The sequence below is a fragment of the Crocodylus porosus genome, unplaced genomic scaffold (assembly GCF_001723895.1).
Source record: "Crocodylus porosus isolate Cpor-Errol unplaced genomic scaffold, CroPor_comp1, whole genome shotgun sequence".
NCBI lineage: Eukaryota > Metazoa > Chordata > Crocodylia > Crocodylidae > Crocodylus > Crocodylus porosus.
In genome coordinates, this window is record NW_017728934.1 from 3,603,952 (window position 1) to 3,675,654 (window position 71,703).

General features: G+C 46.0%; 1 protein-coding gene across 2 annotated transcripts; it reads left to right on the top strand.

Moving 5' to 3' along the window:
- Positions 1–4,262: 4,262 nt before the first annotated feature.
- On the top strand, positions 4,263–55,767 carry PKP1 (plakophilin 1). 2 transcript variants are annotated; one of them, XM_019546327.1, is made up of 14 exons: positions 4,263–4,699; positions 13,975–14,075; positions 25,615–26,036; positions 35,611–35,755; positions 38,948–39,155; positions 40,664–40,841; positions 45,362–45,476; positions 46,479–46,634; positions 46,974–47,150; positions 49,477–49,630; positions 50,251–50,437; positions 52,788–52,872; positions 54,393–54,492; positions 55,570–55,767. In XM_019546327.1, exons 1-13 carry the CDS (start codon positions 4,501–4,503, stop codon positions 54,462–54,464), a joined length of 2,199 nt encoding a protein of 732 aa, XP_019401872.1. In that variant the 5' UTR covers positions 4,263–4,500; the 3' UTR covers positions 54,465–54,492; positions 55,570–55,767. The 2 variants fall into 2 exon arrangements, with proteins under 2 accessions (XP_019401872.1, XP_019401873.1); XM_019546328.1 differs by having other exon boundaries at positions 4,264–4,699; positions 25,618–26,036.
- Positions 55,768–71,703: the final 15,936 nt, after the last annotated feature.

A 71,703-nucleotide genomic window follows, 5' to 3' on the forward strand; every position in this document is an offset into this window, starting at 1 on the left:
GGCTGCCCAGCAAGTTCCTCCTACTGGTCCAGATGCTGGGACATCTCCTCCACTGCAGGGATGGGTGGGGGGGTCTTTCATAACATATGGCATAGAAATAGGCTGTCAGAGAGTGTCACTAGACAAGGTTGAACCTGAGTCTTGCGGCTGCACAGAGTCACCAGTGGCTTTACTCTTTTTCGGTCGTTTAGACCCTACATTTTCAGGCAGACTGCAAAGTTCTGGGTGTCCTCAGTGCAGCTGGGTTTCAGGGCGTGCCACACCTCACAGGATCACACCCTTCCTTGGCATTCCCACAGGGAACTAAGGAAAGCTTCAGCAGCTATTATCGCCCTCTCCTAAGCATCATCCTGCCCTGGGCACAATACCAGTTATCACTGAAGCCCAGCAAGACTCCTTCTAAATAAACACAATTTCAGGCATTTGGATATTTACCTTGGTGCACACAGTTGTTCTTCTGGATAATACTGCAGGTAGCGAGAGAGGTTAGGCAGAAGATACGATGGTAGATTTGCACCTTACAACTTGACTAAATCGGAGATATATAGCATAAACTTTTGTGAGCCTGAGCTCACTTCATCAGATACTGTGATAAGATGAGTTTGGGCTCACAAAAGCCTGTGCTAGACACCTCTGATTTAGTTTGTCTATAAGATGCAAATCTACCCCAACTTTCTGACTGTGGTAGAGGTCGAGTCGCAGACAATGTCAGCGTGAAGTACTTGACAAGTTCCAACGAGAGATCTGCACCATTATGGAAATGGTATAGGGCCAGCAAACTCTTTGATTGCAATCAGTTTGTTGGCAAGGGTCCTGGAAACTCAGAACAAAAATGCTTTGAACAGGCCAGATGCATGAGGTGTGTCCCTGAGTCTGCGGGGAGTGGAGCAGTGACTCATGGCATTATCATGTAATGCTCAGCCTGTGTGAAAGCAGCTACCAGCACCTCCGCTTTGCACCCTGTCCAAATCTAACTAGCTGCATCCACCCTCTGTACCTCCACGGCTCGTGTTCGAAACTCTGGGCTGCTTTACTTTTCCTGCCTTCTTGGTGCCCTAGTGAACTGCATGCTTTAGCCCAGGAGAGCAGATGGGGATTTGACACAACGGTGTCTGCAGATGCATGGATTTTGACCTGCCTGCCATTCTGGTACTACATCAGGGCTGGATTGCTGCACTTTCAGCACAGTCTAGCAAGTGCTATGTCTCCTTTCCAGGGTGTGTAAATTGTACCTTTAATCCTGGGCGGAACTGCCAGTTGTTGGGAAGATGCAAAAACATGTCTTTGTTGAGGCCTTCACATGAAGTGAAGGACTTGGATGAGCTGGGTTCTTTTCAGAAAGACTCTTGAAATGTCACTTCTTGAGTGAGGTGCTGAGGTGCTATAAATTACCCCACTAGAGCCCCTGGCCTTTCGTCTTTTCGAAAACTTCCCTCATTTGTCTTCTCACAGTTCAACAGCCTTGCTCAGCTATTTTGTGCTGGTAATGAAATGCAGTTGACGTCTCAATGTAATATTGGTATTATAGTTCGGTGAATTATCGGGACTGTGTTAGTTCATTAAATATTTTCTATACTGTACTATGAGAGAGTTTGGGCGTATGCAAAACCACATTTGGTTTTCAAGGTCAGTTCTCAACATTGCTCAGAACCCACCTGGCACTGAAATCTTAAGTGCAGAATTTTTTGGCAGTAATTGTCACCCATCAACTGATACAAGAGAACAGCTCCAGTTTATTTCTCTTTCATTCTGTAGCTGCATTTGGAAGCTCACAGATTGCCATGGCACTGGGTAGAAAGGTGCAGAGGGTAGGCATAGAAACTTCTTTCATACAGTTAAGTGGTTTCACCCCCATCCTGTGTTACAGAACCCCATGGCATTCCTGTTGGCTTCCATCAACAGGTCTGCTGATGCTCTCCATAACTGATGTCCAGCCCTCTGTGTCCCACCCATGTTCCCACCCATGTCCCACCCATCCTCTGCAGTGTTCCCCGGTCCCTTTCCTTCTTCCTGCTTCCAGTCCTGAGCCATCACGTGACTGCAGATCCAACACTTTTCAACCTGAAGCCACCTCCTTCTGTTTTTCTCCTAGGCTCCTTTTTAGCACAGAGAACCTGTATTGCCTGCTTTGGTGATACAGTGGGCAAGTGTCTCCTATGCAGCAAGAAAAGAGGGAACGATGCAAATTGTTCATTGCTGCATTAGAACTGCTGCCAGCATTAAAATTGCTGTGTTTTCTTGTTGCTTTTACACTACTCTCATCCTTGCAAAGAAATCCATCTTTGCAGTCAAATAACTGTTTTAGCAAACGTTTGCATGCTTTAAGGGAGATATGAAAACAAGAAGCATGAATCATAGCAAAGTTACCGTGTTTCCTCACAGTTCTGTATGAACGAACCCATCAGCGACCCCTAATTTGTGACTTGAGATAACACTTCGGGCCTGGGGACTTGATCCTTTGCACCACTGAGACTCATTGGCCGCATCCAGACAAGCATGGCCATGCAGTATGCGGTGCCACAGATATGTCTATGGTGCCACATACTGCACGTTCAGTTGTTCTCCATACTGTAAGGGAGCAGCACGGAGGCTTTTTCTGACCCCTGGGTGGGCATAAAAACTCATGGAAAATAAAATGGAGTGGCACGTGTGGCAGCAGCGTGCACCACCGAAGTCAGAGCCTGGCCAGCTGGAGACATACTCAGCTGTTGGCCAGGCTCTGTGCAGCAGGATTGCTGCTAGTGCAGCTCTGGGAGACCCCCAGGCCCCCAGGTAAGGCTGCTGGGGCCAGTCCGGTGCTGGCCCCAGCTTCCCCTACCCAATCTGGGGTAACTTGCCACTCATCAGAGCACATGTGGCACAGGCATTCCCCAGAGACAACTAGCGGTGGCACAAGGTGCATCGCCACTAGTTGTCCTTGGGACACCAAATGTTCATGCGTGTCTGGACGCGGCCATTAAGGGGAAGCTTCAGAAGAAGGCCTGTAACTCCTCTGCATCATTTATGATCTCTGTGCAGAAATGCAGCTTGTTCCTTCTGATGCTTGTTCATCTAAATACACCTGTATTTGTATACCTACCACCTGTACCTCTGCCTACAGATATCCTGACAAATGCCCCAGCTATGGGCTTGTTCCTGCTCCTGCATTGCCACCGCTCTATTTTTGTAGTCTTTTTCCTACATCTGCCTTTTGCTGTAATAGGGCTCCCTGAAAATTTGTCCATAACTTTTTTTTTCCTGATAGAAACTTAGGTTTTCACAAAAAACAGGTACCTGTGTAGAACGTATACGTTATCTTCTAAAGTATGCATATTTATAGGAAAATCAACCTTAATGCTGAAAGTTTTGGGCTAAAATTGGCACATTTCTGAGTGTTTGGAAGTTTTGGTTTAAATATTTTCAGTTTTGGTGTTTCAGTTAAGACGGCAACATTTTTTCACTCAACCCCTCGCTTTCCGACAAGCTTTGCTATTTATGCTGCAACCATGCCTGTGTTTCACACCTGTTTTAGATTTTCTTAGTAAGGAACTATAGCGTTACCCCTTTGGGAGAGATTTCTGGGAGTTTGTCCTTCAGGTATACGGATCAAAGAGCACAAGCAGACTCTGGCAGACGGTCTCTTCGGAGTGAGCTCGCAAGAGTGCTTCAATATCGAGCGCTATTGGGGCGATGTCAGTGTTACTGATGTGCCCACCGGCCATACTATGCTACGCGTGGCACATGCATGGAGTGGGACGCATTCCCTGTCTCAGCGACACAAAGCAGTGTTATTATTATTCCCTCAAAGGAGCGCTCCATCAGAGTGAGAATGACTTGGGGTCTGTGGCAGAGGTGAGCTCAGCTTAGGCCTAAATTTAACGCTTCACTCCCAGAACATTTTTCCTTTTGGTCTCCTGAGTCCCTGACACTGGTACTGGATTTTGATCCAGCTTAGCCGTGGGAAAAGAAAAGCATCAAAACAAAAGGCAGAGTGAGCTGGCTGGTGAGGAAGGCTCATAGCTGGGGGGATCTGCCAGTTCAAGTAGGGATTCCTACTTAATCACACAAGCAGCAGCTATGAGTCTGTAAAGGGGACTTGGAAAGAATCGCTGAAGAGAAAGCTGTCCCGAGCTTGCTTGCCTCTCTCCTCCCATGCCCCAGCCTTTGTCCACCCCTCCTCTATTGCCTGCTGCATTGATGTGATGAGTTTGGGAGAGCGCAGTCACGCCGAGGGCAGCGCTCAACCTGCCTGCCCTGCAGCACCTGCGCTGGGAAGGCTGTGCTCCAAGTGCTGCGGCAGAGTGGGTGTGTGCAGCCAGGGCTGTATATCCAGTCTGACGGAGGGCGTGTCGGCTCACACACCAGAGCGGAGCCCAGGGAAGGAGCACTGAGAAGCCAGCGGCACAGGGACGCATGGCAAGGGGCACTTCTTGAGATTAAACCCAGAGCTCCAGTTGTTACTGCTGTCTTGTCCGAAGTGCAGTCTAGTGAAGTTCAGGCCCCCCAATTCTATTTGCCACCATGCTTCACTCCCCGCTGAAAACAGCTCTGGCTTATGAGTGTTTCCAAGACCAGGATAGCTCCACCCTGGCCTTACCCTCGGATCACAAGCTGAAAACTAAGGGCACTGGAAAACAGAGGGTCCAGGAGCAGGTGATGATGACAGTGAAGCGTCAGAAGCAAAAGTCCTTGTCATCGAGCAGGAGCCACTCCAACCGAGGTAAAATCCCATGCACTGTGCCGGGTCAGTAAGGCAGTAAGGGGTTTGCATACTCCTCTTGGAGCGAAATCGGAGCCTACTGTGATTTCATCCTGGGGGACAGGGGGTTGGGTAATGAGGCTACCTGGTTTTGTAGTGGTTTTTTTGCAGGAGATAAGCTGCCTGGTTTCTGTGGAGTTGCCTGCTGGGATAACTCTGTCCAGGAGGAGTTTGCCGGGGAATGTGTGCACCCCCCTGGACGGTCTAGGGCAGGATTCAGGACACTAGGACTCTGCTGCTGGGTGATGCTGAGCAAGTGGATGTCATCTCTGTGTACTTGAGTTTCCTACTCTGGAAAGTGGAGACAACATGGACCGCTGGGGATGTTCTAGGACTGACTGAGTGCACGTCCACCAAGTGCTTTGAAGGCTTCAGATAGACGGCGCAGTGCATTGTTAGCTGTTCATCCTCTGGCTCTAAATTTTGAATGGTTTCTCAGCCAGTAATATCTTCTCCAGTCTTTCCTCTGCATGGCTGCCTGCAGACTGGAGCATTTGCTGACATAGCTTAGAAACTGCTGTTTAGTGTGACTAGCAGCTTATGCCTTCCCCCACCTCTATTCTCTATTAGGGACATTGGCCATTAACTGCACCTTCTTATAAAGTCCCCAGCAAGCTCAGGACAGACATTTTCTGCCTTTATATAGGGCACAGTCTGGCAGGCCAGCAATACTAAGGAGGTTAAAGTAGCACAGAACAGACCCTTTGTAAGTTATGAGAAATGTTCTCTATAGATAAATAGATTGCATCTAAGCGGAGTCCCAGAAGACACATTTGTTAGCACCTAGAGGAGATGAAGGAGGAATCAGCACGCACTGCATCACTAAATAGTTGAAAAGTGCAGAGGATGTTCATCTCCTGCTGTTACTCGGCACCTCAGACAAAAGTGCTTTAGGAGTTTAACTTGGACACCAGGACATAGAGAAATCTATGAGTCCATGGTTATGCCAAGACTCCGCAGCGGATATAGAAGCGGGATGGGGAGCCTAAGCTCGATGAGCTCAACTACAGTTTCATTCTTCCTTTGTGAAGTAGAGGTTGCTAAGTGCCTCCTTCAGCGTTGTTCTTGGGGGATCTGCAGCAATTCTGCAGTAGTAAACTTCAGAACCAAATGCTAGCTTTCCCTGGTTGTGCAGCCATGGTCCGTAGGGAAGGGCACAGTAGCAGAGTTGCCTGTCTCTATCATCAGCTGGGCCTTGTTCATCTCCAGCTGTGCAGAGTTGTCCAGGCCATGTTGCACTCAGGGAGCATGAATGCCCGTGTCTTTATGGTCTGCATTTCCCTCCTGTTGTTAGAGCAGCGCAGTAAAATGAGCTCTCTCCAGCAATGTTCTGTTGTGCCTGGGGCAGGAGGATAGTTGGAAAGGAGTTATCAGGATGTGGATGAGTGAGCAGGATGAGATGTAGGAAGAGATTTGTGTCCTCTTGGTTCTCAAAGCCTGCAACTAACTTTGCATGGTCGGTAACTGTCTCTTACGGGAATCTCAAGGGTGACATTTGTAAGAAGAACCCATTGTTAGAGGGAGAAAATATCACTGTGGCTCATAGAAGTGTTTTAAATTAATGGTTCCCAATCTTGGGGTTGCAAAGATAAAAAATGGGGTCGTGTGTTCCCAGGGAGGGAAGCATGGGGGGGGGGGGGTGGCAGGCATGTGCTCCACCAGATTTGTGCTTGGGCTCGGGGGGGACACAAGTTGTGCACTGTGGGCTTAGGGCTCCCCACCCTGCTATCCTCCCCTTGGGGCCTCTGCAGCACAGCAGGGTGGGGAGGCTTAGTGCCAATGCTGGGACCCTATGCCAGCTGTGCTGCCGTCTCAAGGCGCCCCCTGCCCACCTGGCAGCAGCAGGGGGTACAACTCTGCATTGCTGCCACTTGCTTGCCATGGTGGCGTGGCCCAGATGGGGCTCCAGGCCTCCCCTCCCTCCCGCACCAGGTCCTGCTCGCTGGGCTGCAGAGGCTCCAGGGAGAAGGCAGCAGGGCAGGGAGCCCTGAGCCCACAGTGGGCAGCCCGCATCCTCCGTCCCTCACATGGGCTCCACTTCAGCCGTGCCACCCACAGGGAGAGGGGGCAGGTTGGGGGAGCTGGGATCTGTACTCTGCTCTGGCCGTGGCAGCCAGCATCTCCCACAGGTGGCACCTGGAGCTCAGCCACTGCTAGGGAGGGCGGGGGGCCCTGGCCCTGGTTCAGTAGCCCTGGCAGCTTGGGCCCCTCTTCGACAGGGCTCGGGTGGCAGGGGGCTGCAGGTTGCAAGTGACGGGCACCAGCAGGGTAAGAGTCACAAACAGGTTTTCTGGGGAGTGGGGGTCTGTGGGTGGGGAGTAAGGGGCACCTGGGGAGGTGGGGAGCTGTGGGTTGGAAGTGAGGGGCCATGCTGGGGAAATGGGGTCATAAATGGGGTCATGCAGAGGAAAGGTTTGGGAAGCACTGTTGCAAACTGTCCTCTGAAGGAGAGTAGGGCTACCTCATGGATTCTGGGGTAGGAATCAAGATAAAGTTTGTACAATACCTTCTGACTTCATCTGCATTACTAACACGCTATATGATGGACATAGTGTGATGTGAAAGTGCATGTGCCATAATCCATGGTACGCCAGGACATTAGTGTGCGACTCTCCAGCTCTTGTGATAGTGCCTGCAAGAGACTGAGATGGCAAGTCTTGGAAAGTGAACAGGACACAGGAAGCCTGTTTGTAAATCGTGTCCTATTTTCTGTTATTTCTACTGCTTGAGGTTGCCAGGCTATGGCTCATGGGTCAGATTTGGACCACAGAGTCATTTTATCTGGCCTGCAGCATTGAGGTGGTTTTGTTACATTTTAGTAGTAGGGGAACTCACTAGTATTTCAATGGTGGTGGGCTTTGCAGCAGGGGACTCCTGGCATGGGCCAGGTTAGAAGTGGCCCATGCTTGGACCTAATGTGGCATGAAAGTGGCCCCCTGCTATAAAATGTTGCTGACCTCTGGCTTAAGTCATGGCTGCAGGGGTCATGGAGAGGATCAGGACTGGACTTTGAAATCACAGCCCAAAATATTAGCGAGGAATAATGTTTAATTCCATATTTCCAACCCTTTTGATGGGTTTGACCCTGTACCGGCTGAAGCGAGGGACAAAGCTTCAGTTGATTCCAGTGGTTGTATATTGGATTCTGTTGATACGTGGGTGCGTGTCTGTGTATAGGTGTTGGCATACACAGCATGTAGCAGTCTGCATGTCTAGGAATAGGAGTTTCATTAAAGGAGAATAGATGTCACCCCAGTGGATGTATTATTAGAGTATTTATAAAATGTGCTCATAAGTCGCAGTTCAATCGACTGAGCGAATAAAAAACCTGGCCCCTTGCTGACTGGAGAATGGATTGTCAGTTCAGAGCTGTCGGAGGATCCTTCCTGGGGTAAAACAGAGCCATAATGGCATATGGCAGCATGTAGAAGAGAAGTACCTTGTGGATACTCCTTGGCTGAAGAAAGGCTAAGGGATATCACCCTGACAGAAACGTGCCCTCGCTGAGGCATTTGGCAATTAGCAGCCGTTCTTATTTGCTGCTTTCCAGCTGAAGCTACAACCGTCAAGACATTGAACATTTAGACTTGGTCTGGCCTTTGGATTCTGTCTCAATGGTCTAAAGGATGGGGTGGCAGATCTTGGGCAGCCTCCACTCCTCCATACTCTTGCTTAGGCATATGCATTGAAGGCCTTGGTGTGGTGGTTACAGGACTCTGTACAAGCGGATTCATCAGGAGCCTGACTAGACCTCTTACACGTACACCATGAGCCAGAGGATCAACTCTTGCCTACTGGAGGAGACGAAACCTGACACTACCCGTGCTGAGCCTCCTGTGTAGAAACACTACCTTCCAGTTATGCCACTGGCCTCTTTCTGAGCACTTCTGAAAGTGGTTACAGAGCACCAAGGTTTCTGGTGTGTATAGGGTCAAATCGTTAAAAGAGCATTTTAGTTACATATTTGACCAAATTCTTTGAATGATGCCTTCACCTTTTCTCATCCACCCAGCACACACTGATTTTCCCTGTGGGGCAGCCCAAAGCTGCAAGCACAGAGCAAAAAAAGTTGTGGTTTGGTCAGAGATGGGAACTAAACAGCAAAAATCTGAATAAATCAGAACCTGAGAATATTGTACCAAATTATCAGGATATTTCAGTGGGTTTCTAATCCTGAGCTTAAGGCTGCTGCCTGCTGATAAAAGAAACGAAAATCCTGGGAAGCCCCAAGGGGGTTCCTTTGTTTGGAGAGAGGTGAGAGATAGTTTTGCAGAGAGCCAAGACAGTGAGTGACTCAGCATATAAATACATAGATTTTGAGGGCAAAAGATCAATAAATCATCCAGTCCAGCCACTTGTACACCACAGGCCATTAAATTCCACCTAGTTATCCTGTAGTGAGTCCAGCAAGTTGCATTTAACTAATGCATCTCTTCCTGTAAAGCATCCAGTGTTGCCTGGAAGGCACAGAGAGATGGAGAATAATGGAGCAGCATTTCCCTTGGGACTTGCTTCCAATGGTTAAATATCCTCGTTGACAAAAATTGTGCCTCATTTCTAATTTGCATTTATCTTGTTTCCAGTAACTCGTTCCTGTTCTGCTTCCATCGGCTGCATTTCAGATGTAGCTATCTCCATTTCCTGGATTGTTAATTTTACAATGTGTGTATTGCTTGTTCTGTTAATGTCACTTTGCATTTTTAAAGTGATCATTTGTATTGCCTAAATACATTTTAAAGAAGGCGTCCAGATTTGCAAAACAAATGAAAGACATCTCCACAGCTTCTCTCTCCTACATCTCCATCAGTGCTTAAGCCTACGCTGAGATTGTCTGTCTTTCAGGAATTGGACCTCAACAAAGAGCTCACATGAGCAGCTACACTGAAGTCAGGAGAGCTTCCACATCTGCAGTGTTAGCAGGAATAGGCAACAGTCATAACTTTGTTAGGATGTATTTTTCAGAGTGACAGAGTACAGCAGCCTACCCAGTCCCCAACATCTCTCTGGCCACTATTATCTCCGGGCTTTATACTGGCCCAGACGCTCCGGAAGTACATGTCATCTTTGCTCCAGTGACTGCGATGGAGCTATGCTGATTTATTCCCTTTGGGGATCTAGCCTTTGAGTTTTGTCTTTCCTAGTCAGTAGTAGCACCCAGCGGCTCGCATACATTCCAGATTAGTCCAGGGGTGCAACTTAATTAATTATCTGTTGGGTGGAAGTAGGTGGCGAATTGGACATGTTGAATCATTACGACATCATATTCCTAGAAATAAACCTATCTCACTGAGCAAGACCAATGGCTTTCTCAGCTGTAATAGCATTTTACAAATGCTTCTCTCCTGGGAATTTCTTTGGAATATAATTTATGTCTTCAAGGCCTTTGTTTACTCCTCCCTGTCCTTAGAGTTTCTACCTGTGATTGCATTTCCCAGCAGGCTTCGGGCCTTGTTCCAGTTCTTCAAGATCTGTTCTGCACAATAGCCCCCCTCCCCTTGGAAAGGCTGTTAATGGGAGACCCAAGGATTTCCCATTATCCCTTCTCTTGCAGTAGATTGCCAGTCTCACAGCATTAACTCCTAAAGTCGTATCAAACAAGGCAAATCAATATTTTACATGGATATCCCATGGGAAATGATTCCCTTATGCATGGAGGCTGAACTGGTTGGGGAGTCTTGGGGACATCTAGAGCAAGAAGCTAGGGCCCAGCACAAATTCGTATTGTAATGACAGTAGGTTATGGAGCTTCCCTATCTCATGATTGACACACTTGGGAGCAAAGCACACACACTGGGCGCTACATGTGATAGTGAGAAGGATTGAGACCAGCGCCACCAAGAAGAAGCGATGGATGATGGTGGTTGGAGACTTCTTTCTACAGGGGACAGAGGGATCCATCTGCTGACCTGACCTGTTGTCTGAGGAAGTCTGCTGCTTGCCCAAAGCCAGGATCTGAGATGTCACAGGGGGGTAATGAAACTCATCTGGACCTCTGACTGTTACCCCATGCTGCTCATCCATGTGGGCACAAATGATACCTGCAAGGGGAGACCAGGAAGAAGTGGTGGATGAGGCTTTCTTCAAACAGCTAGTGGAAGTTTTCTGATCACAGACCCTGGTTCACCTGGGGGACTTCAATCCCCCTGACATCTGCTGGGAGGGCATTACAGCAGTGCTCAGGCAATCCAGGAAGTTTTTTGGAGAGTGTTGGGGCAACTTCTCGGTGCGAGTGCTGGAGCAGCCAACTAGGGGCCATGCTCATCTTGACCTGCTGCTCACAAACAGGAGGAATTGGTGAGAAATGTAGAAGTGGATGGCAACTTAGGCAGCAGCAACTACAAGATGATTAAGTTTCGGATCCCGACAAAAGGAAGGATGGAGAGCAGCCAAGTAAGGACCCTTGACTTCAGAAAAGCAAGACTTTGACTCACTCAGGGAACTCATGGGCAGGATCCCCTGGGAAGCAGGTTTGTAGGAGAGAGGAGTCCAGGAGGCCTGGCTGTACTTTAAAGAAGTCTTACTGAGAGTGCAGGAACAAACCATCCCGATGTACAGGAAGACTAGCAAGTGTGGCAGAAGACCAACCTGGCTTAGCAGGTAACTCTTCAGTAAGCTAAATCACAAAAAGAAAGCTTATAAGAAGTGGAAACTTGGACAAACAACTAGGGAGGAGTATAAAAATATTGCTCGGGCATGCAGCGATGAAGTCAGGAAGGCCAAAGTGCAACTAGAGTTGCAGGTAGCGAGGGATGTGAAGGGTAACAAGAAGGGTTTCTACAAGTATGTCGGGAGCAAGAGGAGGATCAGGGAAAGTGTGGGTCCTTTACTGAATGGGGGAGGCAACCTTGTGACAGAGGATGCAGAAAAGGCTGAAGTGCTCAATGCTTTTTTGCTTCAGTCTTCACAGGCAAGGCCAGCTCCCAGACTGCTGCACTGCGTAGCACAGTTTGGGGAGGAAGTGAGCAGCCAACAGCAGTGAAAGAACAGGTTGGGGATTATTTAGAAAAGCTGGACATATACATGTCCATGGGGCTGGAGGGGGATACACCTGAGGGTGCTGAGGGAGTTGGTTGATGTGATTACAGAGCCACTAGCCATTGTCTTTGAAAGCTAATGGTGACTGGGAGAGGTCCTGGGTGATTGGAAAAGGGCAAACATAGCGCACATATTTAAGAAAAAGAAAAAGGAGGATCCAGGAAACTACAGACTAGTCAGCCTCACCTTTGTCCCTGGAAACATCATGGAGCAGATCCTCAAGGAATCCATCTTGAAGCACTGGGAGGAGAACAATGGTGATTAGAGACAGCATCGATTCACCAAGGGCAAGTCATGCCTGACAAACCTGATTGCCTTCTATGATGAGATGACTGGCTCTGCGGACATGAGGAGACTGGTGGATGTGGTGTACCTTGGTTTTAGCAAGGCTTTGATACGGTTTCCCACAACATTCTCACCGGCAAGCTAAGGAGGTACAGGCTGGATGAATGGACTGTAAGGTGGATAGAAAACTGGCTGGAGCATCAAGCTTGGAGGGTAGTAATCAATGACTCGATGTCTAGTTGGCAGCTGGTCTCAGTGGAGTGCCCCAGGGGTTGGTCCTGGGGCTAGTTTTGTTCAATATCTTCATCAACAACCTGGAAAATGGCAGAGGGTTCACCCTTACCATGTTTGCAGATGATACCAACCTGGGGAAAGTAGTGGATATGCTGGAGGGTAGGGCTAGGAGTCAGAGTGAATTATTGAAATTGAAAGATTGGGCCAAAAGAAGTCTCATGAGGTTCAACAAGGACAAGTGCAAAGTCCTGCACTTAGGACAGAACAGTCCCATGCACCAGCACAGGCTGGGGGCTGACTGGCTGGGCAGCAGCTCTGCAGAAAAGGACCTGGGGGTTACAGTGGACAATAAGCTGAATATGAGCCAGCAGTGTGCCCTTGTTGCCAAGATGGCTAACGGCATACTGGGCTGCATTAATAGGAAAGTTGCCAGGAGGTGAAGGGAAGTGACTGTCCTCTTCTGGTGAACCCACATCTGCAGTACTGTGTTCGGTTTTGGGCCCCGGCTACAGAAAAGATGTGGACCAATTGGAGAGAGTTCAGCGGAAGGCAATGAAAATGGTTTGGGGGCTGGGGCATGTGACTTCTGAGGAGAGGGAACTGGGCTTATTTAGTCTGGAGAAGAGAAGACTGAGAGGGGGGATTTATTAGGAGCCTTCAATTAGCTGAAGGCGGGTTCAAAAGAGGATGGAGCTGGACTGTTCTCAGTGGTGGCAGGTGACAGAACAAGGGGCAATGGTCTCAAGTTGCAGTAAGGGAAGTTTAGTTTAGATATTAGATAGGATTTTCTCACTAGGAAGGTAGTAAAACACTGGGACAGGTTACCCAGAGAGGAGGTGGACTCTCCATCCATGGAAGTGTTTAAGACCCAACTAGACAAAGCTTTGGCTGGATGATCGATGGTTGGAGATGGTCCTGCTTTGAGCAGGGGGTTGGAATAGATGATGTCCTGAGGTCCCTTCCAGCCCTAATTTTCTATGATTCTGTGATTCTATGGTTCTTAGTAAAAATGCTTATTATTAAATGACTGAAGGGTTGGGAAACTGTGCAAGATGCAACATCTCTTGAGAATTTGGTATGTAGTCGTGACTCTCCATGATGAAACTGAAACTATGCTAAAAGAACTTGTGGCTGTACAGTCTAGGTGGCTGGTGACATGCTTCAGTAGGTATTTAGTGCTTTGTCTTTTGAGCAAAATTAATCACAAATGACTCAGTTTGTTGTCACCCAGGGAGAGAAACTACCTTGCTGCAGCTCAGCACAAATTCACAGGATTGTCAGGGGTGGAAAAGCATTTTTATTGCTTATGACTCACTCTGAGGATCGCATCCTGCTGGTAGGTCAGGGAGCTACTGAACTCCACAGAGGAGTCAGAGGTGTGCTTTGCTGCCTCTGACTGACCTTTTTTGAATACTAACGGAGGGCAGAAGAGTGCTAGCTAACAAATGACTCCCAGGGAACGGTGGACAAGGGTATGGTCTTGCATCTGTTCTTAGATCCAGCTTGGCTAGATAACACTTGTCACCTGGAACGCCATGTGGGTTAAACCCATCATTTTGAGGCCTGCCTTGCTCCTGCACCACCTCAGCCACACTATACCAACCTGCCCTATTAAAATGAACCCACAAGTAATCCATGCCAGGCTCAGCTTTCCCTTCCTAACACTATTCTTCTGATTGCAGGTTCCATGTATGAGGGTCTGGCTGATGGCTATGCTTATGGGACAGGCCGGGGCAGCTATTATGCCAAAAACCAGACAGGAAACGGCACCTGGGGATATCCGGTAAGATACTGTTTTATCTGTACTGTTGTGTCAAAGATAGAGCAACTCGCAGTCTGAGAGTCCACAGGGACCAATTCCTTCCCGCTCAACATGAACAAGCTGTGATGCCTCGGAAACCAGAATGAGGTGGACATCATACTTCCCCAGAGGTTTTAAAGCCTTGTTGGGAGATGGAGGTGTCTTCTTCAAGAATGGAGGCAGGAAATTTATAGGGAACACCACAGCCCTGGATATCAACAGTTCAGAACCCAGATCAGCTTTTCTTATACTTCTGGATCTTTGGATTTTGAATACTTTGGAGGACCTTAAAATGTATTAGTCATTTCAGAGATAGGTGCAAGCTGCAGACTGATATCAAAAGTTGGATCCAGTGTTTTGCTTTGTATCCACCTCTAGAAATAAGGGAAAGATTCAGTGACGGGGGAGTGGATGGTAAACTAATGGTACAGAATCCAGCGTAGTCGTGTGTGGTATTGTCCTTTAAAAAGTATGCAGTGAGCCTTTTCAGTGACTTAGCTATAGTGTAAAAGGCTGGTTTGGGGAAGCAGATGTTGATGCTTGGAGGAAGTTTAGGGGTCTGAGAGCTGCATTTCACAGGCCTTGTTTTTCAGCAAAAGGAGTCCACTGTGAACTGGAGTGAATGCAGAATCAAATGTTATTAAAATTATCAAATAGGAATGTTGCTAGCAAAGAATGAATAACACAGCACATCTAGATATGCAGTCCAAACAGCAACAAGCAGTCTCACACATTAAATCTATACTGTGAAAATCATAAGAATTCCTAACAGGTGGCTAGCCTCTTGGGGAGATCTCCCCCCAGATTCAGGCACTTTGTTCTAAGAGGCTCTGGATCGTCATTACATCTGCAGACAGGAACATCAGGAAAGGATGCCAGAGGATCTCAAAGAAAGGCTTACAACATTACTTGGTCAAAATGAGACAAACATAGTCAGAAAGGTGATGTTTTTATGTCACATTGCGGTCAGACTGGAGCATACTGGGTGTGCCTGCATGTGTGCTTTAATACACATTGGTGTATTCTATTAAAGCATCACAAAAAACTCCACGCTTTTTAGCTAATGCGCATTAAAATAAGCTAATGTACATTTTTCTAGTACCTCACAATGGAGGTACTAGATTTAATGCACATTACCTGAAGTGTATTAATGAACATGTAGATGCACCTACTGACTTTCACTATTCAAGATCTGAGTTAGCCTTTCCTAGAAAGTTCTGTTGCTTGTGACTCAGTTCCTTTTATACTATTTCCCTTGGCTTTACTTATGTTATCCTGGTGTAATGTAAACTTAACACATCCTAAGGCCTACAAAAATTACTACCATGCAAGCTGAAAGAATTCAAATCTAACACAAAGGTCTAAACCAAGAATCAACAACCTACAGGTCTGGCCCTCAAAGGGGTCTGATCCAGCCCAGGAAGGTCTGACCCGGTCCAGGGTGGCACTGGGGTTTGGACAGCAGGCAGCTGTGCCTGGCCACCTATCCCCTCCACGTCATTCTGCTCTACAGTCCTCCCTGCTCCTTTCTTGTGCCTGTGTCCCTTGCAGCAGAGGGCTGAGGTATCTGCAGAATGGGTACACACAGGGACACCTCTTTGAAGGGAGGAGTGGGGCAGAGATTGGCAGTCCACGACAGGGTCTGGGTCACAAGCTCCAGCAAAAGGGGGCAAAAGGGTAGCCAACTCTTAGTCTACACAGATCCCCTTTTGGCTTGGTTTTGGTTCCTCCTTTAGTGCTCACCAAGATTGCTATAAATGCTGTGTCTGTTGACTGTTGAAGACCAAATCAAGGTCACAGTGACTGCTCAGATCTGTGCGTACGTCTCCTCCTCACCTCTGACTGATCTTCCCATCCTCTGTGAAATCTGCCAGTGGGTGATAAGGAAAGGGACAAAGAAGCAATTCCCATACTAGGATTGAAATATATGGAAGCAAAAGGGGCTCTGCTGGCCGTACTGGAGATGATCATTCCAAGCCTCAGACAAATACTCTGTCAAAAAATTTCTCTTATTGTCCTCCCAATGAAGCAGTATGCTCCATTTGGATACAGAGCCATTCCTGTCCTGGCTGTGATCTCAAGACAAATGTCTGCGGTGGCTTTTCTGCTCTGGGTTAGAGGGTCAGCTTGCTTCCTGCCAGCCACCACCTCCCTTCACATTCTGCCTTCAGTGTTATTCAGCCACGGAGAAACTGGTTGCGGCATACGATATTGGCTTAGATGATATGATCACATCCCTTGCTTGGGGCTGTTCTGCCACCAGACCACCACAAACAACATAATGTAATAGGTCACCTGTGAATGATTCTTGTTGCTCTCACATGCAAATGGTTAAGCACACTTGTCTCCCAGTTAGAAGTAGCAGGAGGCTCTGGTACGTTCTGAAGTTTGCATTCTCTTTCTGTTGGTTTGGACTCTTTTTTTTTTTTCTAATCATTTTACCTCTTTCTGACTAGCCATATGTTCTTTATTATGTTCCCCCTAACAAGGGATAGGGGGGCTCTGGCAGAACATGACTATACAGGTGTTCTTCTTTAGCTCATGTGGCTCTGCTTTTGGTGGTAAAAGTCCAAGTTTCCATCCCCACAGATGAGCTTGGAGACCTCAATATAGTAGCTCTACACCAGATCAGGTGCATATGGTCACTTCATGTGCCGGTGCAGTGGACAGCATGATCTCAATTCACCAAAAGCTCCTTGGCCGTGTACCACATAGTGGGGCTGAGCCACATGTTGGAGCTGAGAGAGACCATTACAAAACTATTTTACACTCCTGCTGGTACTTTGCATTTCAGGTCTTTAAACATAGGTTGCAACCTCTTCTCCAGCTTGGTGTTCAGAAGCCTGTTGACTGAAAGGGACTTGTCCATGCTCTAGTTGTAGCAACTGGCTAATACATCAGTGTCTGAAGGTATGTCTTGCTGTAGTCAGAGGTGTGACTGCAGTTCCTGTACACATATGCTAGCTTGAATTTTGATGATTTGGATACCAGTAGAGGTGCAGTACAGTTGAGGTAGTCTGGGGTTCAGCACAGGCTGCAAATTTTCCTGGGACCCAGAGTAAATCATTGGGCAGCTCACCAGCATCGAGCTCTGTGTTGCGTGCTGTGACTCTGTAGTACTTGCAGTACTGAGTGAGCTAGCTAGATGGCAGCTATCTTAGGCAGGTCTATATTGGACTTCAGTCATACCTTCAAATGCAGCAAGCTGTATCCTGACACAGATTGCTCCATGTGGAGCCAGAATATCCTGCAATGAGCAGAGAGCAAAGTGCTTTGAGGCCCAGGGTTTCCATCCTGGGCCAATGTAATTTTGCCTGCAAAGGCATTGGACTGTAGGGCTGTGTGAAACGGCTGTGTTTCAGTTTGGTTTCGGAGCACAGTGATTCGTTTTGGTGTTTCGGATCACTGTTCTGTTTCGTTTTGGCTGAATCTGTTTTGGAGATTCAGCTCTGCTGAACCTCCTTCAAATCTGTTTCGAAAGGGATGCAAGCTTTGCACAGCCTTACTGCCCAGCCAGACAAGTCTTGGGGCCAGGGGCTGCAGGGCTCCAGCGGGGAGTAGGACAGGACCGTGGGTGTCTCGTCCAGGGGAGGGGACCGCTGCACGGATCTCTGATCCTTGTCGGGCTGAGTCGTGGGGCAGGAAAGCAGTGCAGAGCGGTGAGCAAGCCTGCTGGTCCCTGCCACGCAACTCAGCTCTGTCTTTTGTAAGCAAAGCCTTTTCTGGAGACCAAAAGGCTTTGCTTACCAATGGCTGGAAACAGCCTTCTGCACTGGATTTAACCTTTGTCAGTAGAACTCGTGACTGGTCCTTGAAGGGGTGATTCAACACCGTAGCCCAGTTAGTATTTGACCTATGTGATGCTGCTGATTATTAGGGAGTTGTTAGTGCTGGTTCTGGCATTAGTTAGGTACATACCCTTTTGCAAACTGTACTGAGATCCTTGAGCATGTGCGAGTTGAAGGTACCAGGTTTCCCCCCAGCCATGAGTGCCTCTGTGCAGGATGAACTATCCGCCTTAATTGCATCTCTGGCTACCATACATCATGGCCTGAACAAACACTGGAATCTGCCTCTGTTTCACCAGTCCTGCATTCTCCTTGGAAATAGGATCCCTCTGGTCTCAGTGGGAGCTGGGCCTGAACCAGGACTTCAAGGTCAAGTTCATTATTTGAGGCTACCAAAAGGATGCTTTGAGCAATTTTATTAAAGAAAATAAGGGGTTTGATTCATTTCACGTAGCCACCAGCACAGGCACCCGAATCTGTGTGTTGTACAGACAGCAAGATTTTGTGTCTTTTAGAATAACGTTTTCTCCCTGGCCAGTGTAAGGTGAGCTGCTCTCAGACTAGATCAATGCTGCCTCTCAGCTTGCAAATAAAAAAAGGAAGAAGCTTATATAAAGGCAGTGTTCAGGAGGGCACAGGAAGGAGGGTTTCAGAAGTGGAGGGACAGTATTTCTGCTGGTTTTGCAGTTTTCCCTCTTGTAAAGCAGTGTGTGTAACAGGCAACAGCGAATGTATTTCGCAAGCTGGATCAAGGGTGTTCACCACCCATCACTCGGGGTGGGACGCTGTCATGTTTCATTGCTTTTGCTTTTCCCTCCGGCCTGGGAGAGACTTGCTCTTACCTGTTTGTATGCAAGCTTTCCCTTCCCGCTGTCTGCAGCTCTTGAAAAAAAAAAATTACTAGGGGAAAAAAAATTGAACTGGCTAATAAAATGTTTGTCCCCTAGATGCAGAATTCAGAGATAGCCAGATACTGGAAGGTTCATGGACCCAAAAATCAACTTACTTCCTGCACTGGCCTGCTGCAAAATCTTGGGCAGGTCCCCACTCAGGTTGGGACTGTGGTTTTTCCACCTGGGAAGTAAGCAGCATGATAATAACCTCCTTCAGTACAGGTGCTTGTGATCTGCAGATGAAACACACCATAGAAGCACTCATTTCTTAACAATAGAAGTAATTAATGTTATTCTGGCAACCTCTCTGTGACTTGGTTTTCCCAACTGAAAAATGAGGATAATGATCTTTATTTATGTACCTTATATGGGTGGTGTGTAGCTTAATTAATGGTCACAGAATGCTTTTGATCCCTGGCTAGAGAAAGATGCTCTAGATGGGCTTATTCATTTAGATATGGGTGGGTTTAACTCAGGGGTCAGCAACATTTTTGATTGGAGTGCCAAAAACACCCCAGCCTTGACCCACACATTGACTGGGTGTTTCGGGGCAGACAGAGGGATCCGATCCTCTTGCTGGTGGTGGGTGTATGTGCATCTCTGGGTGGATGGTGATGGAGAGGCTGGGCTTAGGCTGCCCCAGCCCCTTCTCTGTGTCCTGGGGTGTGTGTGCAGCTGCCACCAGCCGTGGAGCCTGGGTTACACACAGCAGGCAGTGGGCAGGCTGCAAACAGCTGCACTGGGCTCCGGACCCCAGCCCGGCTCCATAGCTGGTGGTGGCTACGCACGCAGCTTGAGGCATGTGGCTGGGAAGGAGCTGGGGCACCATCTGCCTCGAGGCGCGTGTGCACCTGCTGCCAGCAATGAAGATTGGGCTGGGGCTCTGCAGACCTTGGTGCAGTAGCTTGCAGCCTCCTGGTTGCCTGGCACAGAGCCTGAGCTGCTTGCGGCAGGCGGCAGGGAGACTGCAAACAGCTGCACTGAGGTCTGTGGAGCTGCAGCCTGGCTTGCTGCTGGGGCCAGGTGCACGCGTGCCTCTGGGTGGATGGTGGGGGGGGGCCCCTTCCCCATCTTGCGCCCTGAGGTGCACGTGCAGCCACTGCCAGCCACAGCGCTGGGTCAGGGCTCTGGACTCCGGTGCACCAGTTGCAGCCTGCTACAGCCAGTCTGGGCTCTTGGCAGCTGCCACCCGCTACAGAGCCCAAGCTGCTTGCAACATGGCATGCAGCCTCTCGGCCATCTTCTGTGAGCAGTCCAGGCTCCGTGACCGGTGGCAGCTGCCCAGAGCCCAGGCTGGCTGTTGCATGCTGAGCAAAATGGTCTCACGTGCCATGTTCTGGCACGCGTTTCTGGGGCTGCAGACCCTGGTTTAACGGCTGATGTAGAATAGATATTGATACTTTAGATTGGCTCGGAGAAGTTCCAGGCTGGCCATAAGTGCTCCTCTCCACTTCCCAAACCTGATGCTAGCTCTCTGCTCCTTTCTGATTGTGTTTTTATATGAATTAATGGCCCCTGAAGATTAGGCTGAAACTTCCAAGATCAGTTTACAATCATGAGGAGAAAGAAGTTCAAACTAAAACTCAGAGCCCTTGTGTCCTGCAGAAGGGTGTGAGTGATTCCTAATGAATCTGTGGGTGCGTCTACATGAGAAGCTTTACTGTACAGTACACTAATCTACTGTCCAGTAAGGCTTCACCATGCAACCATGCGTAGCGGCTATTGCACAGTAAATTAGGTTAATGCATGGTTTTCTACTACCTGTAAATATAAGTACTAAATTAACTGTGTACTAGCTACTGCGTAGTAGTGCATGTGTAGACAGCTGACTGGAACCAAATTGCCCCTGGCCAGCCCAGGCAGCAGAGGGCAGGGGAAATTACTCCTCCCTGGGCTGCTGCCTCCCAGCCCTGCATCCCAATCAGCGGATCAGGCATAGGGCTGGGAAACAGCTGCTAGGGAGGGGACAGTTTCCCAGCCCTGTGCTCCGATTGGCCAACTGGAGCACTGACCCTGGTGCTCCCTGCCAGCCTGGGTTGGCACCTGGGGGAGCCTGGAGCTCCTCCTGGCTACTGTAGGGAGGTAGAGCAGGGCAGGAGTAGCCGTGCACTGAACTGCTCCTGTCAGGAGCAAATTTGTTCCTGATGGGCACACATGTAGATATGCTCCCAGGGAAAGCTTACTGCATAATATTTTACTGTGCATTAAGCTTAAAGTCCATTAATAGCACTGGGAGTAGATGCTCCCAGTGTGACTAGGCTGTCTGCTCTCCAGCATTATAAGTTCCTGCAATAAGGCAGTATGTCTTTTGCTCTGCTAGGTGGGACTGCAGGAAATCCTGATCTTTCTGAGTAAATCTATGCTGCTGAAGGGTTGGGAAAGGCCATAGGGAGCCACCATAAGAGTAGCAGTGTATCCAGCAGGGAGATCTCTGTATGTGATCCTCGGCTGTGCTCTTTAGAGAGCTTTGCACATCAAGTGCATTCCTTCTGAGTTGTGATTTCCTTCCTTAATTCTCACTGACAGTTTTGATTTCTGGGCCTTGCTTTTATCCAGTACTAGACATGGGCTTGTACTAAAATGTTGGATCCACACACACACAAGCTTTAGGGAAGCTTCAGAGCAAATGTTACGGAGTCAAACGTATGTGAGTCGTGGGGTGGAAATGAATAATTTATTTCCCTTTGTTAATTTTATTCTCTATAGTAAGTGCTAGACCATCTCACTTGACTTGGGTGATATTTGCTTGGGCAGTAGTAAAAATAGGAAGAATAACAAACTTCTTGCCAAGACAGTCTTGGGGCATAAACTGTTCGGTATAACACCTCCATTTCCACTGCCAGAGATGGTTTCCTTTAGTCTAGATGCCAGACCATACATCCTTAGCAGCTTTATCCTGATGCGAGTCCTCCTCATCTTGTAGTTCTCCATTTCTTCCGCTTGGCTCCCTTTCACGTTCCAATTCTGGATTAGACAGAGTGCATTACAGACATTATATTGCGAGCAGTGTAGTTAGGACACTAACACTGCATATTGCCATGTGAATTAAGAGATCCTTTGACCTTTATTCTAGAGAAACGTGATTTGTACAAATTCTTTGGCAACCTGCATCTAAAGTCTACTGCAGTGGGAGTATTCCCACTGATTCAAAGGATTTTGGATCAAGCCAATATTATATAGTAACCTTTCGGTAACAACCAGGTCCCTTTCCATGCCTCTTGGAAGAGTTTAGAACAGGACTAGCCAAGCAGCTAGTAGCATCTGTAATAAAACTCATGTGCTTGCTTTGGTAATGAGTTTCACATCACACCATAAATATTTTCCCATGAGTTTGCAAAAGGCTTCCCAAATAATTCTACCCCGCCCAGAGAGGACCTGTGCTAACTTGCTTTAGAGGGCTCATTGTCTAATAGAAAGGAGCTTTCCCAGCCAGGCAGTAACCTGGAATTTGCCATTCCCAGGGCTGGTAGGGAAGAGAAACATGTTACCAGCCAAGCCATGGTGGCAGGCCATCCCTGCAAAACACCAGAAGAATGATACAGGTAATTTGTCTTCTAAACTGAGCACGATTGTGTGCAAACACACACAGACTTTCCTTCCCCTCATTTCCTGGCAGACACCTGATATAAACACTGGAAACTCATAAAAAAAGCATGTCTAAGTCTTTAATGGAAAGATAATAGTTAGTTGAATTGTTTGCAGTAAATGCCCAGGAGGCCCAACGTTCCTGCCAAAATGCTGACAACTCTACAAAACAGTTTCATCCTATGGTGACTCATAAAGGGAAGCTTCCGTAAGGGTGGGCTAATGTTTAACAACCTGCTGCTGCTTTCCTCCACCCAGTCCTCTGAGTTCTAGGAGCCTTGGGAGCGTGCACAGAGCCCGGGTTACCAGAGCCAGCCCGAAGAAAATGACCCCAGCAACGCCTGAGGTCTCAGAGCCTTGCCCCATTCCAGCTGCACCTCCATGGTTCCTGAGATTCTAGGGTGTTCTCAGTAACCAGGCCCGTAGATATTAACAGGGTCAAGAAGTTTCTCTCCTTCAGAACGATGCATGAATTAAACATGTAACACTAGAATGGTTTTGACTAAAGGCCTGCTCTGATGGGCTTTTAACCACTGCTTTGTAGGTGTTGTAGAGCAAAGTCTGGGTGGAGGGTTTCTCTTTTGTCTACCACTACTAGTCAGTGGATGCTGCAACAGAGATGCCTCTGCAAAAGGCCCTCTGTCATGATACTAGCCAGGTGCTCCTTGCTAATGCTGTTATCAGGACTAATCTTTTATATTCACTTACCTCCCCATTTTTTATGGTGCTTTCCTTGTTGCATGTACGTTCCTGCTCAGTGGTCCTCTGGGGCTTTCTACTGTGCATTAGACAAGTTTGCTGCTGGATGGTGGCAGGTTTGCAATTTGTTCTTTGGAAGGAAATGCATTGGACATTTACGTTTCTCCAGCTATTCCCCTACTTGAATTCAATTCTTGTTTTTTTTTTTCGGGGGGTGGAGGGAGGGGAATATCTTTTACTGAACCAACAGAATTTGGGGGAGAAGTTAAACAAGCTTTAGAGCACAAAGTGCCCTTCTTCACAGAAAGGGAATTAGCTGAAGAGATATAGGGACTGTGCTATTTTGTTTGCCTTCATCTCTTTCTGACTGCCTCTCTGCTCCTTGAATGCCAAATCCATGCACTAGCTCAAGATCATCAGGGCAAAGTGTCTTGCAGTTCTCCCAGTCCAAGCACTTAGACACCATGGACTAGAATAGAACTGGACAGGCAGCAGGCAAAGGATTCATTTTGGGGGGCTGTCTGGAGATCCTCCTAACACAACAGCTGTCTTAGTAGTGTTTCAATGCAATGGCACCTTCTGTGAATCAGGAGAGCTCCATAACTAGGAACATATAAAAGGCCACTGTAGTAACCTGAGAAGAGGATTCTGTAAAAGGAACAGATCATGCTCTCCTGTGTTGCTCACTGCCTGGCATAGCCACCTATTTACTGCAGGAGTAAACACCTTAATGTCAGTTTTTCTAGCCAGCAAGGCTTCAATAACTCTGCCAAGGAGGCAGTCCTCCAGTCATACCCCAAGGCAGATGCCAGATCTGGCATCCAAAAGGTTTATTGCAACAGAATATTGGGCCAGATTCTGATCTCAGTTACACTTGTGTAAAGCTGGAGTAATTCTGCTGAAGATGCTACGAATTTACACCAATTTAACTGACACCAGGACCTGGCTTATTTCTTTTGACCAATTGCAATGGCTTTTTTTCCTGGGATAACCTTAGGATTTCTTAAGGAATTTTGTCTCATTGTTCTCAGATCTTCCATACAAGATAATAAATCACTAATTAATTCATGAAGACACTTTCTGTCATGAAGACACTTTCTGCTCCCTACACAGAGCATCAGGACATCATAGAATTGTAGGAAATTAGGGCTGGAAGGGACCTCAGGAGGTCACATCTAGTCCAACCCCCCACTCAAAGCAGGACCAGCCCCAACTCGATCATCCCAGCCAAGGCTTTGTCAAGTTGGGTCTTAAAAACCTCCAAGGATAGAGCTTCCACCACCTCTCTGGGTAACCTGTTCCAGTGTTTCACCACCCTCCTAGTGAGTAAGCTTTTCCTAATATCCAACTTAAACCTTCCCTTGCTGCAACTTGAGCCCATTGCTCCTTGTTCTGTCATCTGTCACCACTGAGAACAGTCCAGCTCCATCCGCTTTGGATCCCCCCTGCAGGTAGTTAAAAGCTGTTATCAAACCCATCTCGGTCTTCTCTTCTCCAGACTAAATAAGCCCAATTCCCTCAGCTTCTTCTTGTAAGTCATGCCCCCCAGCCCCTGCACCATTTGCTCTGCTCTCTGCTGGACTCTCTCCAACTTGTCCACATCTTTTCTGTAGTGGGGGGCCAAAAACTGGACACACTGCTCCAGATGTGGCTACACCTGTACAAAATAGAGGGGAATAATCACTTCTTGTGACCTGCTGGCAACACTCCTACTAATGCAGCCCAGTATGTTATTAGCTTTCTTCGCACACTGCTGACTCAAATCCATATTGTGAAGAGTAACCCCCAGGTCCTTTTCATGTTGACTACATTTTTCTCTCTTTGGGGAATCTTTAAATGTGGGCCAGTGTGTTTGTCACTATAAAAGATGGATAAAAGGAATGAAAAATGAAGATAAAATAAGTAATGAGAAGGGTAGAATGAAGTTAAGGTCAGCTTCTGTGATGGCAGGGGGGTGGTCTTTGATGTGACACATAAAACTATGCTCCTGACTGCTCGAGTTCAATAAGAGAAGATCCCTGCTGTGAGAAATGGTCAATTTGTGAGCTGAGTGACTATGTTCCACACCTACAATTCGGCTGCAGGTTGAAATGAATGTCACAGGCCTTCCTATTTTAACACTTGTGTAGTATTTCTATGCTCTGATCAAAGGCTTCCATGTGGTAGCTGCAATTTGTTAGCAGGCAAAAACAAAGTTCAGGAGTGTATAGAGTCGGTTATGAATTTTGTTCTACCATAATTCTCTGTGTGATTTGAGTGAGTACCTTAGTTGCTCTAACCTCAGTTCTCCATCTGTAAAATGGGGTTAATCACATAATCCTGATTCCCAAGAGGTGTGTGAGGCTATATACAATGAAAATTATAAAGTGTACTGACACTGTGGGAATAGGGACCATAAAATATCTACACTAGGTAGGTACAGAACGACCAAAACACTCAATTAATGGACTGAGTGCCCACCAATCCCATTAAAGCCAGGGCTCATCACCCATCAAGATTTAGTCTTTGGGCAGTGTAACCCTTTTTTAACTGTCTTGTTTCCTGTTTTTTACCCAGCAGTTGTACAATGGGACCCTTAAGAGGGACACAGAGAATAAACGCTACAGCTCTTACAGCCAAATGGAAGGCTGGGGCAGCAGGAACTACAACAAAATCTGCAACACCCCCAGGGCCGGCAGTGACTACTGTTTTGTTCAGAACATGAAGACCAGCCGGAGCGAGCCTGACCTCTGCTGTGAGCCATCCCGGGGCACCCTTAAGAGAAATCAGGGAAACCAGGCAGGGTACAAAGCGACCCTGAATCGCCAAAGCATCTACAGCAGCTATAGCACTCAGCAAGGGACTACTAGGACAAATAAAAAAATGGCAGCACGTGCTCTCTCCTGTCCTTCAAGCAGTAAGCAGGAGGTGGTATATGCTGAGCCTAGGATGAGCGGCAAGCAGGAGGTGGCATACACACGGTCTCAGTCCAGCTCCAAGTAAGTGTTCGGTTGTCTATAAGCAAAATGTGCTGGAGGAAGGCAGGGCAGGCTAGCTGAAATTGTCTCATTCACAGGCCTCCCCCTGCTCACTGTGATGTCTTCTTGACATTTGTCCTTGAAAACCTGACTTTGTATATGCATGGCCTTGAGTACTTGTACACCTTAGTCCTGGCTCATCTTCTGGGTGGGGACACCGCTTTGGGCAGAGTGTTGTCCATCCGATCATTTCATAAACCCTGTCATTACTTTCACATGGAAGATAGATTCATTTGCATACCTAGAACAATTCATTCCAGGAAATTTCTACCCAAAGAATTAAAGGCTGTAGGGTGAGAGACTGAAGGGGCAGGAAATACACTCGGCAACAATGAAGGTGTTTTCTTCATAGAGTAAATGTTGTCCTTAAGTAATTGCTCCCAACTACCTAGCTGTTTCCCTAGTGACAGAGCTGGTCCACCCAGGGAGGATTCATATACGAATCATTTGTCACAGCTCTGGAATTGGTCTTTGAAGAATAGCTCTGATTTTCTGGAGTCACCGCAAGAAGAACGTCTCTTGTGTAAGAAATGTTCTGAACTTCCTCTGCTTAGGGAGTGGCCCCCTTGGTGAAACCCTCCTGCTTGGAGCGTGGCTCACCCTGCAGAACTGGTTCTGATTTGGAAGTTTTCTATTGTGGAGCGCTAGGCCTGGTGGGTGAGGTGTTCTCCTAACAGAACTGGTTTTTGCTGGGAGTTGTCTCTTTCATAGATCGGAAGGTAGCTGCAGGGGTGTTCTCTGTGGAAGGACTGCTTTAATGTGTGGGCTCAACTGCCTTGTAGAAATGGTTCTGTTCCCCTCTAGAGCATATTGATTTTGTAGAAAATTCCTCCCAGTAGATCTGAAACCTATTAGTGAATTATCCTCTCTGAAAAAAAAAATCACTCCTGTTTGTATGCCAGTCTCCCTCTGCGAACTAGTTCTGACACGCTAGTTATTAATAATCTAGGTCAGGGAGGGGCCCTGTCACTATATGCTTCCCAGGGAGATGTTCTCTGTATAAAGCTACTTCTAGTCTGGATGCAGTTTGTTGTGTAGACCTAGTTCTAGTTGGGGAGCTCTAGGGAGACCTGCATTTGCAGATCTGCTTTGTCCCTATAATTGAGAGTTATTATGTCACTCTTGAGGAATTGGGATTGGCTGAGTAATAGTTACTAATAAGAACTTACCATGGTTGGGGCAGTGTACTGAAGTTTTTAACAGAGATCTTTCACTTTGTAAAAGAGGGGCTGCTTGGCATGTTGGCCTTATACTAGAAAAAGTGTGTGTGGGTGATTAAGATGCCTGAGCTGAAAATCTGGACTTTTCTGTCAAATTGTGTGATCATTATATGCAGCTTTCCTGCATGCAGAAATGGTGGTAACAGGAGGTAGTTTTCTCTGTTGCAGAAGCTGTTCCGATAGGACCCCTTCATTCCTCACTGAATAATGATACGGTCTTTTGGGTTGAACCGGTTTGGAGTGACCATGCAGTCATCTCCTTGCAGAGCTTGGCTGTGGCTCAAAAACACCACTGATACTAATAATGGCTCGGGACGGATGGATTTATTTTAGAGGTAGTCCTGGCTCTCTTGCTGCCCAAGCTGCAGATCCAGTCTTGTTTGAGGTTTTTTTATTTTTTAATTTTTTTTTGGTAGAAGCAACCCTGACAGGTGGACCCCTGCAGAACTGGGATGTTATCTCTTTTGAAGACCTCTGAACCCAATCTATTTTGTGAAGCTTGTTCTGGGATAGGTGTTATCACTTTTGCAAAACCATTCCTGGACAGAGAGTGACCCTTTGTGTGGAAAACATGGGTCTTGTTTTGTCTTTAGTGGGTTTGGTTCTAGTTTTACCTGTTGTATCACCCCCTTGTAGAGCTGGTTCAGGTCTGCAGAGACAGGCCCAAGGAACTGGGCACACTATGGAGATGCAAACTTTATCTTTTCACCCTGGCTTTTCCTCAGTAGTAATTACAAAGCTAGTTTGGTGTGGCTATACAAAGGATGAAGAGAGGAGACAACCAGATCTGACCAGACCAGATATTTAAGTACATATGACAGTGGATCTTAGTATGCAGAGACAGAAAATACTGTCAAAGAATTCCTTGGAATTGTGATATGGCGCTAGTTGTACTTGGGTAGAGGATGCTGGCTGCATTAGCATTGTAAAGCTAGTTGTATAAAGTAGTCTCTTGGACAGAAATGGATCTGGGCAGGGGGCTGCTGTGGCTCTACAACTGCTCGTGGCTCTGTGGTCGCTGCCCTTCTCGAGCAAGATCCAGATGAAAGCATTGTTTCCCTTCAGGAGTCTCTCTCGGGCAATAACATCTCTCGAGGGAGGTGTTTTCTCAGGTCGAACTGGTTCTGAACGTGTAATGGTTCTGCGGCCCTCTGTGACTGAAGACTGCTTTATACCTGTAGATTTTATTTGTGGAGTTGTGTTTGTAAACCAGACCTTAGGTGCAGGCTGTCCCCACTGTATAGAACTTGCCCTGCTTGAGAAAATTGCCTCTTTTCAGAACTTACTCACATTGTGAGATTGTTCTGCTGGTAAAACTGGGCTTGATTTCACGGTCCCGTTCCCCCCCAAGCCCTGTAGTTGCCTCTCAACTCACTGTGGAGATTGGGTCCTGGCTTGTGAGCTAAGCCCCACACAGGAATTAGGATCCTCCCTTATTACATAGGTATGGACAAGATGATCTCTTGAAATGCCTTGCAGCCCTGCATTTCTTTTGTTCTGTGATAGCCCTCTAGCAAGTCTTGGAGCATGGTAGGTCTCATCTAGGGACACACACTCCAGCCCAGTCCCTGCCCTTGGCTCAGAAGACTTTGGTTATTCTAGTGGCCAGAACAGGCAGTCAGTTCCCATGTAGTCATCCACAATCGCATATCCCCAAAGCAGAGAGCTTTTGAGTGAATTCTTCTCCCCATCATATAGAGTGCTATCTGAAACTAGAAACTGATATTTCTGGCTGGCTAAATGGTTTGTTGAGACTGTCCAGTCAGGAGAAATCTTGTACCAATTCAGGACCACCAGATGTAGTCTGAACAACCAAGAGATATTAGTGAAGGCCGTGCCGTAGAATACACATGGATATCTTTTAGCTGCTACTGAAATAAAGATAGGGGACTACTGTCACCACCAGCCAGGTAAATTAGTCTTTGAACTCAGGCTTAGGGGCTTTTGATTTTAGCATCTCACTTACCAGATTCAAACCACACTGATAGCTCAAACTGTGTCGACCATATGTCTGTACTCTCAATCTTTCTTGACAGCCTGTGAAAAGCTTCAAGTACTTTCTTTTGAGGAAGAAGAGGTGAACTTTGATGTCTGCAGATCCATGCCAGCATGCTGGCTGGTGGTACTGAACAGCATTAGGCACTGGAGTTATACAAGAGAACAACGTCTTCCATAATGCCAGATGTGCCCTGTGTTCCCCTTCCAGTATGTGGCTGAAATGTTTTCACTGCTACCATTCCCCCTGGGGCGAGAGAAGGGTCCTGTGACATATCTACTGAGCTTACCTGAACACATGATCTATTGAGCTCCTGTCAGTGACACTGGCATGTGGTGTGTCCCCCTCCACCCAGCAAGGAGCACTGTAAGCCAGTAAGGGACAGGTTTGCAAAGTAAAGGCCCATGGGTGATTGCACTGGATGCTCTGAAATGGGTAGCAAGGCTGTTAAGTAGAAGGGGAGGGATCCCCTGGTCTTGTTGATCTGTGTGAGCGTACTTCAGAAATTTGTGAGGTTTTATTGTCCATACTGAGCTACCATAAGGCCTCCTGGGAACCCCGGCAGGCTGGAGCAATGCTGGCGTGGCTCTTGTAAACTGTCGGGAACGCTAGGACAGTGACAGCCCGCACGGTAGCCGTTTCTCCAGTGGTGCAATTAATTCTTTAAATGAAAGTTGGAAATCAGCACTTAGCTGATCAGCTACACACAGGCAATGATGAAGAGTCACTGGTGGAGGCCAAATAAAAATGCCTGGGAGAACTACTCGCTAACAAAGATATCCAGGTACCTGGTGGATTGAAGGGAAGTCAGTACCAGGAAATCTATCTTCCCTCTCCACGCTGAAAGGGTCACCAAGCAGTTTTAGTGTGGAGCTGGTCGGTCTCACACTGAGTAAATTGCATTTGAAAATTATACTGGTTCAAAAGATAAGCTCAGTGTGATGTTCTCAAGTAGCTGTGGCCTAATGGGGTGGTGGCAGGACCTATTTGAAGTGTGTATGTGCATGGTAAAGAATAGCTATATTATTGATTGTTATGACACCTACTGCCACTGGTCTGGGAGATTTGTGTTGCAGAGATGGACAGGATTAGAAAAAAAAGTTGTCTCAATTCCGATTCCTAGTGAACATCCCTCAGGTATTTTTCTTCCATGTCTTTAGCTATCGACGTGGAAACTTTAGGGCATTGTCATGGTTTAGCTAATTGTAGTGCCAAAGCTTCAGGAATCATTTGGGTAGCTCATTACTGAGCTACCCAAACGCTATAGTACTCTGAAGGGGCTTGTACACGCCACAAAATTGGCCTTTAAAGTGGCTTAAATGCCCTTTTGTACTGCTTTAATGATGTTGCTGTTTATACAGTCAGCAGCGTATTGCATGTTAATGGTGCTGCTGTTTACTGTCGGCAGCGTATTGCGCGTTAAATGACTTTGGGACGTAGCAAAATAAAACATGCCCGAGGTGTTTTCGTTTGCTACCTTACAGCTGTGAAGGGAAAGCACTGGATCCCGTGCAGCTCAGGGGCTGTGCAGGCAGCTCGTGCAGGCAGCCCAGCAGCAGCCTGTGCAGGCAGGATCCACTGAATGAAAAAAAGCAAAAAAGCAGTGAGCCTGATCTTTTTTTCCCCCCTCCCTGGAGCCTGCCTGCCTGTCTGAGCTGCGCAGGGGCCCAGTGCTTCTCTCCATGGCTGTGGTGCTCCTTGGGACTGTCCAGGCCGGGTGCCTGCTGGTGGGGGCTGCCTGCGGGGTGCTGCCACCACCACAGTGGGAAGCACCAGCCCTCCCCACCGCAGCTCAGGACCCGCTCAACCTGCTGGCAGCTTGCCCCCCGCCACTGGAGACACAGGAAAGGATCCGGTCTGACCCTCATGTACAGGCCACAGGGGTTTACTTCAGTTTAATTTGGAGCAGTGTTTTTAAAAAACCACTGCTTCAATCTAGGGAGGATTAAACCGAAGTAAACCCCCCTGGCATGTACAAGTAGCCCTCTGCCAACTGGTTGGGGAGTACTATTCAGGGTTGAAGAGGTTGAGGAATCCCTGGGCATGTACAGTGTCTATGGATATTATCTTTCCTCTAATCCCTTTAATAAGTGAAGGACAATAGCTTTCTTAGCACTTCCTCACTCTTTCATCCTCAGCGTTTTAGCCTTTCAGTAAAAGGCTGTAGACATTTTGAGTAGATCAACACAACCTCATTTGCTTATAAAGACAACCAAAACAGATTTCCTACATGAAGAGACTAGTACAACAAAAGAATTGTCCCTTTTGCAGTATTGATCTGTGTTGAGTTCTGGTTGAGGATCTGGCATAACTTTCCTTCATCCTTGCTGAAGAGTTGTTCCTTTTGCGGTGCTAGACCTTTTTGTGGAATTATCCTTACTGGAAGCCTCGGTTGAGGATGGTCTTAGCCCTAAAAGTGGTCATGGACTGGGTTGATTTTTGCTTTCATAGTTCTGGTTCTTGTCCAGAAATATCCCTCCTTAGAGCTATGAGTGGCTAGTATGTAGTCTCCCTACTACACGACCCCTGGTTGGGTGGCTGATTCCTCTCTCAGAATCTGTCACAGTGCTGGAGTTGTTCTTGTTGTAGAACTGAACCCAAATGAGTTGTTCACCCTCGAAGAGTTGCCCCAGATGTAGAATTTGTCCCCTTTAAAGGAAATTGATTCTGTCTGGCAATCTTTTCCTGTGCTGGCTGGTCCTCATGGCAGTTTCCTTCCCTTACGCACGTGAATACTAGGCCTGCGCCAAGTGGCTAGTATTCGCTTCGGATTCGGATTCAGCCAATCCGGGGGACAGTGATTCAATTCAGTGATTTGAATCACTGGCCCGATTTGATTCGGCTGAATCTGATTCAGAGATTCGGCTGGTGCTGAGTCTCCACATCAGCCAGGCCAGGCCCATCCCCTGCCCCTGTCCCAGCTCGGCAATGGCTGCCCCAGCTCCCAGCACTTGTTAAAAAAAAAAAAGGCCCTGACTCAGTGGGTGTTGCTGGGTGGGGGTGATCCCTGCTGTCCCCCACTGGCCCATGCTGCATGGGGGGCTCTGGATGAGCCCCCTTGCTCCCCCAGCCCCCCCATGGGTGCACCACCCAGGCCAGCTTTTTTAAGGAAAAAAACCTGAAGAAATCCTGGACTTACCCTCCCTCTGCCTGGCAGCACCCAGTGAGCACCGGGGCATTTTTTTTAAAGTACTGGGCTGGGATAGCCAGGGGAGGCTTGGAGGGGGGCTGAGGGCTGGCAGGGGGAGGTTGGGGGGGCTGTCAGGGGTCCCCCCATGGTTCCCCCCCCGCCCCTTGTACTTACCATCTCAGAGTTGGCTGCAGCTTCGGGGAACTACCCGAATCAAAGCTCTCCAAATCTTTTCTGAAGATTTGGAGAGCTTTGAATAAATTCGGCCCTTTAAATCGGTCCCCCGATTCGATTTGGATTCAGAGATTTGGCCACCCAATCTCCTCCGAATTGCCACCTAAAGCTTTGCACAGCCCTAATGAATACATGGGGAGTTGTCCTCCTTGAGAAACTGTCTCTGCTGGGTAATGGTCTCCTAAAAAATAAATAAATAAACTGCACTTGATTGGAGGCGTTTTAAAGGTGGGTGGTATCACATAGACCCCCCTCACAACTGCCACTCTCTGGCTAACCCCAGCCTATTATTCTTGGTAGAGTGACCAAAGATTGGCTGGTTGGTGAAGGTTAGTTAACACCGGCAAGCTTCTTTTGATAGTCCTCAGGCTGTTCCTGTCCTGTGCATAGGGAGAGGAGTTTGTCTTCATAATGCATCTGGTAGAGGCTGTCAGAATGGATTAGATGAAGTTACATTGTCCTGAATCTTCAGACAATGGCCCCCAAAAACCTTTTCTCTGGTTCCAAAGTCTCCAGATCAACTTTTCCCTTCCCAAATTGTATATGATTCTGTACAGTCTAGTTTATGGCTTCATAGGAAAAAAAAATGCCTGAAAGGTTACCCTGCATGGAAAATCCTTGAGCATTTGAGAGAGATTAAGCTAATGGGGCACAATAGCAATTATTTTTGAGCATGTTATGCAGTTTAATAGAGAATGACCCATTTCTATGGAACAGTTAGTACTGATAGAGTATTGTATCGTTATATAATGTTTTACAGTTTAATTTAATTCTATAGAAAAAGATGTGATTCTGATACTTTCCCTGTCAGGGCTAGCGTTTCCATATTGTGATTAATTATTATGCCAAAACCAAGTAATACCAGTTTCCAAAGCAAAGATGTACAGGCAGTCCCAGATAACGAACTCACCAAGGTTGGTGGTAAAACCTCCACTGACTTAAGAAGAGCCTGTCCAAGGAAAAATGCCAGGTTAGAAACTAAACTCGTGGGTAGTTTGTTCTACCAAACATGCTGAGTTTTAAATCTCAAGCATCCTGCAGCTCAGCAGTTTTACCTTGCACACCCTTCATGTTTTAAATAAAAATAAATAGACAATTGAGCTGCTAATGTTTGTTTCTTCCCTGCCCACACACTATATTATCATTTTCTCCTGTCCAACGTGAGCTTGAAGCACTATTATTTTGAGCTGCGAGAAGTCTACACGCACTCTGCCTAGGCAAAAGATAACGGACAGTTAGATGTCTTATTTTTAGAGGAAGAAATTCTCATTATGATATTGTTGTCCATTCACAACTTGACTTAGTACGTAGGATCTTTGTCTGACCATGCTGTAGCTATGAACCATGCTGAAACAGCTGCAGTTTAGCATCATGAATTAAAAAGCAGGTGTTCAGAAGCCGAGGCACGTTTCTGGGCTGCATTTTGATTCTGAATTTTTCAGAAGTTTTCTGGGCTTCTACAAAAATCTTCTTGGTCCTGTAAGTAAACAGCACTACTTTGGGCTTAGTAAGACAGATACTTAAACTTCTGAAAAAACATTAAAAGTTGAGAAGTTGCAACCCCTTGAGGATTCTGGTATAAAAAGTCTGAATGGGCGATTTTGCTTAAGAAGAATCCTAAGCAACCTTATCAAATGGTCAGAGCATGAGACTGGGACTAAGGAGTTCTGCCCTAGTCTCCGGGAAAGTTTACTCCCTGCACCATGCTTCAGTTTCCCTACCTGTAAAATGGAGATAATGACACTGGCCCACCTTTGCAAAGTATTTTAGGATTTATTGATATAAAGTTGTACATGAATGTTCCACAATAGCTTATCATTAGGATTTAACGCTTCCTATTTATTCTCAAGTCACTCTAGATATCCAGTATCCATACCTGTACCATTTTTAAGAAGTCTTTACATCTGTAGCAGGGTCAGAGTTTTGCATCACTCAAAAGCCCTTAAACTTCACGCAGTTCTTACTTCCTGGGCATGCTTGCCTCTCAGGAACCACCACCAACGTTAATTAGCACTCCATAACACAAACTTGACATAGTCCATACAGTGTGCACTCATAGTCCTGAGTCTCTTCTGGCCCTGAGAAAGTGCCTCTGGCTTACTGCTGCTCCCTCTTCACTGCAGTATTCCTTCTCAGTCTGGCTCTGACTCCAGTTCTGTGGTGGTGCAGCTGCTTCCAGCCACACAGCCTTGAGTCTCTTTCCAGACCCGGAGAAAAAGCCCGGCTCCTTTCTCTCCTCCTTCTCTTTCCCAGTTTCTCAGCCAACTCTCTCTCCCACTATCTTCCTCTCTAGGAACCTTTAACTTCCTGTGGCCAGATGATTATGATTCTCAGCTGGTCCGGGCCTCCTAGGCAGCGTACAATCAGCCTGTTGCTGGACTGTAGCCTTTGCAAGTCTGCATAGTGCTACAGCCAATTGTGTGTAGTCTGTTGCAATCCTTTCTCAACCAGCCTGCTACAAGACCATTTCAGAGTTTCTTTTTCCCTCCTTCATTTCACTAATGTGCTATTGCCCATGTCCAGCTAGGGATGACAGGGCCAAGAGACATTTCCAAATTTAGCAGCCCACTGGGATGCCCAATTTCCATAGTCAGCAGTACACAGGATAGTGATGTGGCTAGCTGCCTTTGCCTCCCAGACCAAATGACCCGGTATTCATTTACAGCAGGGTCAACTGGAATCAGGCTTTGGCTCAGGTCCAGAGAAGGACTTGAAATCCTACTTCTGGTTCTATGTTCATGAATTCATGGTAGCTACTTTATAACTTTTCTTGCTAAACTTTTAGCTCTGTTTAAACAGTCAAATCCAAGTAAGAACTTTGCCTTGGCAAATATTGGTCACCAGAGGTGATGTTGCATGCATGAGTTTGATGGCATTGTGCAAAGAATTAAGTAGCCTCTGAAATACATTGCATTTGCCACTGACTGATAAGTTCCTGTCCCTTCTTTCTTTCAGAATATGCAGTGATGAGCCAGACTATGGTACCATGACCATCCAGAAAGCCATACAGTTCCTGTGCTCCTCGGATGAGAAACATCAAGCCATGGGTGCTTACTACCTCCAGCACACCTGCTTCCAGGATGAATCTGCCAAGCAAGAGGTAAAATGGTTTAATTTGCTGCCACTTAGTCATCAGCTGGCTGTGATTTTGGGGAGCCTTCATTTTTAGAAGGTCTGCCTGAGCTACCTTGGGGTTGATATTCACCACTACTTTCATTCCCTTTGGTTTGAACAGGAGGCGTATGTACTCCGCAGTTCTGAAACGGTTCATTATGTGAAGCTTGCAGATAACAAGGGAGTAAAAATTAGTGGCCATTTAAAAGAGTTTGGCCATAAAAATGAGGACAACATGGTTGGGATGTTACCCTTTACACCTTCATAGAGCTGCAACATTTTCATCGCACATTTTTCATTAAACCTTATGTGACCCTTTGAAAATACAAGAATGCATTGAGTTAAATCTTATATTTTCAAAGGCTCACATAAGGTTTAATGAAAAATGTGCGATGAAAATGTCGCAGCTCTATGAAGGTGTCCTCCATGAGCATCTTACAGAAGGTCTGTTACTCTCCACAGAACTGTGGCCATTATTTCTTCAGGTGAGGTATGTCTGGGTGTTTATAGCATGGGAAATCCACACCCTTCCTAGTTTCAGCCCAATTAGATAGGAAGGCATTGAAGATGAACCCAGTGAAGATGCAGCAGCCACATCAGCACAGGGTGGACAACCCTGCCTGAAGCCATGAGTGCTTAGGTGGGTAATGGGTGGGCAGTCTACCCTGAAGTCTGTATTGTTGTGACTTCAGTGTGATTACACTCAAATTAGCTAGAATAAAGTTAGGGTGGGCAGGCCATCCTTGGCTGCAGGTACACCTCTGTCTGCAGGGCAGACACAATCTCCGCAGCTGCTGAGTAGACACTTCCATAGAATCTGCCTCTCCCAAAGACCTCTGATTCATTTTCTTTTGTCAGCAAGTTTTGAGCCTTTTTCCCCAGCCAGTAGTTGGTTATGCTAGTACCTACCCACACAGTGATCCTATAATGGGGCAGGCAAGATCTCTGATTACCTAACAGATTCAGAGCTGAGTCTAAGTCTAGGTGAAACTACCAAGAATCTAAGTTCATGTAACTTTCACCTTTTTCCAGCTTTATCAGTATGGGTATTACCATACATTAATCTAGGCTCCTTCTACATTTCCTTAGAATTAGATTTGTAGTTATTGTTGACATCCTCACTACACATAACTTTCTACTAGGAGCCCTTGGTCTTAGAATCATAGAATCAAAGAAAATTAGGGTTGAAGGGACCTCAGGAGGTCACATCTAGTCCAGCCCCCTGCTCAAAGCAGGACCAGCCCCAACTAGATCATCCCAGTCAGGGCTTTGTCCAGCTGGCTCTGAAAAACCTCCAAGGATGGAGATTCCACCACCTCTCTGGGTAACTCATTCCAGTACTTCACCACCTCCCTTGTGAGAGAGTTTTCCTTATATCCACCCTAGATCTCCCTTGCTGCAACTTGAGACCATCGATCCTTGTTCTCTCATCTGCCACCACTGAGAACAGCCCAGCTCCATCCGCCCGTCAGGTAGTTGAAGGTTGCTATCAATTCCCCTCTCAGTCTTCTCTTCTCCAAACTAAATAAACCCAGTTCCCTCAGCCCCCAGCCACAAACCATTTTCATTGCTCTCCACTGGACTCTCTCCAACTTGTCCACATCCTTTCTATAGTGGGTGGCCCAAACTGGACACAGTACTCCAGATGTGGCCTTACCAGTACAGAATAGAGCAAAATAATTACTTCCCTTGAAATGCTGGCAACAATCCTACTAATGCAGCCCAGTATGCTGTTAGCCTTTCTTGGCAGCAAGGGCACACTGCTGGCTCATATTCAGCTTATTTGCCACTGTAACCCCCAGGTCCTTTTCTGCAGAGCTGCTGCCCAGCCAGTCAGCCCCCATGGGATTCTTCTTTCCTAAATGCAGGACTTTGCACTTGTCCTTGTTGAACCTCATGAGATTTCTTTTGGCCCAATTTGACAATTTGTCTAGGTCACTCTGAATCTGAGCCCTACCCTCCAGTGTATCTACTACACCCCCATCTTGGTGTCATCCGCAAACTTGCTGAGGGTGCACACCATCCCATCTTCCAGATCATTAATGAAGATATTGAACAAAACCGGCCCCAGGCACTCCAGTTGGTACCAGATGCCAGCTAGACATCGAGCCATTGATTACTACCCACTGAGCCCAACAATCCAGCCAGCTTTCTATTCAGCTTAACGTCCATTCATCCAACCCATACTTCCTCAGCTTGTTTGCAAGAATGCTGTGGGAAACAGTATCAAAAGCCTAGCTAAAGTCAAGGTATAGCATGTCCACTGCTTTCCCTGCATCCACAGAGCCAGTTATGTCATCATAGAAGGCAATCAGGTTGGTCAGGCATGACTTGCCCTTGATGAGTCCACGATGACTGTTCCTAATCATCTTCTTCTCCTCCAAGTGCTTAGAAATGGATTATTTGAGGACCTGCTCCATGATGTTTCTGAACTGAGGTGAGACTGGCTGGTCTGTAGTTCCCTGGATCCTCCTTCCCTTTCTTAAAGATGGGCACTATATTTGCCCTTTTCCAATTGTCTGGAGCCTCCCACAATCACCACAAGTTTTCAAAGATAATGGCCAGTGGCTCTGGAATCACGTCAGCCAACTCCCTCAGCACCCTTGGATGCATTGCATCTAGTCCCGTGGACTTGTACACAACCAGCTTTTCTAAACAGTCCCTAACCTGTTCTTAACCATGTATAAGAGAGTTGAAACTATGTCATCTACAACCCCCCTCTGAATTTAATCTGTGGCTTTTGGATAACAGTAAATGAAGTTGGGATGTTATTGTAATACTATATGGTAGATGGGATGTTATTGTAATAGTATATGGTAGTATCTGGGTACTGTTTTAGGTCATAACCTCAGCTGAGGTAAACTGCTGTAGTCCTGCTGAAGATGTTGGGAGAAACTCTTATATACATCAGTCAAGGATTTGGCTCAGGGTTGTTATTTGCAAGCTTTAATTGTTAGACTCTGACTCAGCAAGGCAATCAGCATGGTCTCAGTTGACGATGGCTGGAACATAGTGTATTGGAAGTGGAAGGATGCGGGGTATCTTTTACATGCCTGGGAGAATATACCAGACCAGCTTCTTGTGTTAATTTCAGTCACTTTGGTCCTTTAATGATCAAAAAAAAAAAAATCAGTGATGGTTTGCATATGATTTTCATCACAGATTATCTTCTCCCCAGGTCTACCGGCTGGGTGGCATTGCCAAGCTGGTCGAACTCCTCCGCAGCACAAACCAGAATGTCCAGCAGGCCGCAGCCGGGGCTCTTAGAAACATAGTCTTCAGAAATCCCATCAACAAGATAGAAACCCGGCGGCAGAGTGGAATCAGGGAGAGTGTGAGCCTTCTGAGGAGAACTGGGAACACTGAAACACAGAAGCAGCTGACAGGTACACTGCAAATGAGAGACCCTTGGTCTTTGTAAATTAGGTTGCCTCCATTGACATCTTTTCCTACACCTAAGGCTCTCCTTCTCTAGCACAGGAGCCTGGTCCTGCCCTTTCAAGGCATTGCCCTTGACACCTGTGCACACTGAGCATGCAGCACTCTCAGATCTCGAATGGCCATCACAGAGGACATTCCTGTTTTCTGCTACTCTGTCCTCAATTGATGCGAAACCCGATGCCTTTAAGTCCTCTATTTTTCTCTTGAAGAGAAAAATAGAGGACTTAAAGGCATCCACTTTCATATCAGTAGAGGACAGAGGACAACCGGACTGTCCTCTATGATGGCCATCCTAGTCAGATCGCAGTGATAAGGATTGACACAATATCACTGCTCTGCCCAGATGTAAATGAGGATGTAAAGTGTAGGTTGCTGGAACCAGGCCCAATTTTCAGCTGTTGTGACTGTTTTTACACTGCTGTAGGGCTTTTCAGCTACTGGCTCACAAACCAGGACCAGACTCAGAGCTTGCCTCTTTCCCCACATTTTACCTCCACAGCTGTACTCATTTAAGGTTTTTGAGCTTTCACTGCTCACCTGCATTCATCTGACAGCTGCATGTGGGGCATTATCAAAGCAGGGTCCCCCACTTTGGAATTTAGTTTCCCTGGTTGGGTCTTATAACAGTAGTATGGGCTATGCTGCACAGACTGGGTGGTGTCCTATAGGGCTGGATTTCAGTAGGGTCAAATGAGTTTGTTGGCAGTAGGTCATCCTGAATTGAATTTGATTGTACTGTATGTGAACCTGTATTAGAAGGATTCTCCCTACACCTGTCCATGCTAAATTGAAATCCATAAATATGTATGCTTGTTGGGGCAGGGTGCTTCAGATTTCCTTCTGTGTCATAATAAAGGTCCCCTGTCCAAGGTCTCAGTAGGCTGTTTCTGCTCATCTCCCATTTAACTGAACATGCTCTGCCTTGCCTGAATCTACTGTTAACAGTACTTTATTCCTTTGCTAAAAGGGTGTATGGTTAAATGGGAGGTAGGGGATACTGGAAAGCATGATGCTTTTGTTGTTTGGAAAAGATAGGCAAGAAGACTACCTTATTAGTGCACATTATGGGAGAACTAGCGTCAAGAATTTTTCAAAATAAGAGAGGTGATTTGCTGGACTTGTACAGAAAAGCTGATGTTTGAACTATATAAACAGTACCACATGGTGTGACAGTAGAGGCGGAGTCGGGGGTTTCAGATTAAATGACTGCGCTTCAGCTCTTCTGTTCATGAACTGGGATCAGAGTAAATCCTCTCTCACAAAATGACAGAAATCTGGAGAGTGTCTTGAATTTTTCAGGCCTGGGCCAAGGACTTGATTCATCTGTCACTTACTCCAATTTTATGCTAGGGTAGCATTGGCCTAGTTGTGCCCCTTTTTGTACACCAGTGTAATCGAGGCCTCTTATGCATGGAGACCGTGAGCTAAAGTGAGTCTTGCATTTTCATTTTAGGGCTGCTATGGAACTTGTCCTCCACGGATGAACTGAAAGAAGAGCTGATACAGGAAGCCCTCCCTGTCTTGACAGATTGTGTTATTGTTCCTTTCTCTGGCTGGTCTGATGGCACCAGTAATAGGACAAGAGAAATTGTTGACCCAGAGGTATTCTTCAATGCCACAGGCTGTTTGAGGTAGGCCAGCAGACAAGTAGCTACATCAGCAAGCATAGGAGATGTGTAAGTGCTGACAGTGGGGAGGGGCACAACTCTGCACTACTGCCCCTGCTGCTGCTGGGCACTGGATCTGGCTGGGCTGCAGCCCTACAGCCTGCCATTGGTACAAAAATCACGCTGCCAACACGACCCCCATGCCTGCCAGGCCCTGGCTCTGGCCAGGCTGCAGCCCCATACCCTGTGCCCTGCTGTTGGCACAGAAATCTGGGGGCGGGGGGGCACATGCCCCTCTATATGTTGTCAGTGTCAACAAGCAAGTCTGTTGATCAAAATTGTCTAACTCCCCTCATGTCTGCTTGGGAAGTTTGACCATTGGCTGGTATTTTTAAGTTAATAAGGGAAGTAGGTGCTGAATTGGTGCGTCTGGCAATTCAACATATTGCAGACTGCCTGATGTTCCTTCATGAAGTTTTCAGGGCAGTTTGAGCAAGTGGAAATGTTTCTATTCAATTTGAAAATTTGAATTTTGGCAAAGCATTTTTTTTTTTTGGCAAGTAATTTGCTTTCCTTAAAAATTACTTTTCATTGGGCAACTGAAAAACTGAAATAAAACATTTGGGTGGGAAAGTAGAGTTTGCTGATGGAAGATTTTACCCCTAGATTTTCAGTCTTCAGTTGTAAACTTGTAATTTTTGGCCATCAGAAATGAAAAATAATTTGGTTTCTGTTATTTGATGAAATGTCAAACTTTACCATAAATAAGCATGTTCCAGTCATCTCTAGTGCCTGTTTCTAATTCATACATTTGACTTGATTTTTATTCTTGCTATGTTCTGGATCCATCCATTGGGTCTTCTAACTAGTTACAATTGCTGGGTGTTGCTCATTAGGGCTGTAAGAAGCTTCGGATAGAGCTTTGCATCTGGAGAAGCTTCGGACATTTTGGGGCCTGAAGCAGCATGTCTGGGTGGAGGCGCTGGCTGCCTCGGAGCTACCTCCGAGATCCAGCCATAGGGTATAATGGGGAAACAATAAAATATCTATAACTTTGGTTTTTTTGTCTGATTTGGGTGAAATTAGAGGATGAAGCCTGCCAAGTTTCAAGAAGATCGGTGCAGGGATTTTGGGCAACTGTACCCCAAATTCTTGAGAGCAAAACTCCTGTCACGTCTATGTGCTACAACACAGGAGGGTCAAAACTGCAGGGCTGGTAGCTGTTACTGAGGCCACAAAGCCTGCCAAGATTCAAGAAGATCAGTGCAGGAGTTTGGGGGGAACTGCCTCGCAAGCTGCAGACAAGCAAAACTGGTGCCAAGGGTGCTGTGGGACTGACGTTGTCTGTCTTGGGGCGGGAGGGGAGACACGGCTGCAGGCCTGGCTGCTAAGCTGCTGTGTTCCCAGTTACCAATCAATCGTGATTCACCCAGGGACTGAGGGACCAGCTCAATACACAGGACCTACCTGCTACATAACGACTTAATGAACATCAATTAGCACCTACAACACCAGGCTAAGGAGAGGAAAGAATCAATGCAGACATTCAGCTGCCCCAAGACAGACACAGTCTTGGCACCAGTTTTGCCTGTCAGCAGCTAGGGGTGCAGGGCCCCAGGACCCCCCTGCACCCATCTCCTCCACAGCTGGCAGGCGTCACAGCAGGGGCCACCATCCCTGCAGCTGTCACCCCGCTGCGCCTTAACACACAGTGTCTCCCCCGCACACGTTTTGCTTGTCCGCAGCTTGGGGTGCAGTTCCCCCAAGTCCCTTCACCGATCTCCTTGAAACTTGACAGGCTTTGTGGCCTCAGTAAGAGCTACCAGCCCTGTGGTTTTGACCCCCCCGTGTTGTAACACACAGTCGTGACTTGAGTTTGGCTTTCAAGAATTTGGGGTACAGTTCCCCCCAAACCCCTGCACTGATATTCTTGAAACTTGGCAGATTTCATGCGCTCAGCAGAGGCTACCATCCCTGAAGACTTCATCCAGATTGGACAAAAAACAACTAAGTTATAAATATTTCATTGATTCACCATTATACCCTGTGGCCGGATCTCCAAGGCGGCTCCCAAGCTTTGGAGCCACTTCGGCCGGATCGAGGCGGAAACCCGGTCTGGATCTCCGGGTCGGATCGTGGCCATCCGAAGCGGCTGGATCCGAAGCCGGATTGTATCGCTGCCGACTCGCACAGGCCTCTTGCTCATCAGTTTCCAAGTGAGAAGCTCATATATGGGCATGGAGTGATTTATTTCTTCTTGGAAAAGCTAAAGAACGCTTTTGCTTGGAGGTCTTAGTTCTGACTTGCAATTTCTTCTAGCAACCTGGGTGCCAGCACCTTTACATTGGAAACAACCAAAAATGATTTATAAATAGGTACTTTAACGAACTGAAGCTCTGCCTTAGGGGATGTAGCAACAGGCTACACCCTTACCAGACATCTTCTGCTAAAGGGAGCAACATTTGATTTTGCTGGAACAGCCAATGCATTGCTCCAAGAACAAAATGGAGCAACTTGCTCCATGAGAAAACTGGAGAAATACAGGCTAAATAAAATAATCACAAGGTGGATTCGTAATTACCTCAATAATCACAAGGAAAGAGTAACCCATGCTGAAGCACCCTTGTGCCCTAGCCAGCTGGGTTGGTGTCCACATGCGTGCTGCTGTGCAGAAAAAGACTTGGCAGCAGGGTATTACTTGTATTTCCAAGTACTATCCTGCTGCAGAGTTAATTAGTTTCCTGTGCCCTAATAGGGGCACATGTGTAGATGCTGAGACATTTACTATAGAGCTAATTAGTCAGCTCTGCAGTAAATATCTCATGTAGATGCACCCAGCTGGTTATAGATTGATCTTCTTGTTCTCTCTTTTCCCCCTTCCCACTATTGAAGTGACTAGTATTTAGTGGCCAATTAGCTCAGTTGGTTAGAGCATAGTGCTAATAATGCCACGGTTGAATATTTTATCCCTGGAATGACCCGAAGACCTTTCCTGCCTCAGACAGGAGTTTGGATTAGATGTCCTGTCTCTTTTTGCCTTATTCCTCTATGATTTCTATGCTGTTCATTGAATCATATAGAAGCGGGGCTGGGAGGGACCACCATGGGTCATCTAGTCTAACTTGTATAGGTCATCTAGTCTAACCCTCTCCCTGAGGCAGAGTGATTCCTATCCAAATCATCCTATACAGACAACAGTGAAAGTAGGAGTTCATTCCCTGCCACTGAGATGCTCAGGTACTTTACAGAGCCTGAGTCTAGCTCCATCAAATTTGTTCTCTTTCTGTTGCCAAGACATCTTCCCTCTTGGCTACGTAGCCTAACCTCAACAGGAAGGTACTCTCAGCCCTGCGTGGCCTGAGGCCTGATGACTAGGTTGTATCTTTTGCTGTGAAACTAAGAATTCAGATCCCTTCAGGAAGAGATGAGCCTAGAAACTGGGTAGGTGCCCTTGCCAACTGGGTGATGGGAAAAGGTGAGACAGACATGCACCAAACAGTGTCAAACAGCTACTGGTTGCACTTTGTGTTGAGCCCACTTTTGGGGGTGTTCACTGCATCCCTGGGTATGCATGGCAGAACTTAACCTTAACAAAGCATAAATGGACTAGATGACTCTGGGACAGTATTCAGTCACTTCTGAGCACTTGCATTAAATTCTGGCAATTACACAAGGCAAAGCAGATGTTGTTAGATGATTTGTCTTCATAAAAAATCGTATCACTTCTGCATCTTAGCAGTGAAACAGAATTTTGTCCTAAGCCTCTTTGGGCTTTTGCAAACCTCTTTTAAGTTAAAGTGCATTAAAACCCCAGGGACTGTAACAACTCCGTTGCGTTAGCAGAGACCTGGCAAAGAGGGCCAAGAGTATAGCACAGAGTAACCATCACCCCTTATTGCCCCTTTTCTTAATACCTGATGATCCATGTTCTGCACTAACATTGCTATAGCACCTGGGGTTAGGTCCTGACATTGGTGATCCAGCTTATGCTACCTTGATCATGCAGAGTCAAATCGTCTACTTGTGTAAACTGGCATAGTTCAGTTGAAGTCAGTGTGGCTACACAGATTTACAGACCTTGAGGATGTCTCTCTCATGATCTCCCCTGATATTTATTTAATATTCTCTCTGGAAATAACTCTGAACAGGTATCTTGACTTCTTTTGTGCTCTAACTGTACATCCCAAGCCTCTAAGGAAAATTCCTACCAGTAATTAGATGTTCTTTCCAAGAGGATGTTTCACCCGTGGTAGTGATATAAGAGGAGTTTTGCCCTGCACACAAGAACACCACGAGACCTTTGCAGCATTGAAGGTGTAAATGAGACTTAAAGGATGCATTGGTTTTGTTGTGGACCTCTCTGAATGGGTGATTTCACCTTGTCAGAGGCCATCCTTACAAGAGGGTCGAATTCAAATAGCTATGTGTGGGAGTCTGTGACAGATAGGAAACAGCAAGTGAAGTGAGCTTATACACTTATACATATGTCCCTACTTATACACTTTGACTTATGTCCCTACATTTTATAAACTGACTTCTTTCAGGAACCTGAGTTCTGCAGACATGGGACGCCAGACCATGAGAAACTACCCTGGCCTGGTTGATTCAGTCATGACTTATGCCCAGAACTGTGTGGCTGCTAACCGACCTGATGATAAGGTACCATACATCCCTCTCATTTACTCACAGATCATCAGCTAGTGTCCAAACTAAGCCCTGGACTAGCGACATGAACCATTGTTTCTTTTTTAAAGAAATATTTTCAAAGCTTGTAGTAAAAACACAAATGAGGCTTTGTAAATCTCTCAGGAGCTCCATTCCAGGCCCAGATGAGAACGCTGCAGCTTCTCTTGTCCTGCAAAGGTTGTGTCTGGTATTATAGGAGAACAAAGTTTGGGACTGCCAATGAACTTCTCTTCATCTTGCAAGGGTAACAGAGACTGTACATAATAGCAGAACTGACTTTCTGAGTTTCTGTAGGGTAGAAAGGGGCATGGGCTGTATCCATTTTCTTTGCTGTCTATATATATTTATAACACATGGGAAGAAGGAGCTTTTAGGCCCAGCTTTTAAAAATTTGGCACCCTATTCACAATTGTCATCTCCATTAAAGTACCAAAGATTGTCAAAAGTGTCTGGAACACGGATGCTCCCATTGTGTCATCTGTAGCAAGGTTTTCAGAAGAGCTCAGCTTCTTATGTGCTCCCAAACTGGAGAGCTCGTCTGAAAATCCAGTGAATGATTTTGTTGCCCAAGTGGGTGCTGGGCTCTTTTGAAAATTCTGCTTATTAGTGTCATCCTGGAAACTGCTGAACCCATCCAACACTTTTGTTCTGGTCCCCACTTTGTCACTGACTCACTGAGTTAGTGTGTACTGGATGGAAAATATTTTAAAGGCCCAACCTAGTGAAGATCATTCACTTTTCTGTTTAGTTCTTATTCAGTCATTCCTCAGATAATCTCAGCAGGCTTTGTGCCTGACTCAAGACAGCAAAGACAGTCACACTCAAGATTTGGCATATCGTATTTATGTCCTGGCAGTGGCATCCTACATGCCATATACAGCAGCGCTGTCAGTAAATCTGTCTGTAAATACATGCACTGTCTCGTGTGCCCATCCAAATATTAAACTGTTGTGTTTATTCTGGGGGTGATTTTAGTCTGTGGAGAACTGCCTCTGCATCCTGCACAATCTCTCCTACCGCCTGGATGCTGAGGTGCCCAATAAATACACCCAACTCAACCACATGGCCCGGAATGCCTCCATGGACCGAACTCTCACAGGCTGCTTCAACAGCAGAGGAGGAAAACTGGAGGTAAGACACGTTGCTCAGTGCCTGGATATGAGGGCCTCACTAGGTTCAGGCAAAGAGCAACTGCACTCCCACATGCCCAGTGTCAGGAAGAGGGTTCAGAATAGTTGGGGCAGGGATTATAGAGGCATCACATGTCCTGTGCTTAGCATCATGGGGGGAGGTGAGAGGGTCAGTCTGTTCCAGACCAGTTAACAACAGGTAGGGGGGTCAGTTGTGCATGCCAAGGGCAAGATGCATGCAGATAGTTGCATGCTACCTCTAAAGGAACAAGGGATAATGAAGCGTGAGTCCTGTGACAAGTTCCAGTCTCTTAAATATCAACCCCTTATTTACCCTTAGGAAGATGGGTATAATGTCCCTCTGCCTGAGGAGGATTACAAACCCAGAGGAGCCAGCTGGCTTTACCATTCTGATGCCATCCGCACATACCTGTCCCTGATGGACAAGAGCAAGAAAGACTCCACCCTGGAAGCTTGTGCAGGAGCTCTGCAGAACCTCACTGCAAGCAGAGGACTGGTGAGAACTCTCTCTCTCTCATGCAAAGTGGTGCATAAATGTTCACATTGAGCATGAGCAGTAGGCAACACATTGGCCAGTCAGGCACACAACGCTGTGCGTGTGCTGGGACCACATGAATAAGTAACAAGGTTTTGCTCGGCAAACTTCAGAACCAGTGGGTTTTAGACCCTGCCCTGTCTTGGACCCAGGTTCTGGCTCCCTTCACCAGGTGCAGGGGTTGAACTTGCATCTTTCTGACATCGTTGCACAGTGCTCGAACCACCAGGCTCCAGGTTAGGCCTCTTCCTGGGGGTGTCTCCACCCTTTCTTTTGAGGAAGGTCCTCTGGCAGCCAAGAGAGGAAGATATGTGGGCCAGGAGGCAGAGAGCAAGCTGGGGGGTATGTAGCTCAGTGAGAAGGGTGTTGCTCTGGAAAGGAGAAGTAGCTCAGACCCTTGCTCCCTATGAAGCAGAAACTTTCTCATGAAATGGCTTGCCATCCATTTTACCCAATAAATATCAAATGCAAGGTTCAGTGATTTAGGCTGAAGAAGAGGGTTGGGCTGAAGAGAAGACTGGGCAATAACCAGTCTCTGGCCTGGTGCTAAGAACATTGCTAGGAAGTCGGAGAAAACAAGTTCAGACCCCCTCAGAGTGAAAGTGGTTTAGAACCGGGGTTTCCCTGTGCCAGAGTGAGTTCCCTAGTCACTTAGCTATTGGACTAAAATGCGGGATGACCCTCTTCCTCATCCACCCTTTTTGGGGAAGTACATCCTACCTTCGCTGCCATAGCGTAACATCCTGTACATGCACAATAGCCCTGCCAAAAATGCTACTTATGCAACTGAAAATCTACCACTTGAGCACATAAAGTGAAATAATATGCTGCCCCTAATGATTCACTGGGGGCCAGATTCTATTCCAGCTATTAGACTTAGGCACCTACATGTAATTCTGTTACATCTGGTTCAAATCCCTAAAAATCCATTATTGTGCCTACCTTGGTGTCTGTGCTGGTTCTTAGCAAAAAGTACAAAGATAAATTATGCCTTGTTGGATGTTAAATCCAGATTCCTTTCATATGGGATTTCTGGCTGTTTTCTGGATAATGATCATTTTTCCCTATGACATTGCTCATGGTACTGAGGTGAGGTGACCTGCATGTCACAGATGCAAAGCAGCACATCAACGACGTGGAACAATATCATGATTTTTAAGGCAGTACTTTTTCAGGTGTAGATGTGGATTTTGGTATGTTGAAATGTGCAGGGGCTAAATTAAGTCCACACTGCAAATATACAGCCTGATTTCACAAGCCTTCTTGGTACCAGCTTTTATTGAGGAAATCCGTGTGCAGGGAATTGGCCGAATGGGATCATTAACCCTTTAGGTTACAGACTAGAGCAGGGGCGAACAATTATTTTGGGCGGAGGGCTGCTTACTGAGTTTGGCAAGCCATCGAGGGCCACATGACAGGCAGCCAGGGGCAGATCAATATTAATTTTCTAAATTTTTAGGGGCCCTACGGGTCGGATGGAATGGCTTGGCAGGCTGCACTCAGCCCGCGGGCCGCATTTTGCCCGCCGCTGGACTAGAGGTTCTGTACTTTGCTCAGCTCCCTGGTAATAGATAACACCAAACGTATCTCTTACAGTCAGATGAAGTAATCAAATTATTTTGTTGTCACTCACTTCAACCCAATGGAACGTGCTGTTGGCAGCACATTCCACATATTCATTGCTTGCAAGGAGGAACAATGTCTATCAGTAACATGTGCCTCTCTTGGAAGAAAGCATGCAGCTGTCTGGCAGTGCAGTATTGTTCAACAGCTTGTTTGGTGATAAGCCAAGAATTTGAAAAAAAATGAAGATTTAAAATTAGGCTTCTATTCCTGTATGTAAGCACCTAAATGACAGCCTGATTTTCAGAGTTGCTGAGCCACACTGTTACACTAACGTAAATGAGGTCAGATCCCTGTGCAAGTGTCTGTGTCCAATAAATGATGCATTTCTCTCAGGTCAGAAGAGAGGTAGCATAGGTGTATTTTGTGCAGGAAATGTAAAGATCTTCAACTGTTAACAAGCTCAGGCACAACTGTCCCCCCCCGGGCTCACAAGGGGACAGAACACCCATCCCCTAACAAACTGTTCATCGACAGAAATGAATAAAAAATGGCTTGTGAGGAAAGTGGCTGCAGAAGAACAAAGCATTTTCTGCAGTTTTGCTTATGATGTAGCTATATTTACCTTGCAGTCCACCGTGAGTGTGCCCCAGAATACTGTGCGTATTACAGCTGTATCATGCAAGGCTTAGAGGTAACTAATAAACTCTATTTTGTTTCTCAGATGTCTAATGCAATGAGCCAGGTGATTGGTTTGAAGGAAAAGGGATTGCCTCGTATAGCACGGCTTCTCCGGTCCAACAGCTCTGAAGTTGTTCGATCTGGGACTTCTTTGCTGAGCAACATGTCCCGACATCCTGTTCTCCATAAAACCATGGGTAAGAAGCTTCAGCCAAAGAGGTTTCTAAGGTTTTTTTAGTTTCTCCCCTTCCATCACAAACTCGCCTTCCTTTGTGGACCTTCTAGTTGAATTCCGACAAGCATCCCTCTTGGCATTACTTCCCCAAGCAAATATATTCGTATACCACTTCTCCTCTCCAAGATGGATGTTCAGCAGAGCTGGGATAGTGGCCAAGTGATGCTATTTGGCCACAGGCCTTAGAAGGAACTCTTAAGATGCCATCCTTTGGACTAGTGTGTAGTCTGGTTAAATAGACTACTTCTAAGAGATGTCTGTGGTGTGCTTTATAGATAAAACAGATCAGCTGGTCTTTCTGGACTTTTAGTTTATATATTGGAGTATTTCCTTGGTTGAATTGGTCTGGGTTTTGGAGGTAACAGTATATATGGTCTCCTGGCTTTTTTGAGGGTCACTGCTTATGGCAATGAGCCATTTCAATCTCAGATGTTTAAAGAAAGTAGCATTTATTGTGCTACTACCACTTGGCATTAAGAATACCACCATTAGGACTTCCAGGCTTTATAACAAGTAGTATTCAACCAAGGGGTCCCATTGATCTGATTGATTTAAGTGCTGATTGGAGCCTTCCATCTTTAGCTCACCAGGTGCTTCCAGATGTGTCGCATCTCCTGTCCTCCCAGAGTGCAAACACCAACACCTATGGAGAGATCATGTCATCAGCTTGCTACACTCTGAGGAACCTCATCATGTCCAACCCACACCTGGGCAAATCCTGCTTGACAAGCAACGTGATAAATAATGTATTAAGCCTCTGCCGAAATGGGTGAGTCTTGGTGAGGAGCAGACTAGAACTAAGGCCCAGACAGTGGAAGTGATTTGCCCAAGTTCACCCAGCAAGCCAGAGGCAACAATGGAAACAGACCCCAGGCCTCTCAAGTCCCAGTATGATGCTTTGCCCACTAGATTCTACTGGTACCTTGTTGTTATCAATTAGTGTAATTAATGATGGGTGTCTAAACAGTTAGGTTGGACAGTCTCCTTTCCCTTGAGCATGAACCAACTCAAACATCATAAGTTGGAAAATTTACCCCAGACAAGAAATGGTTCCAAGTTTGTGCTGTGTTCTGGAGACACCGTGGGAAAAATGCAGAGATTGGGGCAGCAAGAAAAAGACCAATATTGAGACGCTACAAACAAAACAGTGGAAAGGAGGAAAGGAATATCCAAATGAAGAAATATAGGGCAGGCTCTTGTACTGGTCTGTCTTTCGGATTGACCCTCTGTTATGAAAAAAGATGACAGGCTGCATCTTGGCCAAAAACTAAACCGACCATGGGGAAAATTTTGGTTTAAATGAGAGTAGAAGAGGTCTGCAAACTCAATCTAATTTTCCAAAACCAAAACGGAGCTTTAGAAGTTAATGAACAGTCAGACTCCAAGAAGTTTGCCTAGGCCTACAGGAGGATTTATTGCGTTACACCTGATGCAGTCCCCACACAGCACATTAAAGACAACGGTGGGAATTGGATCAGGACCTTAATCTGCTCCTTTTTATAGAACCTCTGTCATGATCGACTGAGTGGAGGCCTGAGCTTCTCACAGACCACAAGATTTTCAGGATCAAATATCCATGGGCTTTGTATAGCTCTAGTATAAGCTGCATGAGCGTGTATTGCCTGGCACTGCGCATTTTTTAAGCTGTTTGGTGGAGTTAGTCGTCAGTTGAGTTCATTTCACATGGGCCTTGTCTGTATTACAAGGATTCTGCCAATAGAGGCTTTGCTGCCAGACAGCAGCCACTCTATGGAAGCCAACAGAGAGCCTGCACATCCTCACGGCTGCTGGCAGTGCTGCATGGCTTCAGCACAGCAGTTATGCCAGCAAGGCACGTGGTATACCATTGGAGGCACTGGCAGTTCAGGGGACTATAGCAGCCAGCTGGAGGCCTAGTTGACCCCATGCATCTCCTGTTAGGTAGCAGCAGCAGCTTTCTTTCAGTCAGAGAAATGATATTGCTCTCTTGGCAGAAACAAAGGCTGCTGTTGTGGTAGGGGAGCTGGGAGTGTAGACACACTGTAACGTAAAACAGGCTGTAGTCCAACCAGCAGCTTAAGTGTAGCTTTGTCCAGCTGCATTATTTTTAGAGCTGGGCAGCTCCCTGTCTGGTTTTGTTTTGCAGAACCTCATGATCCAGGGTTGGGATAGGAAAGTGTCCAAGCTACAGAGTCTGAACCAAGTTAGAGCTTACCCAGTGTATAGGGTATCCAGCATTCATGAGCGTCTGGTGCATCCTGAGTCTGGGGGGACACAGATTGCCGATGGAGGGGAGGAGCGAGTCCCTCAGTGGCCAATCGCCGGTTTGCAGCTGGTGCTTCCCAGGGGTGCACGGCCGATCTCAGGGGGTGCTTGTGCACCTGCATGCACCCCCTACCTGTCACCAATGCCAGCATTTATATTTGCCCAGTCATAGTGATAAGAACAGGCAGTGAAGCTCTGATCCAGTTATGACCCAAAGTCATAGGAAGATGCAATTCAGTTTTTAGCTGGGCAAACCCCCATTACCATTTGCTGAGTAATGATTCCATGATTACCACGTATTTTTGTTGCTATTTTTATTCAAGTCATAGCTCCTGCATTTCCACTGGACAGTTCAGGGGACTGCAGCAGCCAGCTGGAGGCCTAGATGACCCCACACATCTTCTGTTAGATAGCAGCAGCAGTTTTCTTTGAATCAGAGAAATGGCTCTCCTGGCAGAAAGAAGGGCTGATGCTGTGGTTTACAGGGTTATTCCTGTAAGTGCACTACTGAGTAATCCAGTCAGCCCACGTCTGCATAAATCCAGCAATAAGACTGTCCAATTTCCTTTGTGTTTTTCCATCCCTTCAATTCCACACCTCAGGAATGTCTCTTTAGCTTAGTGCAGTCCCAATCATTTGGGCCACAGCCCAACTCCCCTCCTTCCTTTGTGCTTACCCCCTTTGCATACCAACAGCTGGGTGCCAAATGACCTCTTCAAGGCAGTGCACAAGGTCGTGGTTGAATAACTTTCAGCATGGCTAGCTCATCCCCGTGCAGACATCACACGTGTCCTTCTTTGTGGATGGCGCTTGGGTTGTGAGAGTTGCTGGTCTCTGGCCAGCCAAAATTCAGTGGGTTCCTTTCATCCTTCCAGCTCCTGCCCAAAAGCCGCTGAGGCTGCTCGTCTCCTACTGAGTGACCTTTGGTCAAATAGGGAGCTTCAGAGTGTGCTCAAACAGGTAAGAAAAATGTGGGTTTTTTTCTATTTTAGTTTCTCCCCTTCCATCACAAACTCGCCTTCCTTTGTGGACCTTCTAGTACCAAAGAGGGGGCTAGATAAAGGCTGAGCTGTGGTGTGATGGTTAGAGTACTTTACTGGAAAGTCTGAGATTCCCTAGCGCAAACCCCCTCAGGATCCTGATAGCAAGAACTCGAGACCTCCAGTTTTCCAAATGAGTGCCAGTGAGCTGGGAGGAAGGGGACAGATGGAAACTCCTTTACCATTCTTCAGTCTAAATCTGGCTATCACAGGTTTGGGTTAACTCCATTTTAAGTGTTTAAGGCTGCTGTCCTTCCACAAGAGCCACATGTGTACATGCTATAGCCACTATGGCGTATGCTCTGTCTGTGCAACTTAGTAGCAGCCTGTAGTTGTCCATGTGCAGTTCCCTATGAGTTAGGGAATAGAATAACTCTGGGTGCACAAGTGCCAAAAAATGGCCACTCGGACAACTAGGAAAGCGTAGAATGTCACCCTTATTGTCCTTAGACATCCAGACCTGGCCCTCCTTCTGTGTACGCTGGTACACGTTAGGAGCAACTCCAACGTCTTGCCCAAAGCAAGTGTAAGTGGCAGAAGCTGGTCATGGGGACTCTATCTCACATGAGTTCATGGAAGCTGACTGATAGATACAACATCAAGGCTTTTTTTTCTCCCTTCTCCCTTTCTTCTGCTTGTCCAGAGACTTGCTCTGCAACCACCTTTCTATGTCAGACTTAGACTAATCTTCAGAGCAGCAAGAAATATACCCAGGAATTGTCTTGTTCCCAGCTTCCTTAGCAGAATCCCCAAACCTGCAGTTTCTGGAAGCCCATGTAGAATAGACTAGCCTCTAAGCAGTCCTCTTTGACCAAACCAAGCTTCTCCTTGCCCATACTAAAGAAAGCTGGCAGCAACACGAGAATAAATGGAGTGACTAAGTAGAAAAGCAACTTCCAGACAGCAGATGCCTGTGGATTGTAAATGAACATAATTTTTAGAATAAAAGTAATTTTCTTTTATATCGCTGCACATGACCTTACTTCAGCCATTTTAGGATGGCAAGTTAATCCACCTCCATCTGGGCAAGACTGAGCTCCTTTTGTATATTCCATACGTGGTCATTGTATGTATATGCAACAAACATGCATGCTCATTTCCCTTTTTCTAGCATAGGGAGGAATGCTTTCTCCTCAAGGAATGGTAAGGTCCTGCTATGAGAAGTGGGAAGGCAATGTAGGAAAGACTCATTCTACCAATACATACGATTTATTTACATGACATTAGTATCACACAACTCTGTGTAGGCCCAAGGTTGTACAGGGGCCATGCAGCATGACCAAATGTTTCTGTGACGGACATATGGAGCTGACTTGTGGAGTGCAGGCAGGGTTTTGAGGCAGAACAGAAAAATGACTTATGACTGATGACAGTAGATACTGATTTGGACTCTACCTGCACTAACTGCATTTGGCATATTTTTCATACCTCCTTCTGCAGCAAGGATTTGATAAGAACATGATGGGATCCTTAGCTTCGACCACTTTCAGGACCCTGTCCTCCAGATTTTAGAGACCTCCAGCAGAAGATGAAGCTGCAGGTGAGAGAATGGGATTGTCAATGTTGGAGTATCTGCAGTATTCAAGGACCGGCAAGATGGTGCCTTGACCTCATCAGCAATGTCATATCTATACATCTGCTGCTTTGCAGATGATGAGCACTAGAGGCTGTTCCCAGGGGTCTAGCAATATATTCAGAGATAAACTCTATGGGGCAGGAATTTTGCCTCCTGTGTTTGTACAGTGCCAAACACATTTTGCCTCCTGTGTTTGTACAGTGCCAAATGTGATAGACCAATGAAGCCTCATCTCTTCAAACAGGACAGCACATCTGTGGTTTCAATCTTTTTTGCCAACTAGAAAATGAATTCTTAAATCTCAGTTTACAAAATGAAGTTACTAGACAAAGACATCTTCTGTTCCAGATGCAAAGATATCCATCCAGAAACATGTTCATTCTTGGACCATGAGTCATATCAGTTAGACCTTGTGAATATTACAATATTTCCAATACTTGCTATGGCTCTTAGCAGGTCTAATGACTTTCTGAACCTCTAAGCAAATCTTTGAAAAGCCTTATGAATCTTTAAGCAAATCTCTGAAAAACCCGGTTTGATAGGTAAAAACTAAGAAATCATGTCATCTGCATAACACAGATAGAGAGGTTAAAGTTAATGTTTTTAGATGTTCACTAAACTGTATTTCAGATGTGCTAATTGTCTGTATCTGTAACTGAAGTGAAGGGAACTGTGGGGTGATCAGCACCACCTCGTAAATACTGGGCTATCTGGGGTGTGTGTAGCTAAAAAAATAAGTAAATTAGTAATCAGTCCCAGTCCGTGGATGCCCTTTGTGGATAAACATCTTGTTGGCTGCTAGCCCAGCCCTACTATAGGGCCAAAAAGATGCAAGAGTCAACGAGCTGCGGTTGCACATTGGGGAATTGCACCCATATTGACTAACATCATCACCTCTGCTCACAGTCATAATGTACAGGTAGGCAGGGGAGTGTAGCAGCAATTAAATGAACTTACGGTTTTAACACAGACAAATGATGTTAAGATTTCTGAATGTGAAGGAGTCAGTTTGAAAGGATTAATGTTTTCTTTCATTTTCAGGGTTTATCATTGGTTCATGTCTGGGAAGATCCAATCCACGAGGGATTAGGCGGGACATTGAAGACATACAGTGTTTCTAGAGTTAAGCTCACCTGTAAAGATAACTAAGTACAACAATTTTATGTGGACGATACTGATATTTTAAAGCATTTTCTTCATTTCTTAGAGGGGGTAGGGTGGGGAGGGGAGTTTTCAGTTTAAAATGTCTTGATGTCAAAGCTTGTGTGTGTGTTTGTGTTCATGTATGAGCACACATTCACATATCTCCATACCCATCCGCCCACACCCAGACACACACAAGCAGACTTTTCCAGTGGGTTTCCTAGGGGGGTTAGTCCCCACAAATTCTATTGTAAATCATTGGAAGGTGTGTACTTAACCCTCTCAGGAGTTTCTGAAAACCCCATGCTATATATGTACTAACCACTGCTTTATCAAACCCTTGTCACAACCCATTTTTACCCAAATATGCAAAACTACCATGCTATGCATTTATTCCATTGTAGATGGCCACTGTAGACAGATTCACAACACAATGCTCCTATTTTAGATGGCTGGTTATTTCTAACCTTTGTGGACATGGGCTTCTCTCTCTGCTTTTGACTCTTTCTCAAATCAGCTTTCATTAGTCAGATTTATTAGGTATTGGCTGTCATAGGTCATGTGATTTCTAAATCTCAAGAAGCAGATTCATATCTGAAAAGTATCCCTTAAAGCACAGTCATTAAATAGTCTCATCAACTATATGCTACAGAACAATATAAATAATTCATGGAAGACATTGGGGACACAAACCGTGTTGAACTTCACATTGATTATACCCAGCTCTAAAAATGTTATTATAGTCAGCTGCCATCTCATCCCTGTAGCAGGCCAAGCATGGCATTTGATAAGCTCAGATGCACACAGATAAATGCAATTATTTCCCACAGCTGCTGTGAAGTCTGAGTGTGGCTTGAAAGGAGAGAAAGGTAGCATTTTTATGACTGTGACTGATTAGAAACCAACATAGCATATTGTTATTAAAATGGTTTTAAAAATTGGAAAAAGCTACATTAGGAAATATATTATGAAGTATTTTTTATTCCCAAGAGCATCTTCAACTCATCCTATTCTACAAAGGCTGGCTGAAGAAACTGAAATTCCATATCAATCATTTGATTTATTCTTAAGTCATTGAACAGATGAAACAGATTGTTCTGTCTTGCTCTTTTTCAAAAAGATCTCTCCCCAGGCTTTTTTGGAAGCATGTCTCCCTTGGGGAAAGGGAAAAGATTGATGAACTTATTGAGTACATATTCAGAAGCAATGTGCTAATTGTCTTACATGCAATACCATTGTATGGTGCAACTCTGATGGAGCACAGGCACAGGCATTTTATAAATTCTGGGGTTGAGTGGGACTTGCTGAAAACAAGTACTGTGGAAATGAGCCCAGAAAGGGAAACAATGCAAGGGTTTGTTGGGTGGTGTTTTGTTGTTTTTTGGATTTTTTGGGGTAGGGTGGGGGGGGGCGGTTGCAGTTTGGAGGTAAAAGGACAGAGCCAGCTCTTCAGTTGGTGGAAATCAGACTGACTCCATCAGCTTAAATTAGTGTAGTAAATTTGCATGAACTGATGATCTTCCTCAAAGAGTTTAAATTTGCCCTGGTCTGGCTGTTCTCTAGGTCTGAGCAGAGAGAGAGAAAATTTAGAAATTGCACCTTCTTGTATTGGTATGGAGTATGACTATTCAGCCAAGGCACAAATGCAAGAAAGGAATGGTATAAGGCAGGGGTGGCCAACCTGCAGCACGGGTGCCACAAGTGGCATGGCAGCTAGGCCTGTGCAAAGCGGCTAGTATTCGCTTTGGATTCAGATTCGGCTGATTTGGGGAACAGTGATTCGATTCGGTGATTCGAATCACTGTCCCGATTCAATTCGGTGGAATCTGATTTGGAGAGTCAGCTGCTGGCAAATCACCCCCCACCTGGCAGCACCCAGTGAGCACCAGGGCTTTTCTTTAAAGTACGGGGAGCTGGGGTGGGCAGGGCAGCCGTGGGGGGGGCTGGTGGAGTGGGCAGGGGTCAGTGGGGCTGGGGGAGTGGGTGGGGTCAGGCGGGCTGGCAGGGGTCCCCCCATGGTCCCCTCTTCTAACCCCCCTAGTACTTACCAGCTCAGAGTGGCTGAAGCTCCCTGCTACAGCCACTGGGGACTGCCCGAATCATCAAAGCCCTCTGAATCTTTTCCGAAGATTCGGAGAGCTATGAATCGATTCGGACCTTTAAATCAGTCCCCTGATTCGATTCGGAGATTCGGCTGCTGAATTGGGCTGAATCTCTTCCGAATCAAATCACCAACTGAAGCTTAACACAGCCCTAATGGCAGCCTCTGTTAGTGGCACGCAGCAGATCAAAGAGGGAGCTGGCAGCCTGGTGGCAGATAGGCCAGGGAGCAGAAGGGAGAGCAGCAGATCAGGCAGAAAGCACAGGGCAGGAAGCAGGGAGTAGGATGCCTGCCAAAAAGGGTGGCCCCATGTGGTATAATGGAGAGGGTTATTCAGTTAATTTTCACTGGAGAAGCAGAAGGTCTTTTAACAATTTGCATGTTGAGGGGCAAAGTCGATTTGTCTGCTTCCTCACTAATTTCTAGGCAAGGATATTTGGTAAGAGAGGTAGAGGAAGAAATAAGCCTTCCTGAATTGGACTGCTGAAACTTAACAAATGCATATGGTCCCTCACTCAGGAGCATTTAAGCCTAGCTGCAGCTGGGGAATTTTGGCCTGGGGTCTTGACCTTGCTATACCTCTCAGATATTGAACTACTGATATATGTGGTTCGAGATGATCTTAACAGAACACAAGAGTTTGCCTGCTGAATTTTGTTTTAGGAATATAGGAAAGTAGGGCTGGAAGGTACCTAATGAGGTCATCTAGTCCAACCCCTGCTCAAGGCAGGCTTATCCCTGACTAACCATCCTGGTCTCTCTAACTAGCCAAATGTCTGTTCCAATGCTTATTTACAAGATACTGTACTTTTGGAATAAGGGTGTGTTGAGTAATTTTTCATCCTGTCCCTTTCCTAGTTTGTTTGTACAATTGTTTCACTTGCATGGGCAATCTGAGCAACTGTGCACTTACAATTTATGCACTTGAGAATAACACCTTTGCTTTAAAATAAATGGAGAAAGCCTAATGATGTAATGCCAAGGGGAGTTCATTATAATTTTGCAGTTAATCACATGCAGTGCCTTTATCTGAAAACATCATTACTTTATAGAACAACTACATGTTGTGTATTTCTTTAGAGGGTAAGGCATAAATAGTGGTAACTAAATGAAAATGGCCTGCTAATTATATTCTTTTCAAGTGCTTTATGGTTAATTGTTAAAGTCAAAGGAACATTTACATCACTGGCATAAATTCTGTTAATTTTACTGGAGAGTTTTAAGCCAAGGTCAACAAATAACTTCAGAAGAGATAACCGTATAAGGTGTGGTTCATTATTACATCACACAATTTAGAAGATAGCCAAATCAGGAGATTAGTGTGCTTTATAGCAACAAGCATATCATGTTGTACAATCAGGAACCACACAATTACCTCAAAGCTATTGCACAACTACAATTTGCCTGTAAAATTCAGTGATAATATATGGCATTCTCCTCTCACCCACCTTAGGGTAACCCTGGATTCACTCTAGAAATCAGTGGAGTAGCCCTGGTGTTAAATGTGTAGGTGAAAAGAGAATCAGACCTGTTGGAAGAAGTTGTTTAGTGAAAGAGGAGTTCAGTGATTTACTTTGCCGTGTGAAAAGACATGTCTACTCTCAGATCAAAACCCTGCACTGCTTAGAGTGACACTGTTTCTTAAAAGAATATTTTAAAATACTTAAGGGGGTGTAGGTTGTAGCCGTGTTGGTCTAAGGACATAGGCAGGCAAGGTTCTTTGGGTGAATCTGATATCTTTTATTAGACCAACTTAAATAGTTGGAAAAATTTTTTTCAACTATTTTTCAACTGATATTTTTTCAAGTATTTCCAACTATTTAAGTTGGTCTAATAAAAGATATCAGATTCACCCAAAGGACTGTGTCTGCCTAAAAATATTTAAGTGTGACAACGTCTTCAACAACAGTATAAGTGTATTTTGAGCCTAGGATTTTGTTTGTTTGTTTGAATGCTAAAAAGGGTTTTTATCATATCCTCAAATAATACCGATGAGAGCAGGCCTGCCGTACACAGCCTGTGCTCCTGTTTGTGTTGTATTGGTGGTAAAGGAATGGAGAGTTACTGGGCTGTTGCTCATCGCCACCTTGAACTCTACCACATGGGGAAGTAAGAATTTAGTGTCTGCCTAGAACGGGGATGGCCAACCTGCAGCATGCTTCCCACAAGTGGCATAAGAAGTTTCTGTGTGGCATGCGGCAGATCATGGAGGGGACAGCAAAGTGGCAGACTGGACAAGGAGCAGAAGGCAGAGCAGGAGATCAGGCAGGGAGCAGAAAGCAAAACAATAGATCAGGTAGGGAATGTAAGGCAAGGAGCAAAAACCAGAGGAGCTGATCAGGCAAGGGAAGGGGATCAGAGTGGCACTCAGGGAGGGTGTGGGGCTAATTTGTGGTACAGATGCCAAAAAGGTTGCCCCCCCCCACCCCTTGCCCTGCTAGCATAGAATATGAGTCATATATAGATGTACCACACCTGATTGTGTCCTACGCTTAGCTCAAGATTTGCTTCTGTTTTCTGACAAGTGCTTTCTTTTGTGTACTGTAAAATCCTAACACAGGGAAGAGTCAGCCATTAACTTCCAGCCCTAGAATTTCAAATGCTTTGTGGACAATTTAAAAGCCATCTAGGCTGCTTTATTTCTCTGTTACCTTACCACCGTTTTATCACCATCTCTGTAACCAAACAGCCCATAGCTATAGAATATATTCTGTAAGGTATAGATGAGTGAGAATAATATGCCAGAGTTGTTTTTCTATACTGTATGTATTTGCTTCACTGGAAATTTTGAAATCAATAAAAGTCATGCTATTTCTTGATCTTTGTCCTTTGGATTGTTGTTGCTTGGTTTCTCCTGCCATGGAAACTTTTGAAAAGTAGCAGTATTGAGAAATAATACAAAGCCAATTGCTCTCCAGCGATGTCTACTCTAGGACCTGGGCCAGAGTCAGTGGAGTGATCTATCTCATTCATCCTGCAGTCAGAAATCCTGTTTGATCTAGTTTTATACCTGTTTTAGGTCAGTGCTACAGCTGGAATGTGCAGTATGTTCAGCTCCAGCAAATAATTCCTTTGTCCGGTGGAATTTCTTGTAAGAAAGTTTAATCTTAGTTTGGAGAAATGCTTTGAAAATGCTTTTGAAAAACTGTCTGGTCTAATCACTGTTGTCAGAATAAACCCAGTGTGGCCCAGCTTCCAAACTGTTCCTGTCTGGAGTTAGTCATGCAGCTTCTTCATCTTTATACCCATATTGTTAAATGGTCGGTCGTACTCTGTCTACAAATCATTGGTTTCACAGGGAGCAGATGAGGCCCAAAGGAAGCACATCTCAACCTGAAATAATTGCAACAGATGCTTGTGATGAAATCACGTTCTGCCAACTCCACACTAATAACTTGCACACACTTGGGAAGCCCAGATTAAGTCACATTTCTTAACACACATTTCCACCCTTCAGCTAAGAGGTCCTTAGCTAACATAAATAGTTAGTGGTTTCTTCTTTTAGCGGGCTCTGCTGCTAAGGACTTCATTCACATTAGGGACTTAGTTGCCTACAGGTGCAGACAAAAGCAACATTTGAAAGATTCCCAATGCAACAGGCTTCAAAAATTTTTTTTAAATCAGCATTTCAGCTGGAGGACATATGTAGAGCCCCGAACCACCTGCCCAGCTGAAACACGTCTAATCTCTCCAGCCAGAAGGTGTCTGTCGGCAGGGCAGTGAGGACTGCCAGTGCGTACCTCCCTGACCCTGGGATTCAGACTTGCCATCCCCTCTCCCTCTCCTCTCTGCATCACCCGGGAGATTGGGACTGGGGAGTCTGGCACCAATGCTAGTGCCAGGCCCTCAAATGCCAGAATGGCTGGGACCAGGGAATGGGACTCAACAGTTGTCAGGACTGGGACCCAGTGGGAGTCAGCCCGACAGACTACCCATGCCATTCTTCTTCCCTTCCTTGTGGAAGAGGTAGGGGTGAGCACTATGGGATTTTGGAGGCCCTGTGGCTCCCCTCTCCCTGTGCCCAGGTAACAAGAATTGAAATGCTACCTGGCTATATGAGCGGTCAGTTCAAACCCTCTCAGACAGACGCAGCTTGGTCCCCCACATTTGGGAGTACGTTCTAACTTGATGCATGGAGCAGTTGGTAGCTCTGCTTCCTCCTGCCTTGTTGAAAGGCCTGACCCCACCTTGGTTTTTAAAGAAACGTCTAAATCAAGGAGAGAGAGTACAGGGTTGTGAAGCCTGAGCAATGATAAGCTCCTCCCTACACCCAAGAATTAGGCAACTAAGTCCCAAGAGGGTTTAGATGCACCTTTGTTCTCAGTGTTTCTTACTGGCTGGCTTAGCCAGTTCCCCATTTCTGAGAGTCAAATGATTACAAACCTAGTTCTTCCTTGGCATTGGGTCATGGCCAAGATAAATTTGCCCTACACAGCAGAGCTTACCAATGTTCTTTGCTACTTGCGTGGTATCTTGCAAACAGACACTTTATAGTTTACACAAACAGATGGACATCTCTGATTAGATTTGGAAGGCATTTTTGGATATCATAGACAAAGTTTGCTTATGGAATTGTTCAGGGATGGGATCCCTTCCCTGGGATTTGACTCTAGTTGTGGGTCATTTTCAGTGATACCCTTTATTCTCCTTGTTTTTGGTTGGTTTGGGTAGGTCCAAATGATAGGGAGATGTTAGGAGATTGGGCACAAATACAAGCAGTCAGCTCCTAAACTCTTTGTGTACAGTCCATGTCCAGGCAATCTTTCAAATACACGATTTATCCATAAATCGGCAATGCTAATAATTCAATCTACTTGCTTGCTGTAATCAAGTCGCTTCCCTATTTTCTTTCTGATAAATTAAACAGCTTCAGCTCTTTAAATCTCTCACTAAGGCATTTTTCTCCAGTCCTCATGTCACTTTTATGCCTCTTTTCTGCATCATCTCCAGACTTTTTTTGCATATAATACCAAAGGTTGTAAGAGGCCTTCTTTATTTCAGCATTGCGCTGGGAGCTCTTGTTGGGCTGCTTGTCCATTGTTACCATTATGTTCTTTTTGCTCACTGCTTCCCACTTCTGTAGGTGTGGCCTGCATGCTTTCCTCCTATGTATATAAACAGTTGTATTAGTCTGTATGTAATGTAGCTGGTTTGAGCGGGCCCAGATTGCCAAGCAATTCCAATCACCCTGCCCTACCCACATCATACCACTCCCTCAATCTTTGTGTGATCCACAAATGTTCAAGCAATGACTACACAGACTTTCCAAATACAGACAAAGATGCTGAGTAGTGTCTGGCTTGGGCACAATCAGTGCAGAATCCCATAAGGCATTTTCATTCAGTGGTGACTTACTGCAAGCTGCTACTTAGAGTCTGGCAATTAGTCACATCTAAGTCTATTTAATGTGTTCTCTACTGATACTGTACAGAGGGGCACCAAGTCAAGCACTCTTCAACAGTCTTAAATACCTTACGTCTGTACAGTGCACCCTAACCTTTTGACTGGAACAGGATTAGTGGATGATTAAGGAATGCAGCATCAGGCCCCATGCTATGCCTCAGTCTATGTAGGTACAAGTCCACTTGTACAGGACATTGGGGGGTAGTTTTTATTTGAAACCACAGACATAATTAAGCTGTGGGGTTTGGATACAAGAAAGGCCTGGGGGTGTCATAAGTGATGGAAACATCCATATGCAGCATGTGACACGAATGCAATAACTTGGAAACATTTTTCATTTCTGTATTTCCTGTGTGAACAGATAATAAGTGCCTCTTTTATATTACTTGTCACATGCATTATATACATCATATTACACCTATCGTACATATTATGTTATATATGAAAAACCTATGACTGGCTGCAAGGAGACAACGAATGAGAAATCTCCTACTAATTCAGATGCCAAAGTAGCCAGAGGAAATGGTGGATGCCTACCAGTAATACAAAGATTGATTCAGTAGCAATGAATCTAAAGAATACTATTTCCTTATTGATGCTTCTGAACACAGATTATATTGGGGATTAGTAAAGTGAAGAGTCTCTAAGTCTCTGCCTTCTCTGTCATGTCCAATGACAGTTGTATTTTGAATATCTCGGCTGCAGCTGCTAGAGAAAGCAACAATCCCTTTTGGAAATAAAGCCTGCTGACTAGTCTGTCAGTGAGTCAAGCAGGGAGTGGGTAAAGGGACCAATTTACTGTGATAAGAAACTGTAAGCATTGACACATTTTGGAAACAGCTTTTCCTAGCTACCCTGGCTTTCTGATACCCACTTGCTTGTGGAGACATGACCATCTGAAATGCATGTACATGAGCAAAAGCATGAGGTAAGAGCTGAAAAGGCCTCCATTTCAGCTGGCAGAGCTGATTGCATCTGGCTTCTCTTCGGAGAGCAGAAGGGTAATTGGGCTGACGCCACTACATCTTGGGAACCTGCAGCTACATGTCTTCTGCAACACAATGCCGCAACGATGACACAGCCGCAGGCCTGTATGTGCTTGCATGCAGCACAGAGAACACACCTCCCTCGCTCACTGTGATCTCCTTTCCCAGTTTGCTTCTTTGTACAACTGAAACGCAGACATCAGATCTTAACTCTTCTAATTAATATTGTCGGAACACTTCAGACTCCAGGTGAACATGAACCATTTACCACTGGGAAAGGCCATTACACTGTGCCGTGCCTTGCATTGTTAGTTAGTACCAGCCTGTAGACCAGGGTCATCCAACTTCTAACTTCTAAGCAGCCAGGGGGCCACACCAGCAGTGGTTGCATGCACTACCATAGTCCATGGCACCTCCCCAGGCCATGAGCTGTTACTTTAAATGTTAACTGGGACTGAGCATGAGACTCATGACCAGTGAGATGATTCTGGTCACAACTCAAAAACTTTATTAGGATGCACAATAGCAATAGACTCATTTGTATTAATAAAGACAGTATTTATGTAGCCTTGGATTCAAGGGAAAAAACAGGTCTACTGGTCAGGCTTTTCTGTTTCCTTGGGGACTTTAACTGATTTGGTTTCTCTTTTTCGCTGAGCTTCAGAGATGCCTGAAGTTGCACACTTTAACCACAATTATGTACTTAATACAGAGCTTTCCATATCTGGTTATCCTTTGGCGCTACACCATTCCTTTTCCATTTCCTTGTATAATGTTAGTGCACTTTATTGCAGTGTACAATGTATGCTCATTTAGGTCATTACTGTATAGGTCAAGCTCAGGTCAGGTCATGACATGGCCTGTTACCCATGCACCATGCTGCATACAGTATACAGTCTATGATGCAGGTTTACTTTCCGGTTAGGGCTGCCAGGCTGTGGAACGGGCTCCCAAGGGAGATGGTGCTCTCTCCTACCTTCAGGAGGAGGCTGGACAGATATTTGGCTGGGGTGATTTGACCCCGGCACCCATTCCTGCCTGGGGCAGGGGGCTGGACCTGATGATCTGTTTAGGTCCATTCTGACCCTAAGTACTATGGTACTATGCACATATGGCCTACAATGCCATATGGGTGCCCTTCTGTGCCCCCCCACTGTACCTTGGGCAGCCTTGCCCGCTGCCCCCCACCAGCAGCTGCACTTCACATGGATGCAGCCTTCTCCCACCACCCGGTTCCCTGGCCATGGGCTCCCCTGGCACTGTGGGCTGTTCTACAGTGTGCTGCACTGCTCCCATGGGGTGGGGACAGAAAGCCAGAGCCAAAGGGGGGAAGGGGAGCCCAAAGCTGCTGAGCAGCTTCAGGGTTGGGGGAGTGGTGGCCTGGTAGAAGCCTTGGGGCCCCAGATTAACCCCTTGCGGGACACATACAGCCCATAAGCTGCTGGTTGGACAACCCAGCTGTAGACTAGGGCAAGTCCACTCTTTCTCAGATTTGGAAGTCCCTACTCCAGTCATATCAAAGGCTCATGAAAACTGACTGGACCGAAGGGGATGGCATAGAGTGGGCTCCATTGTACGTGAAGAGAGCAGTAAATGAGCTACTCTTTCACCAAGAGAATAATACACTTCCATAAACAACAGCTTGCTTAAGCTGCATCTGACAAAGCAAGCTGCTGCTCATGAAAGCTTAGGTCTCTAAATTAGTTAATCTCAGACATGTGACTTCTTCCTGACTTCAGACTAATATGGCTAACCATCTCTCCATGCTTGAGAGGATAATGTTAGGATATACATTAATCCAACTCTTTAGAGAAAGCTAAGCACCTAGTAATGTGGTACAGCAAGGAGAGGGTAAAACTGGCAAACTGAACCATGTGGGCCTCCACCGGGGTTACCTTCACTAGGGTGGTCTGGCTATAAGCTGCTTCTAGCTATGTCATTAGCTATTGCAGGATGCTATTTGCTCATCTGCCTCATTACAGGAGATGGGAAGTGTCAAATAAAACATATTTCAATAGTTTAAGTAATACAAAGCTCACTCTTGGCAAGCTTCCTGAGGCTCAGCGAATCTCAGCACAGGTGAAACCATCTACTATAGTAATACTCATCATAAAAATTTATTGCAACACATCCTAATGTGCCAGCTACAGCGAAAGTACTCTTTAAGTTATGTTTATATAATTACCAGTGTGATACACATCTAATGTACTTTCTGGGAAGTGAGACTCAGTGGGCTAAGTCCTGTTTCACCTTTATGTGTCTTAGTGGTACTTGTGTGGCTGTGAAAAAGGCAATTTCTAGTACCTCGAGTTTGAATTCTATACAGCTCACCTTGCACTTTTCCTCTAAGCATGCTCAGTAGGCTGGTCTCTGGCTTTATAGGCATGGGGGAGCGGGGTGGAATAGAATCACTCAGACTCTTGCACAATGCTGCGTAAGTTCCCAACTGTGATCACAGAAACCCATGTTTGACCCGAGGAAAAGCAGTAGGGCTTTCCCAGCTTTTAGCCCAATAGCCTATTAGCTAGTAAATTTATGCAAAGGGTAGGATACCTGGATGCTGGGCTTCTGTCATGCAGAGAGGGTTTGAGCCTACAGCTCATGCTTCTCAGCAAAGTGGTCTAACCATAAGGCCCCAGACCATGCATGACCCCACCCTTCTCCAGCCGTCCTCTAGAAGCTGGCCCGGGCAGCCAGGAGGGAAGATACATAGGGTCAAGAATAAGCAAAGTTGCCTGAAGAAGTAAAGCTGAGAGAGCTAGAAGAAATGGGGCTCTGTATTCTGGCCCTGCCCCCAGCATGGCAGAAAATATTCCACTGGTGTTTATTCCAGGTTGAGAGGTAGTGCCAGTTCCATAAATGTACCCCTTTTTGAAGTAAAAAGATTATTGCTGGAATTTGTATAATTCCAGTATTTATAATGCATTTAGAAGACTTTCTCCTATACATATACATAGAAGAAATTGTATTAGAAGAATGCTAAGGGTGAATTTAGGCACCCAAGCTTTCGGAAATGCCAGAACTAAGGTGAACGGACTCTGAATTTGGCTTCTGCAATCTGACATTACGTCTTTAACTGCTTCATCTGATCATCTTTTTTTCAACAGGTCCCCAGCCTTATTCACTACAAAAGCCAGATGGATTCAGTACTTTATGCTTGTCACTCAGTGTGTGGCCCCATGTCTTAGTCTGTATTCAGATTAGGATTTTGATGGTGTGTGGTAACTATTAGTTTCCTCTTGTGATTGTTTCAGAAGTCTAAGCAATGGACTTCAGGTGACTTCACTTGCAGCTATGAGTGCTCAGCCTTTCTGCAGAATAGGAGCTCACCTCAGGCTCCCTAAAGTAGTACTTAGCTACCTAAAGTAGTACTTGGAAGAACTTATTCATCTAAGTCCTCACACCCCAACTGCTGGTGGCACTTCATAGGTGTCTCTGGTTTTATAATTAAGACTCCTCAAATGCCAAGTCTAACTTCTACTAAAGCTTTGGCTTCTGTGCATGTCAGGAAGTGGCTCCATACTAAAGGCTCTCTGCTCTACATTATGAGGCTTAATCTCCATTTTTCACATGGGTGCCCCAAACACCAAACTTTGGGTTAGTCTCAGGGAAGCGAAAAGCCAGGCCACCATGGTCATTCCTTTCTGCTGAGTCTTTTCTGCTTTGCATGAAATACTGAAAGAGTCACTGGGCGAGTCTACACGTGCACATTTAATGCACAGTAAACAAAATTACTGTGCAGTAACTGAAAATTACTGTGCAGTTTGGGTGTGCATCTACACATGCATACCATACTGTGCACTAAATATGGTGACGTATGCTGATTTGGGCATAAATTTGATCCCCACATCATGCAGGGATCAAATTTATGTCTGATTAGTTACTGTGCAGTAATGCATGTGTAGACGCCTTACTGCACAGTAACACTGTGTGTGTGGACTGACTTGGGACTAACTTTAGGGATTAAATTTACTGTGCAGTAAGCAATTTTTAGGGCAGCATCTACAAATGCAGGCATTAAAGTGCAATAATGCTGTGTGTGGACTAACTTTAGTTAGTCCCAAGTCAGTCCATGCACAACATTAGTGCTCTTTAATGCCTACACATGTAGATGCTGGCCTAAAAATTGCCTACTGCACAGTAAATTTAATGCACAGTAAATGCACGTGTAGCTGCACCCACTGAACTACAAGAGAAAAAACTAATGTGAGTCTATTGGTTAGAGCTTTCCTCTTGGAAGGTGGGGGTCTTGGGTATGAGTCCCTACTCCAAGAATCAAGTATACATTTGACATAAAACAGGCCTTGGGGCAGGGACTGCAACTCATGTTTCCTTCCACTTCAGCACCTCTGTCCCTAAACTACTTACTCAGCATAGTACCAAAAACTCATGGCAGTGTTCAGCTCAGTTTGACCCTAAGGCTGTTTTTTTCAACTTGCATTCCCAGCTTCTGCCCCAGTCAAGGTATGGTCAGCAAAGCTCAGACCTCTCGACAGCCCTTGCCATATATTCCACCCCCGCAATCTCCACCCTACTCTCCTTCCCCTCCTTCCAGATCCCAGCTCCTTATCTTAGGCTCTCCCAGCCAGGTTCCTCCCTGCTTCACATTCAGTCAGTCTGCTTCCCGCTCCCACAACAGAGCCAGGAGCTGGCACTGAGTACAGAGGCAGTCTCCATGCTCTTACCTTTCTCAACCCTGTGCCTACACTACAATGATACCTTCCTGTCTCATGCAAGGTTCAGTTTCTCTGCAGGGATTTGACCAGGAACTTAAAGAATGCTTAACGAAAAGCATTTTTTTGTAGAAAATGTTGATTCACCATAGCCAACATCTGTCTCTGGTTTCCATGAAACTTGTTTCAGGAAAATTTTCTTGGGTCAACAGTAGAAGAAAGAGTGCAAAAAACTCTAGAAAAGCCAGTTGGTAGAGCAGGGAGTGGAGATTTGGTCCCCCCCGCATTCCAGACAACTGTCCCAAATGCTGGACTATTGGCTACCCTGGGATGGACCTCTCTTTTGCACTCTGGTTTGTCATAAAGCAAAGACCTCCATTTCTTCCAAGAGAGGAACTGGAATTGTTTTTTTTAAACAAAAGGTGACATGAGCTATCTCAGAAAGGTGACTGCAGCCTATCAGGTCCTGATAAACTGTGACCTGTGAGTCACAAGTTGTCTTCCATTCAGTGTCATAACCAAACCCCAAAATTGGGGTCGGGCAGGGGTGTTCCTTCAGGTCACACTGACATGAATGGGGTGGGGGGAGTACCTTCCTCTGCAGTGTGGGTCATGAGACTTTTCCTATTTCCCAGTTGCTGCAATGGCAGGGCATTTGCCATGCCCTTGTCTCCCCTGCTTTTATCTGTGGCATGTGGAAGGGTGTTCTTGGCATAACTAGGGGTGGATGACTGGGACACAAGCCCTGAGTACCCTAAAACAGTAGCTGCCACCACAGCCAGCTCAGCCGTTGCTATTGAACCTGCCGCCCTGGGGACAGACTCTGGCTCTTACACCTCTGGTTCTTGGTATCTGGGGTATTGTTCTTTGTGGTGGTGATGGAGGCTTTACAGGAGTAACTTTGGGACTTCCTTTTGTTTACGATGGTTTGCGAATAAAGGGAACTGGACTTGATGGCCAAGGAAGCCCCTTCCAATCCTGTGTTCATAGGTTTCCATTGTATGACTAGGCCCAGTATGACCTGAAATGTGAACACAGTCCCAATTCCTGGAGAAATCTCAGCAGTTTGGGTCTTAGGCAGGAGGAAAAATGTTTCACTGGTGCAGGAAACCTCAGCTGGCCTTTGCTAGCTTCCACAAAACCTGGTTCCTATGCTTTTGCACACAAGACCAGGAGCTTTGTGTTTGCACCCTGGACCTTATTCCAGGCTGCAGCTAGGGCCTTGAAAATTGCACATCATTTTGAAATCAGAGCTCATGTGAGCATGCAGAACAGATGAGAAGCTGCAAGGCTGAGAAAAAGGGACAGGAGAGACATGGATCATGCAAGAGCCACCAAAGAGTTGCAACATAAACAGGGAGCACTCTGGGATTTTAAAACTGCTGATGACTAGATTTAGGCAGCAGATAATGTCATCACTTACCAGGCTGGCACATTTTCCAGCTTCCCTGTGAGATCTTGCATGCCCCCAGGTGAGCTATGGCAAACTGTAACAGGCTGGAACGGATGAATAGCATGAGGGCGGGCCTCTCTTTGAATTCCTAGGGCAGAGCAGTCATAATGAGGACGCTCACATTCATGCTCAGGTGTGCATGCACAGGGATTGGGAGGCGTGAGCTAGCCTGAATATCAATGGCAGCGAAGTTGTGGGGACACAGGCTTCAAGGATGGGTATATAAACCCAAAGGGGACCCAGAGTGCACACGCAGAAGGTTGAAGCCAGTACTGTTGCAGGTGACTCAAGCTACATTCAAACTAGCTGGGATATGACAACATGTGCTGTAATGACACCACGGAGTGCAATGCTGAAAATATGATTTTTCATTTCCATCTAGGAGAAATTTTACAAACTTTGTATACCTGAAGAAGTGTGAGCATTCCCAAAAGCTTGCAAATATAGGCTTTTTTTTGCAAATATCTAGTTGCTCTAATAAAAGATATCACTTCTGCCACAAGTTCTGATTCCTTTTGCCTATAGACCAATATGGCTACAACCTGTATCCCTGAAATGCTGATTTCAGGGCACATTGTGTGCTGTCAGCATCAGGAACAGCAGGTCCTGTGTGAGCTGACAGTCACGCGGGCACCTTGCTTGATGGTCAAAGGGGGTTGGCAGCCCCACTTTCTGTAAAGAGAAAGCTTCACTTCCCTTCAGGGGAGGGGAGGGCATTATTACTGCTCTCATACCGAGTGGAAATAAGAGCAGATCAGAAGTGCACAGCAACTTGTGGTTTGTAAAAACTTATGCTTTACTATCTTGTACCATCTATACGTTTCCCAGAGCCTGACAAAGGGACTTTGATCCTGAAAGCTTACAGAAAAGGACAATTTTCTTGTGATTTCCCAGTTGGTCTAATAAATGATATTATTTTGGAACCAAGAGTTCTAGTTTTTGTATATACTTTATAAGATTCTCAGATCACCCGTTCACAAAATAGCCAAGTAGGAAGCTCTTCAAGCAGGGGTCAGCCATCTACAGAGATTGCATCCAGTCCATGAGGCTGGGAACTCACCGTCACATTAGCTACGGGTTGCACAGGTTGGGATGCTGGTAGTTCCTGGGGCTGGTTGCACATGCACTAGATTCTCAATGGCAATTCAGTGGCTGGGGTTTTGGTGTCAGTGGCAGCAAGGAGAGCCGTGGCGGGGTTGGAAGAGCAGTGGCAGCAGCATGGGGCGATCTAGGATTTTGAAAAGCAGAGTGCAGGTAGGTGATGTATCACCACATATTTTTCTTCAGGTAATATGAAGTTTGAATCTTTACTAATATACGAGTGGGCTAGGGCCATACTTTTCAGGTTAAAATTAAAGCAAAAGCAAATGTAACTTTATAGGAACGTGCATTCTTTGGTTATATTATGTATCATGT

Excerpts from the sequence above, each read along its gene's own strand:
- PKP1 (XM_019546327.1), top strand. The coding sequence starts at position 4,501 with ATGCTTCACTCCCCGCTGAAAACAGCTCTGGCTTATGAGTGTTTCCAA. Across the intron at positions 35,756-38,947 it reads ATGAATCTGCCAAGCAAGAG|GTCTACCGGCTGGGTGGCAT; the intron begins GTAAAATGGTTT and ends TCTTCTCCCCAG. Across the intron at positions 39,156-40,663 it reads AACACAGAAGCAGCTGACAG|GGCTGCTATGGAACTTGTCC; the intron begins GTACACTGCAAA and ends TTTTCATTTTAG.